Here is a 50,982-nt window from a genome sequence, read left to right as displayed (position 1 = left end):
AGGATAACTACGATAGACAGAATTTCTGACTCTCACTGATGCAGTCCAGACAAACTGCGGTGTCCATGAACTCTGCTAGTAAACAGTCCTCATTTTATTTTATTTGTTTAAGGGACCAAATCCTCACAGCTCATAGGACAATTGGGCAGTGTAGAGAAAGTTTCACCACATTGTGAGGTTAGTTTTAAGCCTAGTGCCAGATAGTTTAAGAACATCACAGCTATGGGCTGCAGGGAAATGTCTAAAAAAATGGCATTTGTTAAACTAAATCCCTTTTTATAACAATAGTAGGAACAAACCTCTGGAGTCGTTTCATTTATGGTAATCGTCCAAGTATTTATGGCTTAATTTCTAATGGGTAAAATAAATAACCAAATCATTTGAATGTATACAATCTTTTTGACAGCAAGACACCAAAAAGCATTTGTGGAGACATGTATTGCAGGACCAGTCTCCGTAAGAAATGTATTAGATCATAACCACTGCCAGGGCTTGCTTGTTTTCCCATCAAAGAGGTATTTAAAAAAGAAAAAGCCTTTCTTCACATGTCAATGTACTCTTTTATTAACTTTAAAAATGACGAGCAGAGTTTATTGTGACAAAAATACAAAGATTTATTTAGAAAGATGGAAAAAAGCTCCCAAATAACACTGTTTTCTCCTTAAATACAAGTGTAGTACAAACATGTCTTCAACAATCTTTACTCTATTAGGCATTGGTGTATTTCCCTGGATATGTATTTCTAAGTAAGCTTCACACAGATAAGGCACTAACACATTGTGAGCACTAGTGTAGGTAAAAAGTGGCAGAGTGAAATTAAAAAAGTTGACATACTCCCCCTGTTCCTTTGCCTCCTCAACAAAACATGACATGATGCATTTGTTTACATAAAGAAGCTAATTTCTGAAAGACTGATTTCCAAACCAGTAGGAAAAAGATGATAAAAAGATTGTACCTATTCAAAGTCCAGGGCTCAGCTTCAGCCCCTACAGTATATTATACAGAATTATATACCTGTGATTGGACTAAGAAAGTTAAATGAACCATTTTTCACCAGTTTTCTTGCTGATAGGCTCACATTAAAGACTAATAACATCAATTGATGTAAGAAAAGTCTGATAAAACAGAGAAAAGTAATATTGATTACTAAGGCCCTGTGACCATACTTAGGACAACTCGTAACGATGAATATACACTTATTCGACCTTCACAAAAGATCACGGAGCACAAGCCCTTTTCAGACATGGATTCTGTAATTGCTGGATATAGCTACATATCTGTTAAACTCACGGCACATTTGGTTTTCAAACATAAGTCTGTGTGGAGTGCACTGTATATTCTGTAACGCCTCTATTTAAACTTTCCAGTACTATTATTTATATTTTTCATACTGCAGCAGCAGCCTTCCTGGAGAACAGCTGCAAGTTGAGGGGGAAAATTATATTAATAATAAAGTAATTGATTTAAAAAATTTCCGCTTCAACAGTTATAACCCCACAAATCGCAGCCACGACAACTTTTCTGACACTGTCACTGTAGTATTAAAACTTTGAGACCAACATTTAAATTGCTACTCATGAAGTGCATGTCTGAAAGAAGTTCTTTAATAAATGACCAGCTTGTTAAAGATGCTCAACAGTGTGGAAAATCTTCAGAATAAGTTTCACTTATGATATGGCACTCATACAAATCATAATAAAACTGATAAAGTCCCCCACACTATGATGTTTGTAACTTTTCATGTCCTGTGATCTAGCGCAGAGGATCAAAGTGAGGTCTCCCTTCAATTTTAGCAAAAAAGTGGAGGGATATGGAATATAAAAGGTTTAATATAAAAATAACAGGACGAATATAAAATACTAGACAAAGAGGTATAAAACCCACAAAGACGATTAAAATACCCTTGAGGAAAACGTACACGAGATTCCTGTGTAGTTATTAAACTTTGGCACAAAGACAAACACGCACATGCGCACGCTGTTTGTTTGTGTGAGGTTGCCAGGTTAGTGTTGGAGAGAAGCCACAGGGCTGAAAACGATGTAGGCAGAATTTCACTCGTTATACTGATCATAGTGGAGTGTACTTCAGAGTCTTCACATGAAGCCAGAACTAAAAGATAAAAAAAATAAATAAATTCACAAGTGAGAAATTCATTTTTCTTTCAAATTGCATGTAATTAAAAATGTCCACTTAAACGTATTGACTGTAGTTGTGTCTCCTGCATTCAGAATTTTTTTGTCTGAACTGTTAAAAAAAAAAAAAAATTGACACTGGACAAAAATTAAGCCTGGACTTCTGTGTAGAACTGTGAAAACCTGCTCTCAGCACCACATGGTAATCAGTGCACTCATCTTCAATGCTCTCAGCAATTGGATTTGTTGCTTTCTGTTAATCTCACAAGAAGGTGGTGATGTGTACTGTGCCTAATGAGGCTTTGCATACTGAGCTTACTCCACCTTCAACAGTGTTAAAGTTCACAGTCACTGCCTATGGCTGTGTGAATGCAACTCAGCATTATATTTGAGTGAAGCCTTACTTCTTGCGATCCTTGTCCTTCTTGCCATTAGCAGTAAGACTTTGGGCCTGCAGGAGCTGAGCTGCAGCTCGTCTCTTGTTGAAGGAGCTCTGGTCCTCGTCCAGGAGCCTCTTCTTTTCCTCCAGTGCAGTTTTCTCCTCTGCATGCAGGCGCTTCAGCTGCTCAAAACGGCCCTGCAGCTAAAACACATACAGACAACAACATGGCTGTAAGAAATGCTTACAGTTTCTCTTTTATCAAGTAATTGGAATTATTATAAATATATATACATTTACAGCTGTGGCATCAAAAAGCCACCTAGCTGCATCATTAGGAACTTTATGGCCAAACTGTTGTAGAGCCCACGTCCTGGGGAGCTTCTCCCAGAACCACTCCCCTCTAGAGCCTGTTTTTAGTTTGCATTTGCAGTAGTGGGAACATTAAAGTGATGCAGGCTGGCCCACAGTCAGCACCCATCTAAATAGGTACATTCTCACAAAATATTGAACTTAATAAAGCAGCACTCCTAGGATGAAAATTACAACAGATCTGAGCCTCAACCACCGAACAGTGGCTGTTCTCCCTCAGAGACACAAACTGGGAGGTGCCCTCAAAAGCTGGGCTCAGGCTGCTGAGATCACAACTGTCTGTCCGGCACAGCAGGAATCTTCAGGTTGAATTTATAAACAGATCAAGTTTAGATAAATTACCCAATCTACTAGGATGAAAATTACAATTTCCACCCTCTTCTCTGTGCTGCATTGCCTCAGTCGAGCTTAAACATTTGACCATGGTTCCTAGCTGAGAAAATATCTAATCTGAAGTAGGAACTAAAAAGGGTCACCACACACACACACACACACTTCAACAGAACATTTATGGTTCATAGTTCTTGCAATGCAGATACAAGAAAAACGTCCAATTAATTCCAGCGATAGTCCTACGAACTACAAAAATGTCCACATACCTCTCTCTCAGCTTCCTTCAGCTCAGTCTCCTTCTCCTTCACCCTCTGTACAAACATCTGCCTCATCTCGTCCTCTCTCTTCTGCAGCTCCAACAGAAACTCCTGACGCTTGGCCTCATAAGTCTGCTGCAGACTGCACACAAACACACATGCAAATGCAGGTCAACTGTCTTCCGTAATTGTTCTTTGCATAGACGTTTGTGCTTTGGCAGCTCACCTGACAGGCTTGCACTCTGGGTCTGTGTCTTTGAATCCCATTTCCTCTAGTTTGCAGCGTCTGTACAGCTCATAGTGGCGAGTGTGTGTCTGCTCTCGCAAGTCCTCCATGTTTACACAGATCAGCATCTCCCTTAGCTTCACAAAGTCGCAGTGATTCTCATTCTCCACTGACACACACATCAGCAGAAACACAAGATTATAGGATTATCCTTCCAGCTGCTAATAAATCAGGCAAGAAAATCATCTGAAACAGCATTTTATTGTAAGATGGTTGCCGCTTTAAGTAGGACAGAGTTGGTTTTAGTGCAGGTTTCTACACGCTAACCTCAGGAATGTGCACATTTCAAAAGTTCTACAGCATGTTCAGGTTTTTTTGCAAGAGGAAAAGGTGACAATACTTGGGAATATAATTAAGTCAAGACTGAAGGGATTATTAGGAGCATAAACACACAAACACACCGCAATGATCCATCTTACCTTGTACAACTCCCCAGGGATACTGACGAGCTTTCACCAGCTTATTGCCAACACTGACTTCCTCTGTGCTGCCTACCACAGCAAATGGCAAATGCCCCTAGAAAAATAATTTACAATATGTGTAGATTTGAAAACACCTCAACTAGAAGCCTCTCTTACACACACAAACGTTTATCACCTAGAATACTAGGTGACTGTGTTCAAGAGGAGAAATAATAGTTTTAAATAATAAGGTTTTACCTTGGATGAATGACCATGTTGAGAAAACTACATGAGACACAGGGGCATCGAACTTCAAACTATGTGTGTGTGTGTGTGTGTGTGTTCTCACGTTCATAGTAGTGTTGACTTTGGCTACAGTCTCATCATCCAGAGGGAACTGGTAGATCTGGACGCCATTGCTGACGAGCTCACTCATGATTTTAATTTTGAACTTGTGCAGCTCACTCTTACTGATGGTGTCAGCTTTGGCAATGACAGGGATGATATTCACCTGTGAAAAGATGGGACACAAACAGCTTCTGTTATTTACTATTTATGGATTTTACCTAATAAATAAATAAAGCATATTTTACATACAACATAGATATCAGAAAATACAAGTGAGTGGATTTGATATTTGACATCCTTGTAAAGGACATCAGACGACATAGTGAAGTCTGCCTTGTTTTGCAAAGTTAAAAAGAAAAACTGAATTACAAATGTGAACAAAGATAAATGCCACCAAAAAACCTTAACCTGGAATTTCTGAAGATGAGACAGAAGATTACAGGATTTCTCAACTTCACATCAGAAGAAATAAGTAAAACGACAAGACAACAAGAACAGCTACAGTGCTTAATGGAGGAGGTGCTAAGAATGAAGATTAAAATGAAGTCATATGCACAAGCAGCTACAAATAAGCTTTGGCTTCAGCCTAATCCCTTTTGGTCTCATTTGAGAGGACATCAATCAGTGTATTTTAGAGCAAAGATGCAGTGATATGTATGATGAATGTTCATTTAATTGTAAAGACTCAAAAGAAATTAATGAATGGAGGAGAATTAGAAATAACATGACTTTTTTTTACAATCACATTCAAATGTAGTTTTAGTATTTTCCTTCAAACCTTTATCTGAATTAATATACATTTAACTTGGTAAAGGGAGTCGTCCACGGACCACAGGGTTAGTGGTTCGATCCCCAGTCCCGGCTATATTTCGAAGTGTCTCTGGGAAAGACACTTAACCCCTAACAGCTCATTCCCCTCCCCAGCTGTGCAGTGCCGGTCCAAGCCCGGTAGAATTTGAGGAGGGTTGTGTCAGGAAGGGCATCCGCTGTAAAAACTATGATAAATCAACATGCGGACAATGATCGACCCTGAACTCACGGGATGAGCCAAAAGGACAAAAAAAACTTAGGACAAAAGGACAAAAAAATACTAAACTACACTGAAATTAAAACAGTTCTTTAGGACAGAATTGGTGAAGCTACCTTCTCTAAGCATTTAACTGTAGCTCCTGACACCAAATACATTTACTGGACTGAAAGTAATCTCATTTATTAACATACCATAATACGTTACATACACTCACTTTAAAACATCCATTAGTCTGACTCTGGCACAGTATAAACAACAGTACAAAAATGTAACTCTTTCAGCAGTATTTCTTTTTATTAGTAAAATATTCTGTAAAACCCATTATTAGATAACTGGAATAAAAACAAGTTGACTGATATTATTTCTGGCCCAGCAGCCTGCTCTGATGTCCAAGTCCCCCCACATTCCTGTATGCCCTTCATGTTGTCATACCAGAAAGAACTAAAATAAGCTGTTGTCACTCGACAAGCTTCTGGGTCAGACCACACGCACAAACAGTAAAAAACTGCTAGAAGATCTGTTCAAACAGCTGTCTGAGTGACTGTCTCTCCGTCAGTGCAGCACATCTAACAAACGGCTCTTTTTGTACAGTGTCACACAAGGAAAACTGCGTGCGTGTGTGTGTGTGTGTGTGTGTGTGTGTGTGTGTGTGAGACTGCGATTACAGCATTCCAATGCTTTTTTTTCCTGTCTACTTCATTCACACACAAATCCAGGGTTACTGACACTGCACAGCAGTAAAATCACACAAAAACACACAAGCCACTACACACAGAGAGCATGGGAAAGTTTCTGACCACTTCAAAAGTGATTACAGAGTGAACCTCTCCCAGCAGTACGACTGGAAAAAAAAGCCTTGGAAGAAAAGTCTAGAAACATTCACAGCAATGTCCATTATACAGAACCCCACCGCCCCCCGCCTCATTTACAGTTTATTATGAATGCAACTAAAAGACAACCACAAAGAAGGGAATCGTTTTAGAAACTATGTATGTCCTGACACAATTTTTGGATCAGATACAAAAAAGATACCTTTAGTATGAATGAAAGCATCCAGTATATGTCCTCTGACCCTGTAATGACATCTTCTAGAATGTGGACCAATGACTTCTGGATTTTTTGGAGCTACAGAATCACTCCACCACACTCACAATCAGTCTTTGAGTACCAACAAACAGCAGGTACAGAGACACTTTAACCAAGAAGTTCCTTCATTCATGAAAGTTGCTATTTTCTTTCTCCTCCATCTTAATCGCACATCTTACTGCAAGTGCTTCCTCCAGACATTTCTGCCTGTAAATGTTTGAAATGCCCTGTAATCTTTAATGTATTAGAAACTGTATCAGTGATGCTGAGCTACTTAATATCCAATAACATCTTAAACATAAAACATCTCTATACTTCACGAGTGTTATGACGGGCTTCCTTATAGCCTCTCTTTAAAATCCCTTTTTTCTTCAACAAGTATAATCAATAACAAAGTTAAATTGAATTGAATTAAAATAACAACAGTACAGATATGGAGGTTATCTGAAGGATAGTGTTTTTTATCGACCTTTGAAATTTTTACCACTGATTACCATTTTAAATTGATGCAGTTTCATATTAAATCAAATTTGGTCAGCTTAATTTATAAACATCAGCAAACCAGAAATGACTGGTTAACATGATAATTATTCACAATTTCATGTAAAAATGGGTAATATAGAGGTTAAACTATAAAAATTACTGTTATATGGCATTTAAAAGGCTGGTCTGTCAGGGGGGGCTTCTGTATGACAGGCTGCCATAGTGCAGATCATGAAATTATTAGAGACTAGCTGAATACATTTGTCTGCTAAAGTTTTATAAAAAAAAAAAAAAAGGAACAGAACTAACAGGATACGAGTGTTTATCTTATTTCCTATAACACCTCATTATCACTGCCACCTGATCTTTCTTCCTCTCAAAGCGGGGCACAGTTCATTAAGCCTAATATTTATGATATGAATGTTGCACAAATGAAGTTTTTACTACTGAACAAATAAGGTTCATATTTTAGTTAAAGCTGTAAATGCATGACATATAATTTCTATAAATAACTGACGTATAAATATCTGAAGTGGGTTTAAAAAATTTTATTTAGCATTAGTGCCAATACTGCATTTTATGATTCACATTTATGTATTCCATTCCATTCACAGACAAATACATCGTTCTGACCTTGAATGCAGACACAGAGTGATCTTTCACTAACCTTGCTGTCTAGTTTTTTCATGGTGACCAAGTCCAGGGATTTGAGGGAATGGCCTGAAGGGGAGATGAAGTAAAGGCAGGCGTGGACTCGGGAATCGTGGTAGTTGTGAAGAGATCTCTTAATTTTTAGCTCCTCCTGCAGATAACTCTCAAACTGCCTGTCGATGTAATCCACTACAGGCTGATAGCTACAGGAAAGACATATGTTGGTCAGCTATTTTGGTTTTTAGGAATAGTAAACAAAGATAAGTTCACAATTAAATTTTTAAATTAGGTATTTATCTAAACACTAATTCTTCAATCACTTTCAGTCATTTGTCATTACTCATTCTTTTAAACACATTTTGAGACAGTCACTGTTCTTAACTGTCTGCAACACTAGCACACACTTTACGCCTCCCACCTCTCTTGTTTGTTCATCTGGTCTCCAAAGCCCACAGTGTTGACCACAGTCAATCGTAGTCGGACATTACTCTCCTGCAAGTCATAGGTCTGAGCCCGCAGCTTCACTTGTGGCTCAAAGTGGGATGATTCAAAGTTCTCAAAGTTGGTATTAAATAGAGTGTCCATGAGGGTGGATTTGCCAATACCAGTCTCACCTAGGGTCAGAAAAAGACTTTTTTAAGACATCCAACTATCTAAATTTCAATGAACAAAATGTCAGCTAAGTAAACAAAATTACATTGAACTGTCCTGAGATACCAGGTGTTTTCCATTCAAAATGAATAAAGTATCGAGTATCGAGTATCATTGCCATGGTAGGCTGGGCAACAACGTACCGATGCAAAGAATATTGAAGCAGAAGCCTTGGTAAATGGACTTGTTCACAAGCTGATCTGGCAGGCTGTCAAACCCCACGTGGCCTGCCAAAGACAGGGGTCGGGCTCCTTTATCCTGAGGAAGAAAATGTACACACAAACAGATCTTTCTAAAGATGCTGCAGCCATTTTCAGAAAAAACAAAACAAAACACTAGCCTAAAGAAGAGGTATTTTTTTGGCAAAATAAAAATATATTTTATAATTTGTTCACCCATGTCCACTGAGTATTGCTGTAGAGGCTAAGTGTACATCTAATCGCAAAACGGCTTCATATATTAAGATGAACCATCTAGATTCTAGTAGTTTTTAACTAGTCTGAACAATATTACAGATATTTATTAACCTATGATATTAAATGTAAGATTAAATCCTCCTTTTCAGAGTCAGTTAGCTCTTTTTGACATTATAATGAACTTTTACCTCTCAACATCATTCTGTCCTTTGCCACTAGTACTGACCCTACCAATTTCAAATCTGCTGTGGACATACCTTTATTAAAAATAAATAAAAACACCAAACATCTTGATCCAGAAGAGCTAAATAATTATCACCCAGTTTGCAAAACCTACATTTTTTCGAAAGTGCTTGATTGTGTATTGTATCAACTAATATGCTATATTAGTTATGTAATATCAAGCTTTCAGCTTTACTGTATGATTTATTGTTTCTGATACGTTTGCTTTTATTATTATCTACTTCAATACTAATACATATTGTTTTATCAGTTGATTTGAATTATATTGCTTTTTATTGTTCCTTGAGACTGATGTTCAGCACTTTTAGACACTTAATATGAACTGTACATTATTCAATTCCCCTACACATGATATACATCGTCTAAAACGTGAAGTTAAATCTGAGTCTCAGCCAAATGAGTCAAATATAAACTGAAATCTGCACATTACTCTCAAAGTAGAATCTACTAACAGTTTCTCTCACTTTATACACAGTCTGGCTAAATCCTTCCATCTTCCTTGAGCTAAGCTCTCCTGATCCCTCCTCTGACCTGTCCCCGTCCCGAACTCGGTCAGTTAAAGTTCGCCAACTGACCTATTGGTATAAACTGCAAAGGTTATCGTAGCCTTTGATTACTGTACCGTTACTCTATATTGTGTGTGAAACACAACACGTTAACACAAGATGCAACGTGTTTATTTCAAGACAATAAATGCAGCGCTTATCTAGTTAAGTGATAGACAGGTTTCTAATAAAACATGACCCGGCATTAATAACAAGACGCATCGCTGACTGTCCCTCGGGATTGTTTAAGCGTGTAGCTGATAACTACAGTTATATTTATAAACGTTAAACAGTAGGACGGCTAGCTATTTGTTAGCCAGCTAGCACCCTCCTCCGCGATGTATTTTGGTGAAAGATGTTGCTTTAAAGAGTTTTCAAGTCAAGTTGGACTTGATATTGTGGCTGTGTGTCGACGTGATGTGCAGTTCTGCTGTTATGGGGCAAAGTCTGAACAAGTCTGGAAAAATTTACAGTCAAAAGCACGTTGGCATTAACTTGTTATAAGGCCAGCGGTGACACTAGCTAGCTCAATCATAGCCCTGTCTGAACACCGGGGACACTCCCTGCTCAACTATCAAGAACACAACTAGCCTTACAAAAAAAAGAAAAATACTCACCGGCTGCCGGGCAAGATCCAAAGAAGCCATCGTCTTTGACAGAAATTAATAGCCCAAATAGACTTAGAAAAATATAAATAAATTGACTAAACACCAACTCCTTTCTTTACGATCTTGATCTAGACCGCCTCACTACGTTTACCACCGACAGCTGGACAGATTAGACCATTCAAAACAATGTGAATGAAAGGGGGGAGCGTCACTTTGTAAACTTGCTTTTAAAAAAACAGCCACTAAGATCTAAATATCTATCATTTTAAGACCTAAATGAAAATACATTTTAAAGGAAAGTTCAGCCCATCAAAACCCATTTGCTGTAGAAAAAAAAGCCCCCTAATTTGAACAGTGGTACAGCGCAACTACAGGCGCTTTTACGGTCTGCCGTAGACTGTGGCACAAAGTGAGAAATATTTAAGTACAGCCACGGATATTCCTGATTCCTTTTTCACCTAAACATTTACAAGGAGTCAAAACTATTTTAACAAAGCTACAATGTCATGTCTAGCTAAAATACACTTCCAACGGAGTTTTGTCAGCAATTAAAGATCTAAACGCCTTCGATAGTCGATACAGACGAAACAAGTATTTACAATTATTCCTCACGTCACCATGGGCGAGAAGATATTTGAAAAAAAAGTAGCCTTCTGTAGAAATCTAACTGTTTGTACTACATAAACAATCGTTAAAGTTGATATGGGAGATTACGAGGAGCACGGGAACGCAACATGATTTTTGCAGTCGCTCTGGTTTTTGCTTTAGCGACGTGCGACCCCTATCTGCCAGTGCTCGATACTGGTCTTCCCCATGGAAGAGAGGAGCAGGCCAAGCGAAGATGCTGTCATCCGTTGTCAAAGACCTCTGCAAATGTCAACAACGTGATAATTGATTCATTTTGAAATCTGGTGTGACTTTATTATATTTTCGATCTATTTGGGTCGTCCGGGATGATCATGGCGTCCCATTGCACGGAGCAAGCCGTGCAGGCGTTCCTGATGGAGAGAGGAGGGAGGGTCCAACAGATGGAGCTGATCGATCATTTCCTATCAGAGAGGGGGGGGGCTGACCAGTCAAAAGAAGAGGTGGATCGCGTGGTGCTGAAACACATCGTTGACAGCGTGGGCTTCGTGAAGGTGGAAAACGGCGTGAAATTTGTGTGTTTAAACACTAGTGGCAACGCAAAGTCGGTGATGTGTACGGACGCGGACGACCCCAATCACGCGGAGTGTAACGGTAATATCCAGGAGACAGTGGACAACAACTGTGCCAACGGCAATCCTGACAACGTAGTCCAAACAGGTGAGGGAAATGCACCTATTGTGTTCACTCTGTCCATGGGAGCCACAAACTGGGGCTAGTTATCCATGATTTGGCTTTCACAGCTACCCACTGTTATATTTAAAGTGTGATTTTAAGTCTGTTTATTTACTTGATATTAACACCATAAAGTAAAGCAGCTATTGTTCTTTGTTTAGAAAAAAAAGAAATGCCGAACTGTATTGAAGCTGGCAAAATCGTATGATCAAGATATTTTATTGTGACTCCTTTTTAATGCTAAAACGTTTAAAACAGCTAGAAAAAATAGGGATAAAAATTACACAAGGAAAAAAATACATTACCCGTGGATACTTGTGCACCGATACACTGCAGAACAGGTAAGGAATTCTGCTTTTTGTACAATGAGTCTTACACACTGAATTACCATGACAAAATTCATTGGGTTTACAGGAGTATTCAGCACACTGGCTGCAGGCCTGGACAATGATAAACAGTCAAATGGTAATGAACAACATAAAGCCCCATCTGAAAACAGGAGCAACACAGGGACTCCTACCTCTAGTGGAGGAGGGGAGGTGAACTTGAGGAACAGAAGGAGGCGAGAGTCAGCTCCAGCTATTGGGATGCCAGATCTGGACCAGGCTCAACCTGGAGGCTCCCACAGTCAGCAAGTCAGAGGGGCCCGTAGAGTGTCTAAAGGGTCCCATCGGGCCATGCTGACCAGCTGCCTATCTGAAGACAGCGCCTTGGAGGGGCTGGATCCTGTTGGAGATATCAACACGCCCAAGGGAAGTCGCAGAAACTTCATAGAACTGATGATGAGTAGTTCTCCTCAGGTAAAAGAGTCTTAATTCGCTGCCTTGAAATTATATCTATGTATATATATTTTAAATGTATTTGTATAGCACTTTTATAGAGATATTTGCCATTTGAAATAGTTACAGTATGTAATCCAAGTTTGTGAAAAACTGTGTTTTGTTAAAAAAAAAAAAGGGTGATAACCCTCTAACATAATACTTTCACATGTAGCAGTTGGGCTGCTCTGTTTTGATTGTTTGCTTGCATGACGCAAGCTCCTTTGCATTCATTGTGTAAGATGCAGCACGGCCAAGAGTGCAGCTGATATAGGCTGTAATCAGAAATCCAATATGCATGTTGTGTAACTCCACAGCTACAGCTTGTGTTTAATGTAAATGAGTAATGTAATCTAGTTGCAAAAACTCTCAAATGACTGAACTTTGGGCACCTTTTGGTCATTATCATCCAAAAACAACTTCTAAAACAGACAGAGCTTTTAAACAAGGTAGTGATAATAAGTGTGTACGTTGTTACAAAATTCTAAAATAACTACTGTACTATTTGTTGGAAAAAGCTATTTATCTAAATTGCGCTCCTCTTCCATTCTTCCCTGATTTTTCACATCCAGGTTCGTAGGTCTCTAATCAACTGTGGCTCACGACTCTGGGATTCAGTGAAGAGCGATGGTGATTCAGCATCACTCCTCTCCTCAGCCACTGATGATGACTGTGCCTCCGTTACCCTAGACCCACTGGAACATGAGTGGATGCTTTGCACTTCAGAAGGTCTCTGGGAAAGCCTGCAGCCCCTGCTAGCTGTCGAACCTAGCCTAGTGTCCAAGAGAGACTTTGTGACCGGCTTCACATGCCTCCATTGGGCAGCTAAGCAGGGTAAAGCTGAGCTGCTCTCCCAGCTGCTGGTCTTCGCCAAGGACAATGCTGTACCTGTGAATGTAAACGTAAGATCAAGTGCTGGATACACACCTCTGCACCTGGCTGCCATGCATGGACACACACAGGTGGGTTGTTGTGACTGCAGCAGCAGTATTATTATTATTATTATTATTATTATTATTATTATTATTATTGGAGTCAAACAAGTCTTGGAAAAGGCTCTAGTAATTTCTGCATAAATAAGATCTCACAAACTGACGCATGTGCGATGTGCTGTGACTGGCAGGTGGTTCGGTTATTGCTGTCAGACTGGGAAGCGGACCCGGAGGCTCGAGACTACAGTGGGAGGCGAGCAGTCCAGTACCTCCCTGCCCTGCTAGCTGCAAACCTGCAGGATGAGGGACTGGTCACTTCCCCAGGAGCTGAGTCAGACAGTGAAAACACGAATGCCAGTAGCAGTGGGGGGCGTGGCTGGAGGTTTCACCGAGTCCTTCAGGGCAATCTGAACCCACTGCGCCTACTAAACCCACCAGCTGAGACACCAGAGGAGGCAGTCGGGACTGGAAAGAGTAAGGGGGGCATGCAGAGGAAGTCATCTCTGAGCCGGCTTAACGCCCGGCTGCACAGAGGTCACCATAGAGCCCAGATCATCCACAGCGCCTCCTTCAGGGACACTGGGGAGGTGGGTAGAGGAGAGGCGCTCCCCAGCAGCCCTCTCCGAATGCGACCACTGTCCAATCTGTTTGGATGAATTTACATCACTCCCAGCATTATACAGATGTAAACAATTTGACAAGTTTGGATAAAGTTTATTCACCTTTATAAGCTCATCAGATCAGATGTTTTTACGACCAAAATTAATAATACACATATTAATAAATATATAGCGTGAAGCAGATTTTAAAGTTTTATTATCATAGGATTTTTAAATAAATGACCATAAAGGTGCATTTTTTTTCTAAAAAATAATATATTTTTTGAGCGGGTTTTTTTTTTTTTCCCTTATTTTAGGTTGTTGATCCTATTACAGTTATTGATCACTAACAGGGGTACTGTTCAAGTTGAGTTGTATTTTATTTTTCTGTATTTTCTTAATTCCCTTTTAAAGCAGGTAGCAAATGTTATAATTAATTGTTTCTTTGTTTTTATAACACTATTTGTACGAATGCAAAAGAAACTAGCAGGATTGTATCACGTTCACTTTAGTTTTGACTCACGGTGACAAGGGGCTTAGTCCCACATAGGGTGCAGAGTAATATATTTATAGAATGAATTTCTGTATTAACTCTTTTTATTTAATTTTTTTAATTGGATGGTGCTCAATTTGTTTAGTAAATTCTATAATGTTTAATCTTTTTGTTTTTAATATAAAGTAGCAGATTTTAATAATGAAATCACAGAATTATTGTATGTCCAGGCAACCATGTACTTTCATCATGTTTGCACTTGTCACTTTGAAGCTGGTAGGGGATTATGGTAGGAAAATTGCTCAAACTAAAAGCATGACCGCCTCTTTTGGTCCCCCGTTCATACTTACTTGGTAATATTGTATACATGATGTACATACATGGGTCATAACATTTTTGCATTGTTATATGTGAAATTTACTGTGCATGTTAAAGTACAGATGTTAACAGTTGGAAATACATACTGTGCACAATATACATAAAAATCAGTTTATTTTAGGCTAGGGTCTAGACCATTATTGACAAGCAGAGTAGCAGTGATCTTTTATAAAGTAAATATCCAGACAAGCAAATCTCATCATATGTTTTTGACTAGGTCTGTGCTGTTCCTGCAGTCTAACCCTGCATGTACACAGCCATTTACTTACTTTTCATGTCTGTCATCTCTGAATAATGAGTCCAGACCAGAAACTGCCTGCTAAGCTGAGGAGTATCTCAGCTTTTTGACTGTTTCCAAAATATGTGAACTTTACTTACTTAATGGCACATCTTAGATGTAATGAATGTTTCTATATATTTTTTTGTAGCATTTGTACTCAAACCACAAAGCTTGCTATAATTGAATGGTTTACCCTTTTGATGTAGAGATGTGTTAGGCAGACATACTGCATGAATAAGGGAAACGTTAATGCTGTGCATGGTGGTATTTTGCGTGTGTAAGAAGTCGTTGTCTTTGTGAAACACTGAAGTTTTTATGTGGTGTGAAAAAGTTAACCCACAGTTTTTCTCTTCATGTCTCATCCTTAAATATAAAATAAAGCAATAGTTGTTTTCATAATACTGCTGTCAGTGCTTTGTTGAATCCACACAAATGCTCACTTAGTAGGGCTCATACTGATATTTATAAGTTATTGTTATAAATCAGACATCAGGAATGCTGATGTGGCCTCCAACTAGAATGACCTTAAGCCCCAAAGGAAGGATGCTATTTAATCTGCCAATTCTGCTGACATTAACTGATTGTCCTTGTGTGGTGGTGCTGAATAATTGATGATCTGATGACCCTCTGTGCCAGCTTTCGTCCAGTATTTGCAGTATAGACACAGCTTAATGTTGACCAGATGTCCATGTAACACTGCACCTAGTATATTTAGCCAGTCATTCTGCACCTGTTGTTTATCTACGTGTGCATGCCTTTGTTACAAGGAGCAAAGTCCTGCGAGATGAATGAAATTTTGGGTGATCTGCACTGATACTAAGTCTGCACTGGTGTAGTTTGGTTTGAATTTGTTGATGTCAGGGTGTACTGTTAGGCATTATATTTAAGGTAAATCAACTGAACTGCAAATATACTTTGTGATCAGTTTTATCAGTATATTCCCCCAAACAAAAGGTGAGAGAGGACATAAGCATTTTGATTGGAGATGAGCATTCTATGCTTGACATGCCACTGATAGTAGGAGACAAACAGTAATGCATGCTGATAACCATAAGGCATCACATGTGTCAGAGGGATTTGGTGCATTTCCAGTCAATGTATTTAGTGTCTGTGACAGGACAGATAACCACTGCTCTCAAAATCCTAATGCCGTACTGATGTTCCTTTGGCTCCACATCTGGGGCTTCTCTCTATTTCACATTCACCAAAACATTTACCCTCATCTAATAGTTAAAAAGATTCATAGGGGTCACTGAATAGATGTTGTTTTCCCTGGGCCTGCAGTTTTCAGAGTTGCCTTAGGCAGCTTTTTTGTTAGATGGGGGATGATCTGGACAGAGTGGAGAGGCTGTCTGACTGCAGTTACTGACCCAAATACACAGTGAAGGGAGTAATGCCTCTTATGTAAATTATTCTGCCATCTTTAAAGGGAAATTGTGCCAAATATTTGGCCTGGGTGTTCACTCTTGGGACTAATTCGTGTCCAATCTATCGGTATTTCTCACCCTCAGCACATAGTCATGATAGGATTTATACAAAGACTAGCTTGCAACTAACAATGTCAATAAGGTATAAGATTAGTAGGATATTTACACTTATAGTATAAATACACCTGCAGTTACAATGCAGGTTATTTTTACAATTATAAAAAAAACTTGACTATATAGGTGATGTCCATTTTTATTTTATTTTAATTTAACTCTTTTGCAAAACATATAAGGCTGTATATGTTTTCATTAACAATGTCATCTACGATTATACACTCAGTAACCACAATGGCAAAGTGAAAACACATTTCTAAAAAAATGACAATGTTTTAAACAGCTTTTAAACAGAAATATCATATTCACAAATGCAATTAGACTGAATGAAAGCTACAAGACGCCGCTGTCACAGCTTTTTTGTATATTGAAGTACATGAATACTGAGGCATTGGGAGCTTTTTTAAATTTAGTTGACGCTGTATATATATAAAAATATTTTTTTAAACTTAGACATTAAAGTTTATTTTTCGTTTTATAGTTTGTGCAAAACGTTAAAACCTCAAGTTATAACAATAATAACAATTACTCATATTTACGGCAACGTATTGCTGCCACCATGAGGATCTTTTTTACTCCATATCTCTATAATGAGAAAAGTATTTTCCTTTTCGTCCATGTTGTTACACATGGTGTCGCTGTGGCGAAGACTTCTCGGCCTGTTTGTTTATTTCTAAGGTCAAAGTTTACTGCGTGCGGAAGTGACGTAATAGCGTTGGATGATTTAGAGGTTTTACTGTTGTTTTTCCTCCATTATTTGTCTTTCTCTATATACCATTACAATAAGTTTGATTATATTTTTTTATCAGGAAGCTAACTGATGTTAGGTAGGTGTTTGGTAAATTTATTGTGATAGCTGATGTGAGCATTACGTGTAAAAGTATACCTAAGTACGTTGCTAGAACGCTGGACCGATAGTTAAGCTATATTCGCAAGCTAACAAGCCATATAACAAGAATACTGACGGTAGCTGTACAAAAAAGTAGCACATTTAAAAATGGTTAGGGTAAGTAGCGCATTTAAAATAGGCTAATATCTATATCTATTCAATATCTAACGTTAAAGCTAACAAGCTAAAGTTTACAGCTAGCTTAACGCTAGTTAATTTATGCTATGTTGTGTTATGTCGGTAAAGATTGTTAGTCATCTTGGATAAGTAGCGAAACGTTTCTTATCAAGGGAAAGAAGTCCACGTGACATGATTCAACCGTAGGATATGATGTTTTATGTTGATGATTGTGTTGTGTTATTCTAGCGTTATAGTTGAAAGCGTTTTAGTATGTTATACAACCGCAGTTTGGTAGTGTTGAGCATTAGATAGCACGAACAACCAACAGTATCTCCTGTGCTCGAATTGACTCTTTCCCTAGCTTAAATTTAGTAGTTAGCCTGTGAAGCTAAACCCAGATACCATTGTTGGACACACAGACGAATCGTGGATGCCAGCTTAGTTCTCTTATCAACACGTGTCTAATCAAACCGCTAGCTAAAGTTGACTGCCATCAACAAAGATATTGATTTAATTTGGGGTTATTTCAAGAACTATGTGTTAATCATTTTTAATAATACTGTCTCTCGATCTTCCTGCAGCTTTTCTGCCAGTCTACAACAATGACCACCATCGTCCATGACACCACAGAGGCAGTGTGCCTATCGGCTGAGTACAACTTGTATCTCAAGCCTATTGCGAAAATGACCATCAGTGTGGCACTGCCCCAGCTCAAACTGCCAGGCAAGAGCATCTCCAATTGGGAGGTCATGGAGAGGGTAAAAGCCATGGTAGCTCCAGAGCAGTTTTCAGCTCTGCGGATCTCCAAGAGCACTATGGACTTCATTCGATTTGAGGGTGAGGTAGAAAACAAACTGGTTGTCAAGAATCTGCTAAGCTGCCTTGATGGGAGGACCATTAAACTGAGTGGATTTACTGATGTACTGAAGGTACAGCTGACAGTGATGCATACATATTGTAGTGAAACTGTGCTTGTTGGGTTGCATTTGCAAATTTTCCATATTCAATTTGGTTGCTGTAATTTGTAGTACTATTTGACTGTACACTGCTTTACTGAATAATCAGTCATTATTAATCATCATCTACATTAACAAGGGTAGATTAAATTGACTCCGCTTGAAAAATCACACGTCTCCGATACCGTTTAGACAAAAAAAACAAACATAATCTTCTTGAAGACATAGTTTTGCAAGTCTACTGTATTAGACAAAAGATGGATGAATTAAATTAAACCAACTTTCTTTCTTCAGGTTCGGGCAGTGGAGAATAAAGTGGATTTTCCCACACGTTATGACTGGGACTCCTTTTTCCGTGATGCCAAGGATATGAATGAGACCCTTCCTGGAGAAAGGCCTGACACTATCCACCTGGAGGGGCTCCCATGTCGCTGGTTCAGCCAGAAGGATAGCCAGTACCCAGACCGGCCTTCTGAAGAGGTTCTCATTGCTGTCTTCCAGACCTTTGGCAAGGTCGGTATATCTCATTGACAAGAAAAATACCTATGTATTGCAAAAAAATCCCCCAAAGTAATATTGTGAACATCAACATTAAGAGGTCATGCAAAAAATAATATAAATTTGAATATTTTTAATATTTGGATTGGATTGTAGGTGCGAAATGTTGACATACCCATGCTGGACCCATACAGAGAAGAGATGCTGGACAAGAATTTTAGTACATTCAGTTTTGGAGGTCATCTAAATTTTGCAGCATATGTCCAGTACCAGGAGTACTGTGGCTTCAGTAAGGCCATGGACACTCTGCGTGGAATGAAGCTGATGCTTAAAGGAGACGACGGAAAGGCTGTGGCTTGTAACATTAAGGTACTGAAGGTTTTAATGTTGGTAAAGAAGGACTGAACATTGTCCATGTTTATTGTTATGGCAAAACCCCACAACGGGTGGGTGATTGGTTAACAGGCAAAGGTCAGAGAGTGCTGACAAGATGGTGGACTTTTAACCTCAGCTGGAAGAAGTGTGTTTTTCTACTGTTTCTGGGACATTATCACATAGACCAATGGCTTTCTTAACCCTAACAAGCCTTACTATACAACCCTAACCATTATTATGTTAGGGTTCATCTTATATCTACCTTATTACCTTAGTTAGTAATTCTTATTTTTTGCACCCTGATACTCCTGTATCCTAGAGAGAGAAACTGATCAGTTTAAAAAATTTTGTGTTTCTGTTTTCCAAGTAAAGATAAACATAAACACAAACACATAAGTAAAGAATGGACCTGTATTTGTTGAAACGTTACAGAGAACATAGCCCACTTATGCTTTTTTTTTTCTTTTCTTAAACACAATGCTATTTTAGGTTTGAATGACTACCAAGAAATATTGGATCTGCATACCTCTGTTTTGTGGGTTTAGGCAGCCAGTGAATTGTGGGGTGTTGTAATGATATTTAGTTATTTTGCATAACATAGCAAGTATAAGACCTTTTAGTGGGAGGAGTTTTAAAACTGCATCATCATTATTTCTAAGTTAATGAAGAGGGAGAGGACATAACTAACCTAATCCATTGATTAATACACAACAATTTAGGAAGAAAAAATAAAGGAGGTTCTTTAGAAAAGAAAAAAAAAGTGATGTATGCTTAGTGAGGGGGCCTAGTGGAAGTATATATAATTTCACCAGCTCTTGCTTTAACATTGCAAGTTCCCTATGACATACTGTAACCTGATTAGCATCATCACCAGTGTACTCAGTTTTTCTGGGAAATTAACCATTGATTCTGATGCTTTACTGGACAGGTTGAAATACACTTTGTGTATGATTGTGTATTCTTCAGGTAGTGTTTGACACCACAAAGCACCTGAGTGAGTTAGCTATTAAAAAGAGGAGCCTGGAAAGGATGAAGTTACAGGAGCTGGAGAGGCAGAGAGAGGAGCAGAAACGCCGCGAGAAAGAAGAGGAAGAGCGCCGTAAGGAGGAAGAGAGGTAGGATCATTAAAGTTAAATATAATTGTACTAAATGTCAGAAAATACATTCAAAACGGACAGTACGTCCACTCCGAGATCTTATTAATAAACTAATTCAATATACTCTTGACAACCTTCATGTATTAGAGCAGCAACATAGTATGAAGAGCCTTAGAGTTAACGTAAGTAACAATTTTGTTAGATAAATCAGCCATTTTGACTGTTATCACGCAGTTCAATGGGGTTAAGTAAGTATAAATATGTCCCTTGTAGTTCACTAGGTAGCCTTCTACTAGACATGTAATAGGGAGGCAGTTGTAGAAAGTATTACGAAAGTAGAAGGGATTTTTTTGGTGACATATTTCTAAGACCGAGAAAGTCTGTGCAGGGAGAAGGTCAGGGTGGATGGCTGGGCAGTGAAGCAAAGAACTTTAAAGTGGGAGGCAGTGGTTTGATTACTACTTTTAACTTTCAGTAGATGCTTGTACTTCAGTATTTTATTTTGCCTAAACCTATCCCTGATGTTTTTGTAACTAAATCTAGGAAGATTGTAGGTCTGAGTTTATATTACGCCTGATAAAAATTTACTGAACATTCTCAGTTGACTTCACTTTGGTATGACATAAGAGCCCACTGAACCTTGTTGCTTGTTGAACTATAATTACAGGCTGATATGTAAAAACTGCTCATTCAATGGTGTTATTCCTTAAAGTGGAAAAATAATTATTGCTGAAATAAAAATATTATTTTTGAAATCTTAGTTCAAGGAAACAAATGCATTAAGATGACTTAGAAGAAACACTTGAATACAGATGTTCACAGATTCCAAACTGACCTTTCAGGAAACAGAAGGAGCAGGAAGAGGGGGAGAAGGAGAGGAGGAGGGAGGAGAAACTGCGGAAGCGAGAGCAGAGGCTTCGGGAGAGAGAGGAAAGGAGGAACTTGAAGAGGGTAAGGCGACAGCAAGAGGAGGAGCAAAAGAAGCTGCAGATGAAGATCGCAATGGAGGAGAGGAGGCTGCTTCTGGCTCAGCGCAACCTGGAATCCATACGGCTCGTTGCTGAGCTGCTGGCAAGGGCCAAGGTATGGCCTGTACACAAAGAAAAATAAATTAATTTTCATATGGTATGTGCCATATGGTAATCCACTTGTACTGTTTATACCAGTGCTGTGGTTACTATATGCAGAATTGATGCTTTAATATTTTATGATGCTCTAATAGCCAACACACCATTGAACTTTAATGATTTATTAATCAACCCCAAAGAAATCAAGTACAATTTACTTAGTGTCTCGGTCACCAAAAAGAGCTGTTAATGATTTCAGAATATATTTGTACAATTTAATTTTGAGAATTTTTTGTGAAAGTCAGTTCTGAGAAATAATCTCTCTGTTAAATATAAAGACATCACTTTAGGAAGTTGCTGCTCATTGCCACAAAATATGCAAAACTAAAACCTACTGTTTTTGTAAGGAGATTACAGTAGATCCTGAAGAAGTGCTGTTAGGTATTTTTTGGACGGGGAGCTTCTGTTTTAGATGAGAAAAAAAATCTTTATAAACTTGCATTGATGTTTCTCCATAAAATGTTTGCCTGCTTTGGAATAAAATCACAAATGTGGTTCTAGTGCTATTAAAGAAATATTGGAAATCTTCAGTCTTAATCTTACATAAAATAAATTGGGACAAATGTTCCCTTCATATTTTTTAATGTCTTTGATTTTAATGCTCTAGTATTATTTTACCCTTTCCCCTCAGGCCATGAAGCAGAAGCAACAGGAGAAAGAGAGGGCTGAGCGCGAAGAACACGAAAGGCAGGAGCGGGTTCGACAGAAGGAGGAATTAGCACGACTTCAGCACCTGGAGGCTTGCAGACGCAAGCAGGAAGAGGAGCTCCGGAGGGTGGAGGTGGAGAAAGAGCGAGCACTGGAGCTCCAAAGGAGAGAGAAAGAGCTGAGAGAGAGACTAGTTTGCAACCTTTTGAAGAAGAGCAATGAAAGACCCACAAAATCTCCAGGTACACGGGACCTTGATGTAACAACTGAGCAGGCCTCTGATCATTGTGACAGTGACGGGATGCTGGGGGGTCTGGACCAGGTGAATGGAATGAAGCCAGCTGAGAGTAAACAGAAGCAGGTGTCAAATTCAAGTTTGAACTCCCAAGTGTCAGGAAAAAAAGGAGCTACAGAGGATAGGAGAAAGATAGAGGAAAGGAAGAAAAACCGAGAGGGAAAGAGGGAAGAGGTTGTGAGGAGCAGGGAGCGCACAAGGGAGCAGGAGCACTCCCACAGAGAGAGGCGCTCCTACAGCAGGGAGAGAAAGAGGCGCTCCACCAGCTACAGCAAGAGGAGAGGCAGCTCCAGCCGTCACAGGAGGAGCTACAGTCACCACGGCAGCAGGAGGCGCAGCCATAGCCATTGCAGCTCAAGCTCGAGCAGAGACAGGAGCAGGAGCGCTAGTGGGACGAGTTACAGCAGAGGGAGGAGCCGCAGCCATAGTCACAGAAGACACAGCCGAGGCAGCTCCAGGGGCAGCAATAAAAGTGGAGATAGGAGTTACAGTCATTACAGCCGAAGATACAAAAGACGCAGTAGCAGAGACAGGAGCCACTCCAGGCGACGCTAAACTTTTTAAGATAATAAGTATATTAACTAAGAAATTCACTTTTATTGGCTTAATCGAGAAATGCAACGAGGTTCAAAAGAACAATAGATATTTTTGTGCATTGCTAAATGTGACCATGGAAAAACAAACTATATCACTATTTTTTTTTTTTTAAGGTATATGGTTCGATTGATAATTCTCATCTTCATCTTTACACTTGCCATTTTATGTCACAAAATCATTTGCTATTTTAACATTTGGTCTTGACAAAACATGCCTCTAAAAGTTTATCTAATCATTGATAACCATAATATTAGAAGCCAGATTTTGAATTAAAGACTAACCCTACCTTGAACCAAAAGGTCTGTCAATTGCCATTATTTTATCCAATTTTTCATTTTGCATTAATAAAAGTGAGCTACAAAAATGGTAGGAACAAACTATAAGTTAGGTTTGTTATTTTGATGTTGCATTTGCAGAATAATTTTTAAAACCTTGAACTACTGGCACGTTGGTAGCATGGAACTACTCCTTATATCTGCCACAACTGTAATAGTCTTTTCAGTGGACTATTTGACTGTAATGAAAAGCTGCTGTTGCATTACCAATGTGAAGTTATCACAGAGACCTCTGTGTTTTAAGCTTACTGGTACCCCTACTGATTTTACTGTTGTGTGTTAGCTGCCTAAAATTGTTCTTTGAATATTGTGTCACTAGAGACAAAATTAATTAACAGTGGGCAACATTTTTAATGATGGCTTCATTTCAATGATAAAAGACTGATTTACTTTAGTTTTGTTTATTGGAGATCCTCAATTCTAAGTGTATGAATGTATTCACTACATTATGCCCTAAAATAGTGAAAAATTATCAATCCCACAATGCAATGCTTCATATTTTACACATGCAAAAATTCACAGCATTTAGTTATAAGGCTGAGTCTTATGTCTGGAACATAGTCATACCAACACAATTACAACAATTACAAGTAATTTTTGGTTTCATGCTCTTGTAGTGACGGATACATTGCTTCTAGCCTTACTAGTTATTGTATTGCATCTGCTTGTCGCTAAAGTTTTGCTTGGGTGACATCAGTTACTGTCGCACTGACCATGTCAAAGCTCATTTGTTTCATACGCTATGTACAATCTGATCTGTTGGAGCATGTGTCATGCACAAGGTTAAAATAAAAATCCAAACTGAAAACTGCTGAAAGCACTGATTTCTTTCAAAAAGTGAACGTGTTTGTACTGTGATTGTGCCACTTGTATAAGATGGTTTATAATACCAGAGTAGTTCACGTGAATGATCTTTTTGTCATGTAAAAGTTCTTTAACATTAGCCTTGTGCCTTACTGTGATCAGAAATGTAAACTGCCCCCCATCTGAAATGCATCAGTCAGAAAACTAGGCAAGATTCGATGCTGTTGGAGCCATGATCTGAATAACTTGTTTTTCTTTTTCCGAGTAACATGTTTCTCTCCCCAAAGGTTTGTGTAAAAGATCAATGTGATAGTTTCCTCATCTCTGTATGTTAACTATACACCACTGATCCAATGAACCGGGTGGATGAATAATTAATAGCCAAACTGATTAGTGTCTGTGTAAGCTCATCATGGCATGTGACATGATGGGCTGTATCATTAGGGTTAATAGTATTATTAGTCTCTCAGCATAAGTGCTGTTGTGCTATATAAGGTTGAGAAATGAGCATATATTACATGAGAGGTTCTCTCAAAGGTTTGACCATCCCTCATTATTAATCACATTCTGAAACCTTGTCTGGTATGAGAATGTGCTGAGTCAAAGGCTCCATCTGAGTGAGTGATAATGAACAAGGCAGCAGTGTGTTGCCACAGTATTGTTTCTTTGTCTAACCCAAACTGAGCCTGCTCTCTAATCTGGGTTATCTGGTTGTAATCAGCTTAGCCCACTGCTACCCCTACTGGTCTTGCTACTGCTGGGTGGGCATTTTCCACGGCTTTAGTCTGTGCCCTTCTACGCTACCATGCAAACTTCCACCTGTTGAAACATCTCTGGACCGTAAAAGCCTTCCATTAAGGTTCACAGGTATAGAAGCTTAGAGACCAACAACTCTACAATTCTCGGGGCGTCCTGTCCAAAGTGGCCACTGCTGAATGTGAAGACATGTCATCAACTGAGGGGACGCCTGTTGTTAACACATATCCCAGGCAAATACTGGACTATATGGAAGGATTCCTTATCTCAAAGGTAACATGTATACATTGTCTGTGCACGGGCTGTCATGAGTTATATACAGATGCTAAGCACGTTTGTGGTCATTTTAAAGTTAATAAAAAAAACAAATAGACCATTTTTGACTCACCACTAATACGTCCATATTTCTTGTCACGAGTTTCTACTATCAGAAAATTGACTGTAAGCCAGCATACCAGTACCCTTTAACTGGATTGGCTAAATGAAGTTCAGCATTTATTAATTATATTCAGGATTTTGTTGTCTAGTTCATAGCAGGACATGTCAAAATATAACAGTGGAAAAAGAAATGCCAACCTTAAATGGCAAATATACCTATATTTACCATTCTTTTAACAGGCACACTTAAATAGGCTGCAAAATTCTCTGCACAAATCCAAACGAAAAGTGTTGTACACATATTTGTGGTGTTGAAATGACTAATTAGACCATCATCGTCTATGATCTTTATTCTGCTAATAGATGTTTATTAGATTAAGTAAATTAAATTAAAAAAAGTTAATTGACCAGTGAAGGGGTGCTACAGATAGAACTCTAATCTACACTCATCTACTCTGTCACGCTGTGGCTCAGACTGTGTTTACAGCCTGTGAGCTGGGTGTCTTCGATGTGTTGCTGGGTGCAGAGCACCCCCTGTCTGCAGAGGACGTTAGTCAGGCAGTTGGAGCCAGTCTGGATGGCACACAGAGACTGCTGGCTGCCTGCACAGGCCTGCAGCTGCTCAAAACACATCAGGGCAGTGGACAAGGTAAACACTCACAATTTGCAACGTGTAGACTCTATTTCACTCACCTCTTTAAACCCTCATTAAACTCTTAGAATGTTAACATGTCGCAGTGTGTCACACTCCTCACATTCCTTCGTGTCTTCCCCCACCTGTTTCAGTGTTTTACAGCAACACTGAACAGGCCAGTGTCTACCTGACCCGTGCCAGTCCTTTGTCACTCCTCCAGTCCATCCAGTACAGCTCCAGAACCATCTACCTCTGTTGGCACTACCTGACCGATGCTGTCAGGTCAGTGGTCATGGCCATGTCCCTGCCTGCAAGTCAAAAACATTTTACATTAGAAAGAGTTCATTAAGCGTTCCTGTCACAGTCCTGGAAAGTTGAAGCAGATACTATTGTTCAAATTCAGTTTGTGAACATTTTGGATGCAGCTGATTTCCCCCACCACCGGGCACACATGCAATAAAGATATCTGTGGTTTAATATTGTTTTGTTGATGTTTTATATTAGTATGTTATTATATTTTAGCAGTCTTATAGGTGTTGGCAGACTAAAGCTGCAATTAATTCAGTTTTTTTTTTTTAAATTAACTTAAAACTAAAAGCTTTTATAGGCTTTGGAATGACAGAAAATGCTGGAACTTTGAAAAAGCACCCAAACCCCTAAAGACGTACAGTGTTTATCTCGAAACAATGGAAAACATCTAATCTTGAAATTTGTGGAAGTGGAATGAGTAATTTTAGTAATGAGTAATGAGTAATGTTCCTTGATAAATGTGTAATTGTTGATTGATTGTTAATTAAAAGTTAAAAAGACAATTCTAGTGCAAACAAATCTGTAGGAAACTATTCGGTTAAGTGAACCAGCTCAGTCCGACATTCCACAAAGGCTGGCAATGAGGAGCTGTGAGAAACACAGGTTTGATTTGTAGCCTAAGGATGTGGATTTTGGTTGTCCTTCTCTGTTTGAACTGTGTCTTAAGATAGATTTTATTCTCATTGTTATGTCTGAGGGAGGACAGCCAGCCGCTCTCAGACAGCACGGCTGGATTCACTGTGACTCACAAGTGATGTCCATCTATAAGCAACACTGACAGAGACATAAATAAAGGTGCTAATGTATGTGTTGATTTGTGCAAACGAATGCAATAAAACATATGATCTTATTAGTGTGATCTGGTTCAGCTGAGACTGTGACATGAATCAGAATCAGATTCTAAGCAGTAAGACAATCAATATCTCAAATAGATCCCAGATTTTGCACCCTTGTGTAACGAATGTGAATTACCATCCAACTAGTTTTGTGTGTGTGTGTATATATATATATATATATATATATATATATATATATATATATATATATATATATATATATATATATATATATATATATATATGTGTGTGTCATAATTTCACCCTGTCTTAGAGAGGGAAGAAACCAGTATGAAAAGGCTTTTGGTGTCAGCTCTGCAGACCTGTTTCATGCTCTCTACAGGTAAGAAGCTGTCTCTGTTGAACAAACACACACACACAGATAAAACACACATTCCATTTATATTCCATCCACGTACCTCTATCTTAAGCTGGTCTGTCACTATTTCTCTCTTTACCCCTTACAAAAACAGACTTGTGGGATTCATTAAGAGGCAGGAAAGGCGTGAGGGAAAGAGAGGGAGGGTGTGTGGACAGTGGCGTGAGCAGACTTGAGGCAGAGAGCGAGAACACGTCTGCCACTGTCCTTGAGGTTCCATGTGCTTATAGTATGTAGTGCCCAGAATGTTAACGCTTCACCAATCTGCTGCTCAGCAGTTTTCAGGGGTCACATGCTTCACACTTTGTTCTCTAATAGATTTTGATTGGCCTGCCTGAAGCCCTGTACTGTAGAACAATGCCAGTCCTGCAGGAACAGAGCCCATCAAAACGGGAACACCTTGCTAATTTGTTAAACCACCCTCTTTTCTTTTTTGCATCAAGGCATGATTTCCAAAACGATTAAACACTGATGGAAGGGGAATGGAAGATAAAACACATGTCGAAGTACCCATATCAATTGTTATTTTATTATATGCACAGATGTGTGAATTAGCCCCCATTAGCACATATCTATTTAGAGGAATTTGAAAATGTGGATTGAATTTTCACTATTATGGAATTTAGGTTTTTGTATGTTATTGGTTACTGGAGCATTTGCAAGTTCTCTATGGCTGTATTTGTATATTTGCCACTTTTGATTCATTTTTGTTCTCAAACCCTTTTGAAACGCAGCTGCTGAGCTCATAGAAACCATCTCATTAAAAAGATGCATGCAAAACGGGAATATTCAAATATGAGCCATGCACATATCATGTAATACACTCTTGTGCAGATGAATTTGTAATTCAGCTTTAATTGATTGAAAATGAAAATACCATACAGGAACATTTTTAACACCTGCACACAATTGATTTAATTGTGCAGGAGCAGTTGTTTGTCCCCGCTGATTTCCCCAGTGAACACTGGGGGTAAATTAGCAAAGGGGGGGAAACAGCCACTGAAGTCATTCACTGCATTCTTGGAGCGCTGTAGCAGGAGCAGGATGATTCAATGCTGGCTGCATGACTCAGACTCCTGTTTAGTCATCGACATTTAACCAGCTGTACTGCACCTGAATAATTAAACAGCCAAGTCCTGTCTACAGCTTGAAATCTCATACTTGAGACAGCAGAAAAGACTGGGGAGAAAGCTGCCAGGAGATTTAGAGGTTGAGGTTGAGATTTCATACACACGCAAGGCAAAGTGACACATTTAATCTAAACAGCAGTACTTCAGTATCTTTTATTAATAGTTTATTTTTGTTGCCCTAACAAGTCAATATGTCTAATGATTTTGACCTTTACAGCTGAACCTTTGTCATTTCAAAGGGATGCTTCAGTAAAACCACAGGGGTTTAGAGCCTACAAATTGATAGTAATGCTTTATTTTTTTGTGTTCATCATTCCATCACAAATCCCCATAAAAGTGAGTTCGAAAATTAAAACTAGAGCAGGAAATACTGTTTATTTATAATGTGTAAAAAGGCTGTTGATGGCAGCTTTTGTCTGAACTGTAAATACTGTAAATACTTTTTATTACATATATGAAAATGTGAAGGAAGGAGTATGGAAAAGTGCAGATCAGCTTTTGTTTTGTTTAAAAGTCATTTTATCCGGATAAGTATTCTATTTACTACTCTCAATAATGTCTCCTTTCCAGCAACTTTAATGCACATTTCAAAAACTGAAATTTACACCTGCTGCAAATCAGACACTCAGATTAATGCACTGCGACACTGTTAACCCTTAATTTGTTTCTCCAAAGGAATAACAAGTACTTTTAATAGTGTTCCACTTTAACACCACAGTAGTGTGTCATACAAAACAACCAGTATAATGTAACATTGATAAATATTTTTATTATCTATATATGCTGGCAGAGATTAAAGGAAAAGAAAACTTATTTGAAACATGTCTGATCGCTGTCTTCTTCGCTTTCTCCTGATAAAATATTTCAACTGCTACTGATACTACTAACGGACAGGCCCGTACAATGAGGCCGCATTGCCGTTTGGCCTCACAGTCATCTCATCTTTTCACATCCAGTGTAATCAGAGTCTAAAGCTGCGACAATGAGTCACTTTCAAAGTTCTTCTAGAGGTTACAGTGCCATTTGAAGTTGGCTTGTGTGTGATCACGTTGCTGTAGTGAAAATTGCATAAATACAATACATGTAAATTTTAGTGTTGCTGAACGAAGGATGCTATCTTTTCCCCTCTTTCTGTGTGTTTGTGTGTGTGTATATTTACTGTGGCCCTTTAGATGATAACATGATGAAGATAGTTTTATATCAATACATTGAGACATGTATGATGTAATAGAGGAAGCAAAAAATTGACTGTGTGTTTGTGTGTAGGTCTGATGAAGAGATGGTGAAATTTATGCAGTTAATGAACTCCATTTGGAACATATGTGGAAGAGACGTGGTCACGGCCTTTGACCTTTCACCTTTTAAGGTCATCTGCGATCTTGGCGGTAAGTCAGTGTTTGTGTGTGCGCGCCTGCTTGTGTTTGTGCATTTATCAAGTGAGTAAATCTAATTTCCCCAAGGTTGTGGGTTCACAGTCATTAACATTTAACAATTTTGGGGTCATGTTAAGTGACATGTGGCTCAGCCATGCACACACTTTTATGGTGTTTTTGCAAATAAATGCACAGCACACACAGTCAGCTGTGACATTAATGAGATTGCCTCCTAGCGTTTTTGTATTAATGAGTCTTAGTAAATCAACCATTCCAACACACAGCGCTCAATGTCACCTCCACCTGCAGTTTTCCTTGTTATCCTGTCAGAGATCTCAAAGCCCGTTAGACAAAGTACTAAGTTTATTGTTCAGGACATTTTTAACAAAACCAGCCCTTGATATTGTCAGAAAAACTATTCCCACAGTTCACCTGCCACTGAGTGAGTTCAGTAGGTTATCTGCTATAAGGTTATTAACACACCTCCAAATGGTGTCACGGTTTCAGTCAGATGTTTTATTTCTTTTATTTTGTCCCATTTTGTGCAGTGTTTTACCTGTGGATTAGTCAAGTTCTATGTTGCTATAACACAACTTCCACCCTTTCCATACACAGCGCAGTACCTCCTTTCATGTTCCTTTCATCTCTCAGGTTTTATAACTGACTTCCTTTTGTGAGAAACTAATTTAATTTTAACCTTCGATCTATTCCAGGAGTATTCAGTATTCATATTCAGTTTTGGAAAATGAATCATTGTCTGACAACAGGCTCAATGCTGTTATGGCATTTCAGTGCAGACAGTAAACTATCCAGCCATCCATCATTTATATAACTTAACCTGATGAGGGTTGTGGTCCCCACAACTGGGGTAGACACCTACGAAATTGTGTCACCTTTTAACCTAATGCATGTTTTAGGACTGTGGAAAGAAACCTGAGTAAACCTACAGAAAATTGATGCTGGCCTGAGTAGAACATCCATATTTCACACAGAAACGTCAAAGTTGGTCGGTGGATTCAAGCGCACAACAAGTGTGACAGTGGTAACCACCACAACACCATGCCACCTATTCTGAAAACTGTTTTGTTATGAATTTTAAATGGACATTCCTATGTATTTCCAGTAGTTCTAGTACAAAGACAGGTTATCTGCAGCATCTCTGAGTGGAAAATATGTGTAATGTAAAGGAAGAGAGATGTTGCAGCCTAGTCAGTCATCTGTGGATACAGAAAGGTAAAAATGTAAAGTGAGCTTTGTCACTGTTCTTTGTGGGTTCTGCTTTGTCAAGTCAGATTTATTTATAAAATGTCTTTGAACAGCAGTTGTCTTACAAAACGAGAGCAAAGAGCATGACGATCAAAATGTGAGAGAAAGACGGCAACTCGTTATGAACTCCACAATGTGAGAATAGGGCTTTAAAGAAATGCAGAGATAAAAGTCAAAAAGGAGATCAAACAGAAAATACGGAACAAAAAATAAAACAGGTAAGAAACAATTTTAGAGATTTTATCTTTTACTAAAACTTTAATGATATAATAATGGGGGGAAGGTTTTTATCATACTCCATGATAATCACTTGAAACTGATTCAACACATTAATGATGAATATCTAATATTTATGTTTTAAAGGAAAAACTTCTACTAAGGTTAAAATACAGGAACAAACCAGACACTAGCCTGTGCTGATTATATATTTTATTCAACACTGAAAAAACAACAACAAATATATCAGAGTATCACAGCAGTAGAAAAAAAAACCCAGAAAGCCAAGGAAATATTCCTGTCCTATCAACATTCATTGATTAGTTTCAGTTTCTCTCTCTTTTAGTTTTTACCAACCATGTCCACTGTGGTGTCAGTCAAGTTAGAAGCAAAAAGCAATTTACTGTAGCAACACCAGCTGACACACACAGGTGGACACCACCTGTGTGTGACACCTCAGACGACCACACAGGGGAGCTGTGAAGCCACAAAACGCTTGTGTGTGTGTGTGTGTGTGTGCTTGTGTGTATGTGGGTTGGTTGGGTGGGTGGGTGGGTGTGTGTGTGTGGGTGTGTGGGTGGGTGTATATGTGTGTGGGTGTGTGTGACTGTATGCACACATCCAGAGTCTTTGTGCCTTTCTCAGCATGAGGGTATGTGTTCATGTTTATGCATGAAGGTGTGCCACCAAAAAAATCTGTGCATGTGGACAGCAGGAGTGTGAAGGGCATGACTGCAGTGTCCCATTAAGACTATGTCTCACACACAGCATCTGATGTGTCTGTACACACCTGCTGCTCAGGTGCTCAGTTTGCCTGTTCAACTTTCTGCCAACTCGCCGACTTTAATCCAAATGCAGGTACAGTATGAGACAGTCTGTGTTGGATATATAAACTGAGTTGTAATTTATTAGTCACAGCCAGTCTAATTAATTAGCCCCGAAATCAAACCTCCTTTGACGAAAGCTGTAGTTTTCGTTGAAAATGATTTGGAGAGATGGTAAGTGAATCCATTTGCAGGCTGTAGTTTCTGCTGCTGTTGACATGTACTGTATTATACTATTAAGGGTGTTTCTGTTATTTAGCCTAAGCTTACTGATATAAATGTGGTGGACAAAACATAAAATGATGGCCAAAATATTGGGATGCCTAACCTAATATTTTGCAGCGTACCCTTTAGAGATTTTGTTTTGGGCCATTATCCAAATGGAGGAGCCATGAGCTGCAACTGAGGCTCAACTCTCTGGTACTGAGCAGTATATTTCTCTCCAGAATGCCTTGGTAGTCTTCAGATTTTATTGTGCCCTGCGTGTGTGCCAGATCCAGCAAAGCAGCCCCCAAACATAAGTGAGTTTCCTCCATGTTTCACAGTGGGGATAGTATAGGTTTCTTTTCTTTGATAGCAGATTCTTCTGAGTATGAGCTGATGTGGCCCAAAAGCTCTTGTTTTGTTTCACCCACCCAAATATGTGTTTTAGCAAACTCCTTTGTGTTTCTACTTCTAAACAGGATCTTTCTAGATCTCCTACAATTGAGCCCACTTTCATGCCTACTATATGGCATGAGGGGACACTGTTGTCCTATGAGCTATAGGAGGCCAGCTTGTGTCTGTCACTCATTTTAACCTTTCTTCTGCTCACTCTGGACTCAGTTTTCCTCTTGTGGTCACATCGAGGGAGATTGGCTACAGTCCCATGGTGTTGCAGCTTTTATCTTGACCAGACTTGCCATTGCTTCCTTCGTGTTTACTCCCTTGTGGCATATGTTTCTTGGACTACTGGGGTCTGTCTGATATTGTTGTGGGCTATTTTCTCAGATTTTAGAAAGCACCTTCTACAACCCCAATTTAAAAGAAGTTGGGAGAATGTGCAAAAACGTAAATAAAAACAAAATGCAATGATTTTATTCACAATAGAATATAAACATCAAATTAGATTTTGATTAGATTAGAATCAAATTAGATTACATTTTACCATTTTAATGGAAAATAGGTCTTTTTTAAATTTATGGCAGCAACACATCTCAAAAAAGTTGGAAGAGGTTGATGTTTACCATTGTGTAGCATCCCCTCATCTTTTAACAACTGTCTGTAAATCTCTGGATAGTGAGGAGACCAGGTGCTGGAGTTTTGGAAGAGAAATTTTGACCTATTGTCGGATGCAGGTTTCTAGCTGCTCAACAGTCCTGGGCCGTTGTTGCTGGATTTTTTTAACGATGTGCAAAAATGTTTTATATTGGTGAAACGTCTGGACTGCAGACAGGCCAGTTCAGCACCCGGACTCTCGAAGCCGTGCTGTTGTGATGGATGCAATATGTGGTTTAACATTGTCTTTCTGAAATATGCAAGACCTTCCCTGAAAGAGACATTGTCTGGATGGAAGCATATGTTGCTCTAAAACTTCTATGTACTTTTCAGCATAGGTACTAATGCACCCCCATACCATCAGAGATGCAGGCTTTTGAACTGTCCGCTGATAACAAGCTGGATGATCCCACTCCTCTTTATTCCACAGAACAGGGCGTGGTTTCCACAAAAAATTTCAAATTTTGTTTAATCAGACCACAGATCAGTTTTCCATTTTGCCTCAGACCATTTAAAATAACATTGGACTGAGGGAGCGCGGTGGCGTTTCTGGATGGTCGTCATATATGGCTTCTTCTTTGCATGATAAGGCTTTAACTTATATTTGTGGATTTCACAGTGACCTGTGTTCACATACAGTGATTTCTGGGAGTGTTCCTGAGCCCATGAAGTGATGTCCAGTAGAAAATCATGTCTGTTTTTAATGCAGTGCCACCCGAGGGCCCAAAGATCACACGCATCCAGGTTTGCCCTTCAGCTTTGTGCCTTTAATACAGAGATTCCTCCTGATTCTCAAAAATATTTGATGATATTATATGCTGTATATAGTGGGATCTTCAAAGTCTTTGCAATTTTACATTGAGGAACATTTTTTGTAGTTTGTGACAGATTTGTGAACCTCTCCCCATCTTTGCCTTTGAGAGGCTCTGTCTCTCTGAAATGCTCCTTTTATACCCAGTCGTGTTACTGACCTTTTGCCAATCAACCTAATTACAGTGCATCCAGAAAGTAATCACAGTGCTTAACTTTTTCCACATTTTGTTATCTTACAGCCTTATTCCAAAATAGATCAAATTCATAAATTTCCTCAAAAATTATACAAACAATACCCCATAATGACAACATGAAGAAGGTTTGTTTAAAATGTTTGCAAATCTATTAAAAATAAAAAATTTAAAAATGTGACGCTCCTCTAGTAAGCAGTTACTTTTCCAGCCTTTTTTTGTCTCTGCTCCAACTTCTTTGACATGAGTTGCTGCCATGAAATTCAAAATGAGCTAATATTTTCCATGAAATAGTAGAATTTCTCAGTTTCAACATCTGATATGTTGTTATGCATGTCCACAGACATAGCTATGACTAAAATATGGTTTGATGAGATTTCAAAAGCATTGCATTGTGTTTTTATTTAGGTTTTACACCTCGTCCCAACTTGAATTGGGGTTGTTAAACATCAATACACAGTGTTTTCAACAGGGTTAGTGGTCACCACATAATGAGTTGACCTGTTATCATGTATAAAAAGCTCCTATTCAGTCATTGTTCTCCAGATTTAAACCGGGCGGATGCAGACATCACCAGCCATAGATCTAAAACATTCTGTGTAATAAGCATATACACCTTTATGTAAGTAAAATGGAAACATGAACACATAGTAGTGGTACTGATTGGAATTCTCTGCACAAATAAATGCATATCACATCACCACATAAAGTAAAAAGACTGAAAACACAAAAGAGAGATAACACAACACAGTGCATTGTAACATATGTAAATCTCCCTTCAACGCATTTCATTAACAAACTGAGGCAGCCAGGTTAGCTTGGGGTCTTGCACACTGTGTTGTGTTTGGGTTGTGCTCCTCCTTGCTGCTCTTTGATTTTTCTCCTCTGCTGACCCCTGTTAGCTGTGAGAGCTGAAGAGTATCTGTGTGTAGAGTGGCGGCACAGTGTGTGTTTGTGTTCGTGGAAAAGTATGAAGGCAGGCTGATAGAGTAGCAGCAGGCCATGTTAGGAGGAATGCACTACAGGGCTGGAGAGTTTGCCGTCTATACACACACACACATGCCCACACATCAGCCTTTGATCCTGTATTCCACCTCACTGCCTCTATCACTCTATCCCGTTCATGCATTCCTCATCAATTCCTCTCTTCCTCTTAGTCCATCTCTTTTCCCCTCTGTCACTGTCAGTTTCTCTTTCACTCACTCTGTTTTAAATTCACTTTGCTTTATGAAGCATGAATAATTATAATAATGCTGCCAAAGCATCAAGTTGAAAAATTCATATTTTTACATCAAATCCCTGTTTCCGCCTTGTGTGTGTGTGTATCAGTGCGCATGTTTGTTTCTTCTCTCTCTGAGACGAAAACTAAGAGTGTATAATACTCCCTGTGACAGCAATGTCACACAGTGGTAAATGCAGTCATGTTGACGTTTACAGCCATTGTGTTTACTATATTTGTAATTTTAATATAGCATTTTCGCATGCTAACCTTTGAATACTGCTGCAGCAGCTTTGCTCTGTTTCTATGTAAAGCTTAGGTGTCTGTCACTCTGCATTCAGTTCAATTTATTCTGCTTTATTGGCATGAATGTTAGATGAACCATATTCCCAAAGATGCCACATCCAACTTAATACATATCATGCAAAAAATAATAGGTAAATACCTGAAAGCATCTGTTCCATTTGTGTCTTTGTGAGTGTGTGCGTGCGTGTGTGCGCGCGCGCGTGTGTGTGTGCACGCAAGTGCAGATCTACCTTGTTAATGTAGGATGTGTGTTTTCATAGTGCTGTAACTAAAAGTAATTCACTGTCTCTCTCCAGGCTGCAGTGGTGCATTAGCCAAGCAGTGCACGTCAGCCTACCCAGAATGCACTGTAATGATCTTTGACCTCCCCAAGGTGGTACATATGTCGAGGGAGCACTTTGTCAGTGAGGCTGAACAGAGGATAAGCTTCTACCAAGGTAACGTCATCGCAATGGGGGGAAATGTTTTGACATTTATCGTCATATACAGTTTAAGCGCAGTTCTTTATACACACACACACACACACACACACACACACACACACACACACAGAATAATAGTAAATACTAAAATAGTTATGCATGTTTTTTTTGAGAATAAAGTCTTATAAGAGTGTTATAAGCTTTGTAAAACTGCAAGAACTAATTTAAAATGCGTGCCTAAAAAGGTTTTAACCTCTATAAAGTAATTAGCATCCACTACTTTTTTCCACCCCATTAATATCTGGTGTTAACATGCATTTGGATTATGTATTTGGATATATTATCTGAGCCTTTGTATTTACACCTGGTATTAATAAGCTTTCTTGTTATCTCAACTCAGCCTGCACTGTGATCAGATTTAAATATGCAAATAACGTGAGAAGAGCTGGTGGACTTGCCAACAAAACTGGCAGGGACATGGCAGTGGAGTTAGGTGAACCCTCAAATTGTAAGGATTAATAATTACTATCTATCTTTAATGTTAGAAATAATCAGTAAGTCACAGTTCCTCACCAAAAACAGTATTTTAAAAAAGATCAACAGCTTTCGGCCTGTCCCTTCAGGGGCCACCACAGCGGAATGTGTACTGCAGTTAATATGTCATGAGTTTTTATGGCAGATGCCCTTCCTGCTGCAACCCTCCCATTTCATCCAGGCCTGGGACAAGCACCAGGGTGGCCCTTGGTGTCTGGGGGGGCTACACCTGGTGGGGTGGGATTTGAACCTGTGGCCTTCTGCATCCCAACCCAATGCTCTACTATTAAGCCACCAGTCCCCCATCTTCCCCCAAAACAGTATTTATTCCTGTTTAATTAACATTAAAATTTCCATTTCTTTTTATGAAATAACAAATGTTTAAAGTTATTTATTTTACATGTGACCTGTTTTTAAAATTCTAAAACTATAGGAAAACATGGGCATAGGATACGACACACAGGGTAAGACAAGGTGGTGTGCGTCTTCAGCCTAAGCAGTGTCTTCAGCCTCGAATGTGGCAAAGCTGTACAGATTGAATTACACCTGGCTGGAATCACATCACAACATGAGCCACCATATGTGCTTTAGCTGATCTGATCATTTTTATGAAGGAAATGCTTTCTCCTGCACAAATGCTTTCTCTTGCACAAATACATATTTTTCTTATCCAGACAAGACACTCAGGTAAAGATTGTTTGTTTTTATTTTATTTAACCTTTATTTTACCAGGAAAAACCTCATTAAGATTAAAAATCTCTTTTTCACCATTGTCCTGGCCAAGACAGGCAGCAACACAATCCACCAGTTCCAGGCATACAGTAATACAAACATTCAAACATTAAGTCCAAAACTTTAAACCAGCAATTGATAATTATACTCAAAACATAAAACCATAAAAGGGTCAGTCAGGCAAAACATCTGCAGCCTCATCTTCCAAGACAGTTAACGATCTCTTATCTCTCATGTCCAATGTGACTGCAACTCATTCCATGAAGAAGGTGCAGCAAAACTGAAAGCCTTTTTTCCCCTGCTTAGTAGTAACTCTCGGGACAAACAACAAAAAAAGGCATTGAGACCTGGGATTGTGAACTCCTGAACTCTTCTGTTTGACATCGTCTAAAAGATACTGAGGGAGTAGACCTAAAATGGCCTTCATTTAAGAAATAACATGCAGTAGGAGTTGATTTTAACCATATAACATAATTTGAAGCATGTCCTTAAGTAGTGATTATTACACAGAGTGTAAGTGCTGACTGTCTACTATTGCTGCATGTACAGTGTAAAGTACTGTACACGTCTTGGATTGGAAATTTTGAGAAGCATAAGATGCAGTTGAATCTGTCGCCTGTGTCCCCACTCTCCAACAGTGCTGTTGTTGTACAAAACTATCAATTTTTACCTTATGCTTTCTAATTTTGTGTGGGTACTCCAACGCAGCAGCTAATGTGGGAAAAATAAGTCACGGTGTCCTGCAATCGTAAAAAAACCAAAATCAATTTCTACCTCTCCTGCTGGGCTCATGGGTACGATGGAGCTTCAACATGAACAACATGAAAAATAAAATGAACTGATGTCAAATACTAAGGTCACAGTTATAAGGAAATGGGACATGTACATGTGCACTACTCAAGTTTTAACTAAGGATGAAACAGACCAATTCCAGAACCAAAACCACCAGTGCCTAAACTCCCCAAAACACATCTTTCCCAACATTACCTCGTAATCTTTGAGAGCAGATATGTTGTACTTAGCTGTTACACTAGGTCACATGCAGTTGACATTGTTTGATCACCTCTTTGTTCTATCTTTGAATATGTAAACCACTAATAGAATTAGAATTGTGCATTGTGTGTTTAGGGGACTTCTTCAAAGACCCCCTCCCAGAGGCTGACCTCTACATCCTTGCCAGAATCCTCCACGACTGGACAGACGATCATTGTATAGAGCTACTCAGTCGAGTTCACAAAGCCTGCAAACCAGGTCTCTGTGTGTGTGTGTGTGTGTGTGTGTGTAAGTGCATGTGTGTGTCTGAGTGGGAAAGGAATGAGTACTTTTTTTTCTCGTGCTTGAAATGAGATGGCAGATTGTATCCCACAATGCAGCTGATCCCAGAAAAATCTGTCCTTCTGACTTTGATCAAAGACAGAGGCACACACACAAAAGCAGCAGACTATCAGGCAGAAGAAAACTCTCACATATTTCATCTGTTTATCTATGTGTGCATATGAGGAAGGAAGAAAAAGAAAATGTGTAGGGCAGTGAACACAACATGTCCGGGTAGGCCTGTTTTAGTAGACAGTTGGATTTGTCATAGCAGGATCATCTCAGGTGGAACTAATAACATTAATAGCTGCAATGCAACAACCAGTCAAAATGTCTGCTATAAAAATGAGAAGCTTGATCAGTGCTGCAGAGCAGGAAAGTCGTGGCTTTCCTGCTCTCTTGCGGCTTAATTATTAAAGTAAACAGGAAATTACTTTAATAATTCTTCATTTCAAAATATATAAATGAAATGATACCGTTGTTTTTGGATTTAAACTAATACATGTTGTGAGTTTTGCTGGCTTATCTTAGAAGTTCTCTTAAAATCTTAAAATTCTCAATTAAAGGTCCAGTTCTATTAGTGGATGATCAATAAACCACATTGCTTTGATGCAGACTCTGGTTATTCAGGTTTTAATTTATTTACTGACTAGGGCCCAGTAAACAGAGTCGCCAGCTATCTAGAGCTTTGCCAGGACACCTGTTGAATGAGTCAGAGAAGGAAAAAACAGATTAAAAAAAGACAGAAAGAACGAGAGAGACAGACAAACATGACAATGACCTTTTGGTTCATCCTGTAGGAGGCGCGGTGTTGCTGGTGGAGGCTTTGCTCCATGAAGATGGCTCTGGCCCACTAACAGTGCAGCTGTATTCCCTAAACATGCTGGTACAGACTGAGGGCCGTGAGAGGACAGCTGCTCAGTACACTGCCCTGCTGGCTGCTGCTGGCTTCACCAACATCCAGCACCGCGTCACTGAAAAGATCTATGATGCAGTGCTGGCACACAAAGAGACTTGAGTCCAATTGGATTATTTGTTTAGCATATCTGAAAGATCCCATCTGAAAGGCCTCTGTTACTACTACTGTACCCTTTTAAATTAAATTAACACTTCAATTTTCTTCAAACACTTTTAACATTTTCTTCAAAAACTGTACAAAAAGTACTATTCACACTGTTTGACAAGATCACATTCTGTATCATCTTTTTTGAGTGATATGTTGCTAAAATAAGAGTGAAACATTCCTACACAAGGGTCCCTTTTATAGCTGCATAATTCTGGATACTCTATATTCTGGATTAATGTGCATCTCTTTGTATACATCCCTAAGATATATAATTATGCTTATATGGTCTTTTATGGAATCATTTGGATTTTTTAGCAATTAAAATTAAACTTTATTAGTAATAGTTAATGTTGTACATACATATTGTAGAATTATGTGTCTTTTTACTCCCTTCATTATCAACTCCATAGTCTGTCCACGACCTGCACAGGTATCATAAACAAAACTTTACTTTAATCAAGGAAAATAACAGAAAAGTTATGAAATGCCACAACTATTTGAACAATCCATGTTCTCATCATGCAACATCATAAAAAAATAACGTTTTTCACATTTGATCACCTACTGCTTTTGTGAAGACTTTAAAAACTGTACTGATGTTATGTTAACTTCTTTGGTTGTTCACAGTGGACAAATGGAAACCATGAAAATATAATAATCTAATAGTGTTTAATTATCAGAGAAATGCAGTATTTTTGGTTTTAAAACACACTCAGTGACTTGTCTAGCAGAATTGTGTTGGAAAGCAGTAAACATGGCTCACAAATAACCAGTTGATTACTTGCCAGTGTTGGCAAGCCTGATTAAATTGTGGCTTAATGGACCAAAAACGAGAGAACCTGGTAAATGACTAAACTGTGGGCACAGTAACGAAGGGGGGAGGGGTAACAATTTTGCAGTATAAACCTGGGGTTCATCACAGTATTTTGAACGAATACAACTGAAACACAGTTTAACCGAATGACTGTTGCATTTTGCCAGACACCAAACATTGCATTTGCATGTTTTAGAAATCATTTGTGACCATGCTTCTGCCAAATTCAGACAATAATGGAACAGATCAAGCTCAGTCCAATCTGATTGTACTAGAAACGATTAACCATTCACTGCAAAGGTCAGCCTCTATTAGATGGTACTATGAGCTGCCAGTCTTATTTTTTAAGAAGATGAACTTTCTTGCATATCTGTTGTGATCACTTAATCCCGAGGCCTCTCACCTCTTAATGCCCTTAAAAGCATAGCAAAACTGTCTTTGTATCATGTTCTTTGATGGATGTGACTCAATAAATCTTCACAATGGCCCAGCACATCTTTTATTTCAACCTCATCCTTCTCTGAGCACAGGATGCATTCCAAATGCAGATATCAGCCTTTTATTAGACAGTCATCCTGTCACTGTGCTCCACCTCCAATTGGATGCGGCTTGGATGGATATTATCGCATTATTGAATTGATCAATGCTGCATTCATCAGAGACAATCTGACATGTTAGGATTTCACATAAGTATTTGTGAATACAATTGATATTCTGTTACATATTCATTAAAATTGGCATAAAAATGGGCTTGCCAAAAGATAATTGCACAAACTAGCAGTTGTCAGCCTCTTCAGATGGAAAAGATCATATTCAACCTTCAGAAAGTTTCAGAAAGCAATCTTCTCCAAATCACCACTGTTCATTCTCCATGTCTTTCCTATACACCCACTCACTCTCGCTACCATCTCCATTCTCCTTTGTTCTTTTTCTCCCAGCAATTGTGAATTAATGAGACTTCAAAGAGCAACAAATTAGAATTGATGTTAAATCCGTGTGGACAGCTTTACATAGAGTGGGACTAATGAAGGGAAATGAAGTACTAAGGCTGAAGATAGCTTGACCTGTGTGGAAACACGGGCAGTATCCATTGATACGAAGCAGTGCTACCACTGTCCTGGTAGCTAGCTATTGCTCTGTGCTTATTGGTGCTTGAAGTTTTTCTTGAGGATTTCTGAAGAAAGAAATGCACAGTAAGTATTAAGTTACTCCTCTTTGCACACTATTTAAATATATGAGACTGAATTTAAATTAATCCAAATATGTAATTATCCCTATAACCTGTTCTTTCCCATAATTACTAATCTTGACCTTACACTTAAACCGCTCACATTTAAACCAGCTTAGATAAGAATGAGCTTTTTAAGTGTTTCTGCTTGGTGAAAAGGATTAGAAAGTGAACTACTTTTTTATTTTAAAGTAAAAGGAGCTAGAAATTTAGATTTTAGTAAGAATAGAAAAGTTTTCCTACTTTGAAAATGACCGGCAGCTTGGGAGATGAAAGTGAAAAAATATATACTGATGTGTTTGCATTTATACAGAGTGATATTTTTACTGCTGTGGAAAACCAGCTGTTACTCTGAGAGAGTACGTTTTTCGTCAATGATTTAGACTTGGGTCAACGCTTTCTGCTTCAACAGAGAAAGGTGTGTACATTTCTCCACTCTGCTTTTCAGTTCCATTTACTGCTCCAGCTCATGAAGCTATTATTGCGCCGGCCTCAGGTTCCACCTCGTTGGGTTTTATGGATGGTTCTAGAAAGTTAGAACTATAAAAATTGGGAACTATGATGAAGAAGAGCATAGATAGGTGAGGTGAAGAAGTCCTAGCTTCTTTATTCTCCCTGTAGTGGACATGTGACTCACGTCTGGCAGAGAGAAAACACAGAATCTTACAACAACACAAAGGCCGGAGGGGCCCCTGTTGCCATGTTATTTATGATGCACCGTCAGTGTAAGCACAATGCCCCTAGTTTGATTCCAGCCAAAGGTCTCTTTACTGTATCTTTGATGATACGAGGGCAACTGCAAACTAAATAAGTTTAATGAAGCAAAAACAGGATTATACACAGAAATGCGTACTTGTAAACAGATTTCTATGCATTTAATATTAAGTCTGCAAGCCCATTCCCTTCCAAGACAGAGATAAAAAGTTAAGAATGATAAAAACAAGAACTCTCCTGAGAAATATTTAATTATGACACACTAAGTAAAATTTATGACTTTGGGCGGTGTGTGTATATTAATGTGCAGCCTGTTTGTACCAACCTATAATGTAGTCTGTGTGTGTGCCTGTGTGTGTCAGTGCACTGTAAACTAGACTCTTTGGGTACACTCAAAATCTGTTCCACAAGTCACGCACCCTCCCACCCTCAAGTGCCAGGATGCCACTTTACGATAACAACTTCAGGGCCTTTCAGGGAACACACTCAGTTTGTGCCCAGAGAGTCTGTGTGCATGTGTGCGGGTGTACACATGTGTCTTTGTGTGCGTGGTGCTTATTAGGCCTCCTGGCTCTTTTTGTGATGTACAGTAGTTATGCTTTCAGTCCAAAGTTTCAGTCCAAAGGAAACTAAGAGTTTAGACCCACTTTTCTTTCTGGAGTAGTAGTTGGAGTAAAGCTTCACATCTGAACATTTTCCATAGGCTGGGATATCTGAATGTGATCAGATGTGTTCCTTCATTACTGGACTTTGATTTTTTTTTTAAATTTCTTTTAGGAATGTGTATCTAAATCTAAACTTAAGTTAAAATGTTTTTTTTCTTTTTTTTTAGTTTGTAAAACAATCCGTTTATTAACAATTGATTGAGAGCTGTGTTAAACTTCTGAATGTCTTTTGTAAAACTGGGATATTTATTTATCCATTAAACCAGTAATACTATCTTTATTTAAGATAGATCACATTATAGTGTCTTACAGTAAACATGCATTTTGAAAGTCTGACTTTAAAAAGTCACTGTGGAAAGTAAATGAACTGGATATAAACCTGCAGGTTCAATTTATAATTAATGCTTTGTCTTTAATTAGGAACTTCACCAACATCCCATGACCTAAGGGCAACACTGGCAAGAGCCGCTGCAACTGGATATTTCTTCTGAGTTAATTTAATGTGAAACGAACATAAAAATTCAAATTAATGGTATATTCTGTAACCATGTAGAGACATAGACATTGCTTCATTTTATCAATGTTTCAGGGTTTCTGCTGCTGGGTTTCATCTACCTGTGTTGTTATAGAAACCTGATGTGGCACAGTTTTGCTGTAGAATGTGACATGACCTATTTATTTAGTGTTTCAGTCACCTGGTCTTGAACAAGCAGCAGGACCCAGATATGCACCTTACAGGCATGTTTATAATGGATGTGCAGCTACGTGGCTGAGAAAAGTGCACCAGATACAAACCCAGTTTGCCTTCAGCTTAGAGGAGAATTAACATGTCGCTTGGATAGAGACAGAGTCAGCAGGATGACTGTGACTACCATCTTGTTGTTTACTGTCAGTGAGAAAACCTCATACAAACCGCTATTTGTTTTGTTGTGGCACCGCTGTGTGTTAGAAAAAAAGCAAGAGAGGTTATGAGCAGAGATGAGGAGGATAGGTTGGGATAAGGAAAGGGGGAGGTGATGTGTGTCTTTTCACCAGAACCATAGTTAATGGATCAAAACGCACACATGCATACACACACACACTTATGCACACATCCATCACAACTCAAAACTCAATAAAAGTGTCTCTCGGCTGTAAGCCGTGCTTTGTCACTTCCAAACACTTCCATAATTCATGGGCCGGTGACAGCAGTATTGAACGGAGGACAAAGATGTCTGCCCACACACACACACACAAACACACACACACACTCTCAAATGGTGGTTGTAGATTTTCATAACCTACAAATACAAAGCAACACAGTATATATGTTAATAGCAACCTTTGGAAATGTGACCAAGTTTGCTGGGTGATGTGTGTTTGTTGTTCATGAAAATCAATTTAAGGTTTACAACTTGAAAATGAGGACATTTTGGTTGGTGCTCGCTTTGTTACACATTTAAAGGCTTGTTGAAGGTTACGACTAGGTTTAGGGCTGTGGTTCTACTTAGTTTATGTCACCATTAAGCCAGTTATGTTTTTAAAATCTCTATTTTTGCCCAAAAAACATGCGTCCACACCATATGGTTCATATTATTTCTTCATTCACCTCAGTCCACATAAAAACATTGGTAATTGAAAAAATGGGTACGTCTCCTCCAACTGTCCATGTGTTCAGAACTGACAACCAAGGCAGCCTCAGAAAACAAGCCAAGGAGAAAGAAGAGTATTTATTTCCCCACTCCATGCATTGTTTACACTGAGCAGAACAACCACAGAATAGACTCGGGTGGGTGGGGACCAGCAAATCTATCTTCTTTGTCTGGATGGTGTCTGACTGTTTTTAAGAGTGAAGTGTCACATTACTGCCACCACCTGTTTGGGTTCTGATTTAAAAACATTTCTCTACAATCGTACGATGTCAAACCGGCAGTCTCAGATTCACACTCTCCATAGGCCATGTTAGGAAAAGCCCTGGTATAAGGAAAGAAGACCTTGGTGTCAGTCTGGACAACCAGCCACAATGCAGACAGAAGGTGTGGTTACAGATTTACCCAGGTGGTCTCTGTTGTAGGTTCGGATTAAAGTACGAGTTGGTAGTAGGCAGTAGGTTGGGGTCAGATGATTGTTAAGGTTTAGAGAATCCATTGTGTTAATGAATGTCCTCAGAAAGATACAAGTATAAATGTGTGTGTAATGACTAACCCCTCCATTTTTGCCTTTCCTCCTCCCTGTCACTTACTGTTGCTTCTGTTTTTTAGATCTTTGTCCTGCCCCTTAGCATGACTAAATACACTCTATCTCACACACAAACACACAACAGGAGGTGGTGGATTGTCTGACAGACATATCTCAGCCACAAGGTTGTCACTATTTCTCATGGCATTATGTCACCCACCCAGATGCCCCCCTCCCACAAAAAGACCAGGGACAGAAATAAATACATCCTTGTCATCGTTTTAACGTCATTTGGTCCTCTTAGCCAGACTGGGGCCACACACACACACACACACACACACACACACACACACACACATAAATGTTTCTCTTTATTAAAGTGATTTTTCATAACATTAATGTTTGTCCCGCCAGAGCCGAAGGTAAGCGTGGACGGCATGACACGTGTCATCGTTGCATTTGTACCAGTGACGCTGAAGATTTCAGCTAAGTTTGTTGACTAAAAGCCCTAAAATAACTGGCAGCAGGAAAACCACATATCACTCTACCCTGAAAAATATCATAGGACCTTTCTGATAATTTCTTGTAAGGTATAGGGACCTCTGCCTACAAGCTGGTAGTGGAAATATGTGATGAAATGTACATGTTTATTTTTAAATAAACTATGAATTATGATATGAATTAAACTATAAAGTATACGTTAACTATACAGTATGTGGCTGACATAAAGGGTTATAGAAACTCTCTGAAGTAAATCCAGGTGATTTTATATCAAAATTATTAAAATAGCAATAAAAAAATACAGAGTTCATAACAGGTTTCACTTTTGTCACTTTTCCCTTCCCGCGCATAGTACAAGTGGTTTTGCAATTCCAAATAAATTTACAGCAAACCTTTGCAGTTCAATACACACGAATAAGTCACATCATGGGTATTAGACTTAAAAAGGATTATATAGGTGTCTTGCTGAAGAGGTTTTTAAGATTTGAGATTGATGCCACTCTTAAATCTCTCTGATGCCAGAGCCAGGAGATATTTAGCTAAATGGTCTGCTTATAAAATGATCTCCGTATATAGCACTTTTTTAAAATCCAAAATCCCTTTACAATGTTACTTCTCATGCACCCATTCAAACACAATACACTCACATGCCTAACTCAGAGCAACTCAGGGTTCAGTGTCTTGCCCAGCGACACTTTGGTACATAGCCAGGAGGGACCGGGAGTTGAACCAATGACCCTGTGGACCACTGCTTTACCAACTGAGCTTTAGCTGCCTATTTAGCTTTTCTAAGCATTAGATAGAAAAATAGGGAGACTGGCTCAGTCTGAAGGTTAAAAACATGCCAACAACACACGTAGCTTTTTGTTTTGTCAAACCAGAAAACCCAGTGTTTTTCTGTCTGCTGCTTGTATAGATTATTAATTTCAGTCTTTTCACTTTATTGACCCACTAAGGGTCACACACATTGGCAGACTAAGGGGAGCCTCAGGATGGCCGACCACCACACCCCCGCTCCCCTGTAAGACATCCAAATACTGCAAAAGTGCCCCCAAATCTTTCCCCAACCTAGAGCAAATGTAATAAAGGCCCCATAAAGGAGATCCCACCTGGCCTGATCCCACCATTGGTCACATATATAACCTGATGTCTTTTACTGTGATCATGAGAATATTCTTTACCACGTTAAACTTAAACACCTGCCATTATATTACAGTTTCCTGGTTCTTATCAGTAGAATCGGTAATACAACCTGTTGTTGTTTAGATTGTGGTTTTGTTGATGTTCTTATTTCATCTTGTAAGAATAAATTACTTAAGTCTTAAGTTCTCCAGTAGTTACATGAACACACATTTATCTTTGTAATTTTTAACGCAGCCTAGAGATCTCTTGACCTTGGGTGAAAAACAAGTAAAATAAATTACTCCGCATTTTTTCTGTTGTGTTATCTCACCACACACAGTGCACTGCTGAAGGCTTATTGTTCTGAGCTGGGTGCACCAACTTTTGTCTTTTAAACCACCTCTCAAAGTGTTGTAGCAAGCCATCTGTCTTACACGGTGCAAATACAGCAGGCCAAGGTTGTAATCACGCAGGCGTATTGTACAAGCACGGGATCTTGTGCACATGTACAAAGGAAATGCAGTACAAACAATCACACACTGATTAAAACCACTTGGTTTTTTTTGTGTGTGTGCATGTGCGTGTGTGTGTGTGTTTGTGTTTGTATGTGTGTGTGTGTGTGTGTGCATGCTCCTGTGTGTGTCTGTCATCCCTTTGAAATGTAATGAACAATTCACTGTGTACACTTTGAAGAAAAGACAGATGTTACACGTTCAGCGAGACATTTAACTTGGCAATTTGAGTTTACCTGGACAAATGGAAATCAAAACACAAACTTTGCCTGTATTTCACTAGAATAATTACATTCTTCACTTTTTTAATAACAATTAAGCAACAACAGTGGGGAGTATAGTTTTATTTTAAGTCATTTATACGTGTCTTATCTTTTTTTTTTACTTATTTACTACAGGGAAATTTACCTTTGAAAGGCTACACAAGAGTTCAAGTGCACAATTGACACAATTATTATTCTTATGTGAATAAGCATGAAATCTCACTCACCTTACAGTGCATCATTATTTGTTCTTCTTTACCAGGATTAATCCACAGTGTAGAAATGATTATGACTCTGAACAAAATCATTCCACCTTAGTAAAATTATGTTCCCACAATCTTCATAACCGTTGATAAATGTTACCCCAGAAATTTAAAATAGATTTTGTTGATGTTTATGGAAAATCTGCCTTCTGTAAGCCACTGGCAACAAACAAACGTCTCAATCTCTTCAATGCATGTATTCAGTACATCACATGTTTGGGTCACATACAAAGTCATAATGGTTATAGTTAAGTGGAATAAGTTGCCATAGGTGATTACTCACAGGAGCATCTGGCCTTTATGAAAGAGCACAGTTTGTTTAGGCCAACCCCAGTCGGGCAGATTAACATATTTTCCATGATTGTTTTCATTAGTGTGTAAATGCCAGGGTCATCCCAGTCCCTGTCCCTGAGGGAGTCAGAACAGGCAAAACACACTGCCTTGTTGATGCAAAGGAATAGTTAATTAATACTCATACAACATGGGTAGATCTGTAGGCCTAACCACACAGGCAAAACATCCACCTCGTCCTCTACATGTTATCTCACTAGAGTGTCACTAATCTGTATTACACTGTGAATTTAGGACATCCACAAGGAGAAATTACTCCAATTCATTTAATTCCACGGATTATTAGCTGCCTCCTCTCATGTTGACTCAGTGTGTCAGTCTGAGCAGCAGGGATCAAGGTTAGGCCCATCTTTGTTGCAGTGCTCTTTTAACTTCATGTCTCTTTATACACTTTGCAGGGAGGCATGGAAAGACTGTAAAATACTGAGCAGGTTTAAACCTGCAGTAGCAACCGAGCTTTAACAGGCTGTGGGTAAAAGCAAAGATAGCAGCATAGCTGTCTGACAGTGACACAGCAGGGAAACTGACATTTTTTTGGCAAAATCCAAATAATATTGTGGGCTTTTTTTTTCAGCTGTTCATTTCAGAGGGAAAACCTCCTTTGCATGTCCCACAAGCGCCTGTCAACATGCTATGATAACCAAAAATTTATTCATAGAGCAGACTATGATCCAAGCCTGAAAGAAACTCTGAATGTTACTTCCTAGAGCAGCAACTTGTTGAACCCCTTACATAAAAGCTGTATTATATTTCATTTGCATGTCAAAGCTCTTCCACATATTGTAGCATCATAACAATTTGACCATATTCTCTGGAAGAGGATATTTTGTGTTATATCGATTCCGTTTTTAGTACATCCAAGTTTATTGTAGAGGGCAAACAACAACAAAGCTACAAGTACAGTATTTTTTGCAGCCCCATACATGTATTATCATTTTTGTTTTCATTTTTTTTCATGTCTGGCCAAATACTGTTTGCCACTGTGTTAATGTTTTGGATGCACATGTGTAAAATGTATATGTGTGTACCCCCAGCTTTAAACTAAATAGAAAAGTGTGTGAGCAGAAAGAGGGAACAGATTCACTTTAAATGTACTGTACATTTTTGAATTTTAAAACAATATCTCACTTTCATAAGAAGTAATAACAGGATGTGATGTGGGTTATGACTAATGGATGTGCTTGGCAAATCAGTGTTTATCCCATTGCCTATCCTTTGTATATGAAGTAGAGCTCTACCTGTTCTGGGTGTGAATACATTGCCAGGCCTTTACCTGTGTTGGAAAAGGGGTTAGCAAACAGTCAGATATGATTTCACATGGAATCCCAGATCTCCAGTAAACAAATGATGCTGTCACTGAAACCGAGAAATTTGAAGTACCATCGTTGTAGACCACTAATAAAAACAAAGGGCAACATGCATTGCTGCACACATAAAGTCACAGTGTGTCCTCATCAAGATGCAGACAAAGATTGCAGGAAATCCAGTCTCCCTCCATATTTTCTCTCTTTCCACATTCCCACTGTTCACTCCATCCGTCATCCTTCAGTTATCCAGAACAGCCTTTGCATATAACTGCATTATCCCCTCCCCCCATTTCTAACCTACCCATCAATGGCTCAACATGCCAGAAGATTGGAAAGACACAAGCAGAGTCGTATCCGGGAAAAAGGGGGTAGAAGGAGGGAGGCAGGAAATGTGGTATGTCGATGCTCGATGGAATGAGGATGATAAAAAAGAAAAAAAAAAGATTTTGGAGTAAACAGGGAAAACAAAACAGGATGTGTAAGATGGGAGAAAAACAGGAGAATAGGAAGAAGATGAGAGAGATAGTGTAAGGATTGATAAATCCTCACTGTGCACTTGTGCTGAAAGGCTTCATAGTCTAGTTGATCTGGGTGTAGTCAAATTGCGCCACCCGAATTTCCCCCTTAAAAAGCGTTTTAAAGTAAAACCTCATCCGTCCACATAGCAGGGCAAACTGATTAGTAAAGCACAATATAGATGTTCTTAGCGGTGTATGCCACAAACAAAGATAACTGACTCTGTCCTGGAGCAGCCCTGTCTCATGTGGCTGCTACGACAGAAGGAAAAACTGTGTCCATGTGTGTTTG

The 50,982-nt window shown here is 38.9% G+C and overlaps 4 protein-coding genes across 7 annotated transcripts; 3 read left to right on the top strand and 1 right to left on the bottom strand.

Moving 5' to 3' along the window:
- Positions 1-536: 536 nt before the first annotated feature.
- On the bottom strand, positions 537-10,431 carry septin10 (septin 10). The gene is made up of 10 exons (XM_067515434.1): positions 10,231-10,431; positions 8,553-8,667; positions 8,177-8,372; positions 7,775-7,961; positions 4,510-4,671; positions 4,179-4,275; positions 3,700-3,868; positions 3,483-3,615; positions 2,537-2,715; positions 537-2,109 (listed from the first exon to the last, which is right to left on the bottom strand). Exons 1-10 carry the CDS (start codon positions 10,258-10,260, stop codon positions 2,094-2,096), a joined length of 1,284 nt encoding a protein of 427 aa, XP_067371535.1. The 5' UTR covers positions 10,261-10,431; the 3' UTR covers positions 537-2,093.
- A 98-nt stretch (positions 10,432-10,529) lies between these two features.
- Positions 10,530-15,416, top strand: sowahca (sosondowah ankyrin repeat domain family Ca). Its single transcript, XM_067515433.1, has 4 exons — positions 10,530-11,526; positions 11,956-12,341; positions 12,932-13,321; positions 13,483-15,416. Exons 1-4 carry the CDS (start codon positions 11,175-11,177, stop codon positions 13,945-13,947), a joined length of 1,593 nt encoding a protein of 530 aa, XP_067371534.1. The 5' UTR covers positions 10,530-11,174; the 3' UTR covers positions 13,948-15,416.
- A 1,857-nt stretch (positions 15,417-17,273) lies between these two features.
- On the top strand, positions 17,274-24,330 carry akap17a (A kinase (PRKA) anchor protein 17A). 4 transcript variants are annotated; one of them, XM_067516716.1, is made up of 7 exons: positions 17,274-17,409; positions 18,173-18,520; positions 18,842-19,060; positions 19,202-19,414; positions 20,387-20,535; positions 21,360-21,600; positions 22,276-24,330. In XM_067516716.1, exons 2-7 carry the CDS (start codon positions 18,194-18,196, stop codon positions 23,140-23,142), a joined length of 2,016 nt encoding a protein of 671 aa, XP_067372817.1. In that variant the 5' UTR covers positions 17,274-17,409; positions 18,173-18,193; the 3' UTR covers positions 23,143-24,330. The 4 variants fall into 4 exon arrangements, with proteins under 4 accessions (XP_067372817.1, XP_067372818.1, XP_067372819.1 ...); XM_067516717.1 differs by having other exon boundaries at positions 17,275-17,312; XM_067516715.1 differs by lacking the exon at positions 17,274-17,409 and adding an exon at positions 17,426-17,588.
- Positions 24,331-24,879: 549 nt separating this feature from the next.
- Positions 24,880-41,572, top strand: asmt (acetylserotonin O-methyltransferase). Its single transcript, XM_067516201.1, has 8 exons — positions 24,880-25,352; positions 25,932-26,106; positions 26,244-26,373; positions 27,511-27,579; positions 30,012-30,130; positions 36,507-36,647; positions 39,027-39,149; positions 40,013-41,572. Exons 1-8 carry the CDS (start codon positions 25,269-25,271, stop codon positions 40,228-40,230), a joined length of 1,059 nt encoding a protein of 352 aa, XP_067372302.1. The 5' UTR covers positions 24,880-25,268; the 3' UTR covers positions 40,231-41,572.
- Positions 41,573-50,982: the final 9,410 nt, after the last annotated feature.

Source organism: Channa argus, chromosome 9 (assembly GCF_033026475.1).
Source record: "Channa argus isolate prfri chromosome 9, Channa argus male v1.0, whole genome shotgun sequence".
Taxonomy (NCBI): domain Eukaryota; kingdom Metazoa; phylum Chordata; class Actinopteri; order Anabantiformes; family Channidae; genus Channa; species Channa argus.
Note: the sequence above shows the minus strand (reverse complement) of the source record. Positions and strands in the feature narration are given on the sequence as shown.

Coding starts and splice junctions, on each gene's coding strand:
- septin10 (XM_067515434.1), bottom strand. CDS start 10,260: ATGGCTTCTTTGGATCTTGCCCGGCAGCCG. Junction 4,276..4,509: donor AAGTCAACACTACTATGAAC/GTGAGAACACAC, acceptor TTATTTTTCTAG/GGGCATTTGCCATTTGCTGT. Junction 3,869..4,178: donor TCCCTGGGGAGTTGTACAAG/GTAAGATGGATC, acceptor TGTGTGTGTCAG/TGGAGAATGAGAATCACTGC.
- asmt (XM_067516201.1), top strand. CDS start 25,269: ATGTCATCAACTGAGGGGACGCCTGTTGTTAACACATATCCCAGGCAA. Junction 26,374..27,510: donor TACCTGACCGATGCTGTCAG/GTCAGTGGTCAT, acceptor ACCCTGTCTTAG/AGAGGGAAGAAACCAGTATG. Junction 36,648..39,026: donor GAGGATAAGCTTCTACCAAG/GTAACGTCATCG, acceptor TTGTGTGTTTAG/GGGACTTCTTCAAAGACCCC.
- sowahca (XM_067515433.1), top strand. CDS start 11,175: ATGATCATGGCGTCCCATTGCACGGAGCAAGCCGTGCAGGCGTTCCTG. Junction 11,527..11,955: donor TGACAACGTAGTCCAAACAG/GTGAGGGAAATG, acceptor TTGGGTTTACAG/GAGTATTCAGCACACTGGCT. Junction 13,322..13,482: donor CCATGCATGGACACACACAG/GTGGGTTGTTGT, acceptor TGTGACTGGCAG/GTGGTTCGGTTATTGCTGTC.
- akap17a (XM_067516715.1), top strand. Junction 19,061..19,201: donor TCTTCCAGACCTTTGGCAAG/GTCGGTATATCT, acceptor ATTGGATTGTAG/GTGCGAAATGTTGACATACC. Junction 20,536..21,359: donor CGCCGTAAGGAGGAAGAGAG/GTAGGATCATTA, acceptor CTGACCTTTCAG/GAAACAGAAGGAGCAGGAAG.